General features: G+C 41.0%; 2 protein-coding genes across 7 annotated transcripts in view; both read left to right on the top strand.

Moving 5' to 3' along the window:
- The window catches only part of ZNF883 (zinc finger protein 883), a 23,088-nt gene extending 8,231 nt beyond the window's left edge, over positions 1 to 14,857 (top strand). For 3 of the 6 annotated variants that reach the window (XM_082404074.1, XM_082404076.1, XM_082404075.1), the window contains exon 3: positions 6,143 to 13,038. In XM_082404074.1, the coding sequence (XP_082260200.1) occupies positions 6,617 to 8,056 (1,440 nt within the window). In that variant the 5' untranslated portion in view covers positions 6,143 to 6,616 and the 3' untranslated portion in view covers positions 8,057 to 13,038. The other 3 variants (XR_014247890.1, XR_014247891.1, XR_014247889.1) reach the window with 2 other exon arrangements.
- Positions 14,858 to 28,961: 14,104 nt separating this feature from the next.
- Positions 28,962 to 35,792, top strand: LOC309634251 (salivary lipocalin-like). The gene is given in 9 exon segments (XM_082404219.1): positions 28,962 to 31,724; positions 32,084 to 32,095; positions 32,099 to 32,220; positions 32,972 to 33,045; positions 33,742 to 33,852; positions 34,214 to 34,234; positions 34,237 to 34,325; positions 34,520 to 34,565; positions 35,458 to 35,792. Coding segments are annotated over 9 exon segments (639 nt in total). The 5' UTR covers positions 28,962 to 31,628; the 3' UTR covers positions 35,526 to 35,792.
- Positions 35,793 to 72,089: the final 36,297 nt, after the last annotated feature.

The following is a 72,089-nucleotide window of genomic DNA, read 5'->3' as shown; positions in this document are numbered from 1 at the left end:
GATATCCTTGAGTGTGCTTTTCTTTAAATTTAGCTTCCTTATGGTTTGGGACTTCTTGAATCTATAACTCATCAGTTGGGAATATCTTCCGCCCTATTCCTTCAATTATTGTGTTATTCCTATTCTCTTCTCTTGTTTTGAGACTCCTGTTATACGCATGTTAAACCTCTTGAGTAAATCTCATAGGTCCCTTATGCTCCAATCCTTTTTTTTATTGGTGCCTGTGAGATCTTAGTTCCCCTACCAGGGATCAAACCTGGGCCCCATGAGTGAAAGCTGGAGTCCTAATCACTAGACTGCTAGGGAATTCTCTCTAATCCTTTTTTTTAAAAGAGATAAGCTTATATGAAAAGATATATGAAAAGAACTATGTAAACTGCATCATCAGGAAATAAAACATAAAATAAGACTAAATAATGGTCAAAAGAGAAACATAAGTTATAGGAAAATTGTTGTGGTGAAACAGGAGATTAACTGAAATACAATGGGATAACTTTTTGTTTTCTTTGATAAACTTTTTATTTTACAATAGTTTTAGATTTACAAAAAGGTTGCAAAGATGGTACAGAGTGTTCCCTATATTTCACAGCCAGTTTTCCCAATTAACATCTTTCATTAGTTTGGTACATTGTCACAATTAATGAATGGAGGTTGATACATTATTATTAACTAAAGTCTGCACTTTATTCAAATTAACTCAGTTTTTAACCTAATGTCTTTTTTCAGTTCTAAGATCCTGTCCAAGATACAATGTTATATTTAGTCATCATGTCTTTTTAGACTCCTCTTGGCTATGATATTTTCTAATCCTTTTTAAAATTATCATTAGTCTTTTTTTTAAACCTCTGTTCTTCAATTTGCTTATTTTTATTGATCTTTCCCTTAGCCCAATCTGTTGTTTTACCCATCCAATTGAGTTCTTAATTTCAGGTATTCTGTTATAAATGCTTATTTGATTCCTTTTGGTTGATTCCAAATTGCTGTTAAACTTTTTCATTCTTTTTTCTACTTTGTCTATTCTTCTATTTTGTTTTCTCTTGATATTGGTCAGTGGTACTAACACTTTGTATGTTTACTAAGTGTTGTTGTATTTTTTAAAAGATCCACCTTTGTTTCCTTTTCTTTTTTTAAAAATTAATTAATTAATTTTTGGCTGTGTTGGGTCTTCATTGCTGTGCACAGGCTTTTTCTAGTTGCGGCAAGTGGGGGCTACTCTTCGTTGTGGTGTGCGGGCTTCTCACTGTGGTGGCTTCTCTTGTTGCGGAGCGTGGGCTCTAGACATGTGGGCTTCAGTAGTTGTTGAGTGCCAGCTCAGTAGTTGTGGCTCGCGGGCTTAGTTGCTCTGCGGCATGTGGGATCTTCCTGGGCCATAGCTCGAACCCGTCTCCCTTGCATTGGCAGGCAGATTCTTAACCACTGTGCCACCAGGGAAGCCCTGTTTACTAAGTTTTGATTATGTGCTTGTTTTCATGATAAAAGCACCATAGAGGTTCAAGCTGATATCATCTTTCACCAGGAAGAGTTCTCTTTTTTTCTCTTTAAAGTAGATAGGATCATCTCAGCCAAGCTGAGTTAGTGCTGGGTTGCAGTTTTGATAAGTTTATTTTACCTCTTGGTTGCTTCTTTTCCTAGGATGTGGCCCTCCTGGGCACTCAGTTGAAAATGTGGCAGCTCTTTGTCTCCTCAGTCCTGAAAAATTGTGGGAGATTTACTTCTGACATTCAGAGGTTTTCAGCCTAGCTCTCCAGAGCCCCACCCCATACAGCTTAAAAATTCAGATTCTTTGGGAAGAATCTGGTCATGTCGGGACTTCCCTGGCGGTCCAGTAGTTAAGACTCTGTGCTTCTACTGAAGGGGGCGTGGGTTTGGTCCCTGGTCAGGGAATTAAGATCTCACATGCCACATGCCATGGCAAAAAAGAAGAAGAAGAAGAATTTGGTCATGTGTTTGAGGCCTCTTCCATCCCTAACGTTACTTTAGCCAGTTGTAAATACCAAAATCTATACTGGTTCCTTTGCCCTTCTTGAGTGGCCTTCTGTGAGGCATCAATCTTGGATTCTCAGCCGGAATTGGTAAGAATTTAGGTCCTCTAGGTGAAAAGTGGCTGTATATCCTCAGCGTCAGTTTATTACTCCTCTAGAGCTTTCTTTTGCCTATTTTGTTTTCAAACTCCTCCCAAGTCTCCATTAAACTTTTCTTTCCAAATAGAGAACATATCTTTTAATATCAAATCTTGTATCTGTTTTATCTGTCCTATTACCTAAAGAGGGTAGCACAAGGGAAGTTATATTGCAGTGTGAAATATGACAGACAGTGATATCAGCGTTTTCTGGGTAAGTTGATTAGCTGTTTGACATCTGAGGTATCTCACTGTGGCACTTATCTTGGTGAATTCCTTATCATCTATGGTCTGATCCTCATATTTGCAGTTTCAGAAACTTGAAGTTAGTGTAGAGATAGATTTAACCATGTAAGTTTACAAGTGACTGATGAGTTAAATGGAAAGTGGATTTATATTACATTGAGATCCAGAACTACCAAGGAATTCATATTTTTATGTTGTCTGGCAAGAAAGAAAAAAAAAGGAAACAAAATTCTAATCCTAATTTTGCTTGGCAAGTGTGCAGTTATACCAAAGGGAGTTAATGGTGTGATGCAAATATGTAAAGCTCTTAGATAAAGTTATCATATTAGTCTAGCCCCACAATAAACTCTACCTGCTTACTGAGATAAACAGATCTAGCTAGTATTTGGTGCTAGTCTCTTTTCTTCCAGGTTTTGTGTGAATAGAAGGAGTCTACCGTTTTTTGTATCTCTAACACCTCTTTTTTCTATGTTCTGTTACCATCACTTTACTTTTGATCGATCTTTTATAGTTGATTGATAGATAGATAGATAGATAATTTCTTATTTTCAGTGTTTTTTTACGGAAACTTCAGAATTGCTTCTGTATACTCTCAACAGATACATAGTAGGCACCAAATAAGTACTTTTGGCCACTCTTGAATTTAGAACTTTAGAACCCTGAACTCTATTTGAACAACTTCCTAGCCCTCTACTTTGTCATTTTGAGTTGTTAGCTTTACTCTTTCTTTCGTAAGTAGTTGCACGAATGATCCCTTAGAAGGTGTTTGTTTGCTGTTCTGGGAACCAGTGGCATTGAAGGGTGCCAGTGGACTTTACCTTGTGGTAATGAAAAGAATCAAACCATTGTCAGATACTATAAGTGATAACAACTGCAGGAGCCTTGTCTCATGGGTTAAGTATAGCTTTGTAATTACTAGAGACTGCCATGACTTTTTCCTCAAACGTCAAAATGTGTGGGATTATGGGATTTACAAGTGTTTATCTGAGCTGGGCTTTGAGTTTAGGGACCAGAGATCTTAAAATTTTATTTGTGCATGAGACAAGATATTTCTTTTATTATTAAACAGGTGATTGCTCTTTTCTTCAAGACACTGTACGTAGATAACTTTATTATGTTGCCTTAGCAGCATCAACATTCCTATATTTCATAGTTCCTGAAGATAACTTAGGACACAATTTTGAGATCCATCATAAACACCCAAGCCCATATCCTTCACCAAGATTCTGAGCATCAGCTTTTCAAATCAGGTATTATCTTCTAAGTAGGAAGAACCATATTAATAGATAACAGAGGAAAAAACAGAGAAATGTCACAAGATACTTAACCAAGAAAGAATCAGATAACTAACAAGCAAGTTGCGAGAAATCCTTGTAAATAATAGTTCATCTGTCCATTGTGGTGGTGGTACCAACGATATTGGTACTAGGTGGTAGATTTGGAAATGCTCGTTAGTGTCCACTGTGCAGAGCCCCCTCTTATCTGTGTATAAAACAGAGTTCACCTAGTGGGAGCAGCATTCAACTTCATTTCTACATATCTTTATCCATCTTCTCACATATCTTTGTGATCTCAGCAGAAGGGATGACCCTCTTTCATTTATTAATGAATCTCTCTATTTGTACCCCAGACTCCATTATTTTCTACTTGTTTTAGGACCTTGATTTAATGATTATTTCATAATTCAGTGTCTCCCTCTTCGAATTTTAGACATCAAAAGTTTTTCTGGGCTTCCCTGCTGGCGCAGTGGTTGAGAATCCGCTTGCCAATGCAGGGGACACGGGTTCGATCCCTGGTCCAGGAAGATCCCACATGCCACGGAGCAACTAAGCCCATGCGCCGCAACTACTGAGCCTGTGCTCTAGAGCCCGTGAGCCACAACTTCTGAGCCCGTGTGCCACAACTACTGAAGCCCACACGCCTAGAGCCCGTGCTTCACAGCAAGAGAAGCCACCGCAATGAGTAGCCTGCGCACCACAACGAAGAGTAGCCCCCGTTCACCGCAACTAGAGAAAGCCCGCACGCAGCAACAAAGACCCAACACAGCCAAAAATAAATAAATAAAATAAATAAATCTATTAAAAAAAAAGTTTTTCTTACTTTTGCAAGAACATCTTCTGTAACGATGCTCTTTTATTTACCTTTTAATTTTATTCACCTTTTAATTTTATTCTCTGCTTTCATTATCAAACTTTTCATACTCGTACCTAACAGCCTCAATTCTATTCAACTTTAATCTTTGAAGTTAGACTCTTATCATCTATTTTTCTACTAAAATTATTTTGAAGAGACCCCTGAATCCTGAATTCTTTCTTGGTAGAAATCTGTTCTTAGTCCTTTCCATATTCAAACTTTTCAGCTGCATTTGTTATTTTGTCTTTGCTTGTGTGACAACGCTAGATTATTTTCTGTTTTAATCTCTTTCCAAGTGCTTTTTCATTAGTTTCACTTCCTCCCTAACACAAATGCATGTCTTTTAAGGTTTATATTTTACTTGTTTATTTTTTATCCCAAAGAATCATGCATTCTGATATCCTCAAAAATAGTCCTTCCATGTCATTAATTCCCTGATATATTTTTTCAGCTCACATATCTCATTTGAATTCCCCATAGTTTCCCTGCTTAGAGTATATTGCTACTTGAATGTGTCACTTCACTTTAAATCACTTTAAACTCAATATGGTAAAAAGTGAAATCACCAAATTTCTCTAAGTAACCTCTTTTTCCTTCTTCAGTATTTCTATAATTTGTACCACTATTATTGCTACTATTAGTTCCTCTATTAGTACCACTATTACTTCCAGCTTTCTTGGCTAGAAACCAAGTATCTTTATGAATCTCATTTTGTAAAAATTCCTCATAATCAATGTTAGTATATTTTTGTTTCTTCCTTTTTATGTTTTAGATTTACTCCTATAGTAAATTCTTTTGTATTATCCTAATGCAGGCCCATGTCATTTATATTATACTTTCTTGCTGAATTTGATAGCCTTATTCTATTATCCATTTTATTTATTTATTTGTTTTTTAATTAATTTATTTTTGACCACGTTGGGTCTTCGTTGTTGTGTGTGGTCTTTCTCTAGTTGCGGCGAGCGGGGACTACTCTTTGTTGTGGTGCATGGGCTTCTCATTGCAGTGGCTTCTCTTGTTGCAGAGCACGGGCTTTAGACGCATGGACTTCAGTAGTTGTGGCACACAGGCTCAGAAGTTGTGACACACAGGCTTAGTTGGTCTGTGGCACGTGGGATCTTCCCGGACCAGAGATCGAACCCATGTCCCCTGCATAAGCAGGTGGATTCTTAATCACTGCGCCACCAGGGAAGACCCCATTACCCATTTGAGATGAAATTAACAAGCACTTCATCTAAAACATCACACATTTATCGTGTTGCTACTATGACAGAAAACTTCAATTTTTCTCTCTCCTACTACATAACATTTCTGTTTGTCAGAATTTATTATATGATCCCATTTCATTTTTCCTTTCTTATTTTTTCCTCTGCTTTCCAAAGACATATATTTGAACTAGTATCATTGACTCTTTGTCATGTCATGTACTTTTTATATCTTTATTTTTAATTATACTATGAATTTTGTCTCAGTGCTATCATTTCTTTTACCACACTTATCTATATTAATCCTTTCCTTCTTTTAACTTCCATATTAATCAGAACTGATACTGTATAATCTTTTGTTTTATCAGCAGTAGTTTATTTTTATTATATATTTTTCTGTAACTGATGAGTGAGCTTTGTTTTCCCCTTTATATTCCAGAGGGAAGAAATATTGTCTTCTGCTTAATCCTGAATATTATATCCAAAGTCAGAGCATTAATTCCAAAGCAGAAAGCTTCTGAAAAACAAATAGTGTCATGGCATGATGTTAGAACATTTTTCAAATGATGGTTCTACACATTAGAAGAATTGGAATTCAATAACCAATTTGAGAAACACAAATAAAATTAAATTATAAGGAAAAATAATTCAAGAGGAAGATCATGAATATAACAGTTTGAGGGAAATATTAAATCTCAGCTCAAATCTTTTAAACAACTGAGAGTTTCTAGAAGATAAAGACCTCATAATTATGACACAAATGGAGCTTAAAACATAATTCTGCTTCAATAGATTTTTTTTAAAGGCAACTTATAAATGAGAAATAATTTTAAATATAAGAAAGGATGCATTTGTACCTCCAACCTTACTTATTCTGGAAACAATTTAAATGTAAACCCATAATTCAGTACTAATGGAATCTGAGAAAATTTGTATGAGAGAGAAACGTAAATGTAAACTATGTGGTAAATCCTTCAGCCGAAACACTAGTCTTATTCAACATCAAAGAATACATACTGGAGAGAAACCTTATGAATGTAATGAATGTGGAAAAGCTTTTAGTCAGAGCACTAACCTTATTCAACATCAAAGAGTCCATACTGGGGAGAAACCTTATAAGTGTAATGAATGTGAAAAAGCCTTTAGTCATAGGTCATCCCTTAGAAATCATGAGAGAATACATACTGGAGAAAAACCCTATCCTTGTAATGAATGTGGAAAAGTTTTCAGCCATATTTCAGCCCTTACTCAACATCACAGAATTCACACTGGAAAGAAACCATATGCATGTGTTGAATGTGGGAAAACCTTCAGCCGGAGCACACATCTTATAGAACATCAAGGCATTCATTCTGGGGAGAAATCCTACCAGTGTAAGGAATGTAAGAAAGTTTTTTGCCACAGCTCATCACTAATCCGACATCAGAGAACTCACACAGGAGAAAAACCGTACAAATGTAATGAATGTGGAAAAGCCTTCAGCCATAACCCAGCCTTCATTCAACATCAGAGAATTCATACTGGAGAGAAACCTTATGAATGTAATGAATGTGGAAGAGCTTTTAGTCAGAGCACTAACCTTATTCAACATCAAAGAGTCCATACTGGGGAAAAACCTTATGAGTGTAATGAATGTGAAAAAGCCTTTAGCCACAGGTCATCCCTTAGAAATCATGAGAGAATACATACTGGAGAAAAACCCTATCCTTGTAATGAATGTGGGAAGGCTTTCAGCCATATTTCAGCCCTTATTCAGCATCACAGAATTCACACTGGAAAGAAACCATATGCATGTGTTGAATGTGGGAAAACCTTCAGCCGGAGCACACATCTTATAGAACATCAAGGCATTCATTCTGGGGAGAAATCCTACCAGTGTAAGGAATGTAGGAAAGTTTTTTGCCACAGCTCATCACTAATCCGACATCAGAGAACTCACACAGGAGAAAAGCCCTACAAATGTAATGAATGTGGAAAAGCCTTCAGCCATACCCCAGCCTTCATTCAACATCAGAGAATTCATACTGGAGAGAAACCCTATGAGTGTAATGAATGTGGAAAGGCCTTTAATCGGAGTGCACATCTTACTGAACACCAGAGAACTCACACTGGAGAGAAACCTTATGTTTGTAAGGAATGTGGAAAAACTTTCAGCCGAAGTACACACCTTACTGAACATCTAAAAATACATTCTGGTGTGAAACCCTATCAATGTAATGAATGTCAAAAACTCTTTTGCTATAGAACATCATTAATTCGACATCAGAGAACTCATACAGAAGCGAAACCCTACCAGTGTAATGAATGTGGAAAATCCTTCAGCTTAAGCTCAGCCCTTACTAAACATAAGTGAACACACACAGTGAAGAAACTTTATCAGGGTAATGAATGTGGGAGAGCCTGCAGCCATAGGTCATCCCTTACCCCTGAGCACTCACAGTAGTAAAAAACTCTTAAGATTGTTATGCAAGAAAAACTTGAGGTAAAATACTCATTTACTCAATATTATAGTGTTTGTACTGAGAAGAAACACTGTTCTTGTAATTCATGTGAAAAATGTGTTATCATTGATATAAAAACTTATAATGGAAACAGTCATCTCTAAAACTGAAGTTTGTCTTTTAAAGACATTTAGGAAATTAATTTTAGAGATAATTTATTACCAATGTATATATTTGCTTATAATTAAAGCTTTTTCAGATACACAGAAGTTTTAGATGGATGATAAAAATTGTTTATATATAATCTTTTTAGTAGTTCTTATCTTATTTTTAAATGTTAAAGTAACACCTTTATAGAGGGTTTGAATTTTAAATTTTGACAAGTTTAATTAAGCCATAGACAAGAATGCTTTCCCCCACAGAGATAAGATGCATTATTTTCCAGTATTCATGGAATTAAAAAAAATTTTTTTTAAATTTATATTTTTGGCTGCGTTGGGTCTTTGTTGCTGCTTGCAGGCTTTCTCTAGTTGTGGCGAGCAGGGGCTACTCTTCATTGTGGTGCATGGGCTTCTCATTGTGGTGGCTTCTCTTGTTGCGGAGCACTGGCTGTAGGCGCATGGGCTTCAGTAGTGTGGATGCCAGCTCAGTAATTGTGGCTCGTGGGCTTAGTTGCTCCGCGGCATGTGGGATCTTCCCGGACCAGGGCTCGAACCCATGTCCCCTGCATTGGCAGGCAGATTCTTAACCACTGCACCACCAGGAAAGTCCCAGAATTTTTTTTTTTAATGGACTATATATATGGCTACAAAGAAAATTTCAACAAATTCTCCCTGAGGGAAATATTCAAACCTTCCCTGTTTATTTATATATTTTTACCACAGTGAGATAAAAGAAAAGAACAACTGAAAATAGCACCACAAAACTATTTAGAAATTAAAAGTAGTTTTCTAAGTAATTTTTGTGTTAAAGAATAAATCCAAACAGAAAAAATGCAATTATTAGAAAATAATAAAACTGGAACATAAATTAAGTATTCAATTTTAAAAGATAGGAAACCAAATAATAATATAAGCCCAAAGGGAAAAAAAAGGAATGCATTAATAAAGATAAAAGAATACATTAATAAACTAAGTACAAAAAGTACATTTGATAAGTCAATATACAAATTCTAGCAAGTAGGATAATGGGAAAAAAAGGAGAAAACACTATATCTAGGAGTAAGGAAAGGAATATAAATACAGATAAAAGGGAAGTTAAATTTTTTAATTCAATCATTAACAAGTCAAATCTAGCAGTTTAGTAAAATTAATACTGATATTTGTCATAGCACTTCCAGACTAGTTCAAAAGGAGAAATGTACATTAATAAAGAAAGACTGTATTATACTAGATGCAGTAAAAGGATTTGGCAATATTCTACAGTCATTGGCATTGTTTTAAAGTTAGGAATAGAAGGAAACTTCCTTAAATTGATAAGAGATGTTTACCAGAAACCTACCAAACACTGCATATAACTAGAATGTTCTTATCAGAAGCAGGAACGAGACAAGTGATGCTTAATGTCAGCACTCTTAGCAATGTTCTACAGGTCTCAGGTAATTCAATAAGAGAAAAAATTCTGAGCCAGTAATATTTAAAAGGAAGAGAAAAAATCCTGACACCATGAGATGATATATTTGGTTGCTAGAAAATCCAGCCAGTAGGGCACATATATACTATCAACAATGCCCAAATAAAAAGCTTTCTTAAATAAAAGAAATAAAAAATGTAATGGAAAAAAGTGACAGTCACAGTATTGACCAAAAAAATCTAAAAATGCCAGGAATAAAAAAAAATTCCAAGAGATTATAGGATAAATTTGTTTCTGAAGAACATAGAATAGTATAATAAATGAAGAGGTACGATTAGAAAAATTGTATAAAGATGTCAATTTATTTTAAATTTATCTTTGATTTGCAAGCCTAAATCAAAATCTCAATAGAGTTTTAAAAAATAACAGCTTTATTGAGATACAGTTCTCATACCACATAATCCAACTTTTCAAAGTACAATTCAGATATTAGCATATTCACAGAGTTGTGTGACTGCCACCACTATCTAATTTCAGAATATTTTCATTACCCCAAAAAGAAACCCATACCTATTAGCAGTGACTCTCCATTGCTCTTCTCCCTCCAGCTCCTGGAACTACTCATCTACTTTCTTTTTCTGAGGATTTGTCTCTTCTGGCTTTTTTTATTTCAGTAAAATCACAGAATATGTGGTCTTTTGTGGCTGGCTTTCACTTAGCATTATGTTTTCAAGGTTTGTCCATGTTGTGGCACACATCACTACTTCATTTCTCATTATGGCTAAATAACATTTCATTGTATGGGTAGAGCACATTTTGTTATCTGTTCATCAACTGATGGACATTTGGGTGGTTTCCACTTTTTTGTTATTGTGAATAATGCTGCTACGAACTTCCACATATAAATTTTTGTAATGTCATGTTTTCAGTTCTCTTGCACATATATACCACGAAGTGAAATTGTTGAGTCTTATGTTAACTCTGTGTTTAAACTTTTGAGGAAATGCCAGACTATTTTCTACAGCAGCTGTACCAGTTTTCAGTCCCATCAGCAACATATGAGGGTCCTTATTTTCCCCCGTCATTGTCAATACTTGTTTTTTTCTGTGAGATATATATACATATACATAACTATATATATATATATTTATATACATATACAGAAATATATATGTATATTTTCTTTGGGGAAATGTCTATTTGGATTCTTCACGCATTTTAAATTAGGTTATTTATCTTTTTATTGTTGAATTGTAAGAGTTCTTTATATATTCTGGGTACTGGACCCTTATATATCTAATTTGCAAATATTTTCTCCCATTCTGTTGATTGTCTTTTCACTTCTTGATGATGTTCTTTGAAGCACAACAAGTTTCAGTTTTGATGTAGTCCAGTTTACCTATTTTTCTTTTATTGTTTGTCCTCTTGTTATAACCCAAGGTTGTGAAGATTTACATATTTTCTTCTAAGAGTTTTACAGTTTTAGCTCTTTTAGGTCTATGATCCATCCATTTTGAGGTAACTTTTTAATATATGGTGTGAAGTATGGGTCCAACATCATTCTTTCGCATGTGAATATTCAGTATTCTCAGCACCTTTGTTGAAAAGACTGTTCTTTCCCACATTTAATTGTCTTGGCATCCTTGTCACTCAATGGGATTTAAAAATGAAACTTAGCACACTAAAAATAAGTATATTAGAACAACTAAACGACTGTTAAAAATTAAAAGCAACAAAATAGGGCTTGCCCCCCAAGTTATTCAAATGGTAGTCTGTAGGAAAAAAAATAGTTGGTATACCACAGATGAAACAATTGTTATCTATAGAATAGAAAACAAAGAGAAATATTCATATATGATACTTCAATATATGATAAAAATAATATCTCAAAACAGAGAAAGAATGGACTATTCAATAAGTGACATTGGGATAACTGGCTATTTATTTGGAAAAATACCTCATAACATACACAAAATTAAATTCCAGAAGGGAATAATTGAATGCCGTTTTGTGGTAGTTTTCCAGAAGACAGGAACTGGGCACACAAATCTAAGGTTTTCTTCAGATCCTTCCAAAACTGAGGCAGGAGATAGATGGGCCCCAGGCTGAGCAGCGTGGAGTTCGCCCCCCCGGTGGACAGATACTCCAAAATAGCAGGAGGGAGGAGAAGCTAAGCCCTGCCCAGATAAAAGACCAAATATTTCTCATTCTCAAGGTCAAGTAGACCTTCCTGACTACACGAGCAGAAAGACTCCTTGAAGGTCAAAAAGGGGGGCGGGCGCCATAGCATAGTAGGTGATGTCAACCTACCCATAGGCCTCTTTGCTAGAATCCATCTTGGCTAAGAGATGCGTGTGCACACGTGGGAGGACCCTGAGATATACCAAATATGGACTCAGACCAGGCAAAGCAAGATGATTGGCCAAAGGAAACCAGGAAGAAATGCCCCATAAAAGTGATTCAAACTATCACAAGGGTGCGACTCTTTCTCTAAGCCCACCCGTGTGTCTGTCCACCTGTACTCCTTTTCCTCCTGATAACCCTTTACTTCTTTCATTGCTTTCCGTCTTTGTGGGAATTCTATTCTGCAGAGCTGAAGGGCCAGGGCCTTGTCACTGGCCACTGGTCTAGTGGCTAGGATTCAGTGCTCTCAGTGCCGCTGCCCGACCTCAATCTCTAGCCAGGAACTGAAGCCCTGCTTCAAGCGGCTGCAGTCCGAGGCCATCCAAGATCATAACCACTATTGGATAAACACAAATTTTAGAGTTTTGGAAAAGTTTTATTATAACTACTGATAGAATTATAATGGCATGTCTCTCTTCAAATCACTGCAAAAAATGGAAAAACGATAGAAAAGGAATAAACCTAAAACAAAGGAACAAGTAAGATTGGGTATAACCATTTTATCAGTGAAGATCCCTTTTAAAAGTTACAGCTTTTAGATTAGATTTACAGGAAGGAAAACTAACATTTGTTGGTTGCTAAATTAAATAGTATAGAAATTAAGGTGCTAAGGTTATCTAACTCATCCATGGTTACCCAGCTTTTAAGGGCAGGAGCAGGATTACAAAACAAATACATCTAAAATTATGCAAAAACTCACAATAAAAAGGTAGACAAAAGTAAATCTGTAGGGCTCTGATGACAAAGCTTGTATGAATTTTGCGATGACACCATACACAAGGGCCTATGCCATAGGGTAGAGCCCATTATTGGGCAGAATACGGACATAAGAAGCCAAAGATATGCATTTTCATTTTCTAGGACTGATGTAACAAATTACCAGAAACTGCGTGGCTTAAAACAACAGAAATTTATTGTCTCTCAGTTCTGCAGGCCAGAAGTCTTAAATCAAGATGTCGGCAGGGCCACATTCCTTTTGGAGCCTCTACAGGAGAATCCTTCCTCACCTTTGCAACTTCTGGTGGCTGTCAGCATTCCTTTTGGCTGCATCACTCCAATCTCTGCCTCTATCTTCATGTGACCTTCTCTTCTGTGTTTGTCTTCTCCTCTTCTGTCTCTTATCAGGGCATTTGGATTTAGGGCCCACCTGGGTAGTCCAGGGTGATTTCACCCCAAGACCCTAACTTGTATCTGCAAAGACCTTTTTTCCAAATAAAGTAATATTCACAGGTTTCAGGGGTTTGAACATAGACATATATTTTGGGGGGCCACAATTCAACCCACAACAGTACATGAAACTGGAGGACAAATATGAATCATAATCGAAGCAGAAAGCAAACAGATGAAGCCATTCTGAGTTTTAGGATAAGAGGTGGGGCAGATATTGAGGTAAAAAATCCTGGCTATGATTGTCTATAAATTAGAACATGCATGTAAAATTAGACCAGGGCAGTGATTTTCAAACAGGAATTCCTGGAGGTACATGGAAATACATGTAGGTATGGTTTGGAGATAATAAATTTCCATATTCTCTTTCCTAAAGTTTATTATCTGAAAGCAAAGCTGTATTCACAACAACTCTTCTCCAGGTTTACATAAGAAAGGTATACTCCTCACTCATCCCACACTTCACTAATGCATACCAGACAAAATGGTTATCATTTTCTGGTGATAAAATGAAGACACCATAAAGCCTTATGGCTTCCTTCTGTCAAGGGTGAACTATGGGATTAGAAATGATGTACTTTGGCCAATGTTAGGATTTCGAACATGAGCTTATAGTAGAAGTAGGAGGAGGAGTAATTAAATTTTTAAGAACTTCACTTTTTTTTTTATTACCCCAACTGTTGCCAAAGAATGTATTGCTCTTGAGGGAGGGTCCCTTGAGAAGACAAAAAGAACATAAAAATATTAATGCTAAAAACAGCCTCCTTTTTTTTGTTTGTTTAGGTTTTTGTTTTGTTTTGTTTTTGGCCACGCTGCACAGCTTGCGGGATCTTAGCTCCCTGACCAGGGGTCAAACCTGTGCCCCCGGCCCCCTGTAGTGGAAGCTCGGTGTCCTAACCATTGGACTGCCAGGGGATTCCTAAAACAGCCTTCTTTATGTAATTAAACAATTATTTTCACCTGTTTTCAACCTTCATCCCTAAGTGTTTTTAGCTGGAGAGGAAAGCATTTTTGAACAACAGTAGTAAAGGTCTGCGGCACTATATTTGGTCATCCACTTGACAGGAAGTGACAGGTGGTCTGAGATAAGGGCCTACAAGGATTCCCGACTAGTGGCAAGTGGCTTGGTTGGTTGGCAAGAGGCCTGAAAGGATTAAGATTGGGATATTGTAGATAAGGAAGTCTGGGCAAGAGGCATGTGCATGGGGTTGTGCACCAGCTGTAGACTTTTGTGTCTCAGAAAGAACCCCCTACAGAAGAGGCACTCAACAACTGGATGTACTAGCAAATGTCAGCCAGGCTCTGTGTTTTTCCACCACAGTGCTTGTGCAGTGAGCTCATGAATTGAGAAACCATGACTGCAGAGATGGAAGTGTTACATAAAAGACTCAACAGTATGGTCTCCTTCTCACCAAAGCTGATCTAGCTAATGTTGCTGTTGAATACCTGAAAGTTCAGCAGCAGAGACTGGCTCTAAGCCTCTGTGGTAACATCTCTGAAGAGATCAGCCAGCCACTTGGTGGCAAGTTGATTACAATGGGCACATTCCATCCTGGAAGAGATGGTGATTTGTTCTTAATGGAATTGACATCTAACCTGGGTGTGGGTTTGCCTTTGCTGTGTGCAGTGACTCTGGCTGCATAAGTAATTGAGAGCTTACTGAATGCCTAAGTTATGGATGTGAGATCCTACAAATCATTGCCTCAGACCAATGTACCCATTTTTTAAATTTATTTAAAAAATTTTATACAATTGTATTTTATTTTAAGTTTTTTAAAATTAATTAAATTTATTTTTGGCTGCATTGGGTCTTCGTTACTGCGCACGGGCTTTCTCTAATTGCGTCGAGCGGGGGCTACTCTTCGTTGCGGTGTGTGGGCTTCTCATTGCGGTGGCTTCTCTTGTTGCGGAGCATGGGCTCTAGGCGCGTGGGCTTCAGTAGTTGTAGCACTTGGGCTCAGTAGTTGTGGCTTGTGGGCTCTAGAGCGCAGGCTCAGTAGTTGTGGCACATGGGCTTAGTTGCTCCACGGCATGTGGAATCTTCCCATAGCAAGGCCTGAACCCGTGTCCCCTGCATTGGCAGGTGGATTCTTAACCACTGCGCCACCAGGGAAGTCCCCCCAAAATTTTATACAATTTTAAAGGTTACATTCCATTTACAGTTATTACAAAATATTAGCTATATTCCCCATGTTGTACAATACATCCTTGTAACCCATCTTACACCCAGTAGTTTGTACCTCCCCATGTTGCCCCCCCCCCCAACTGGTAACCACTAGTTTGTTCTCTGTCTGTGAGTCTGCTTCTTTTTGGTTATATTCACTAGTTTGTTGTATTTTTTTAGATTCCACATATAAGTGATACCATATATCAACAGTATTTGTCTTTGTCTGACTTACTTCACTTAGCATAATGCCCTCTAAGTCCATCCATGTTGCTGCAAATGGCAAAATTTTGTTCTTTTTTATGGCTGGGTAGTATTCCATTGTATGTATATATGTGTGTATATGTATATATATCACATCTTCTTTATCCATTCATCTGTTGATGGACACTTAGATTGCTTCCATATCTTAGCAATTATAAATAATGCTGCTGTGAACATTGGGGTGCATGTATCTTTTTGAATTACTGTATTTGTTTGTTTGTTTGTTTGTTTGTATCAGATATATACCCAGGAGTGGAAATGCTGGGTCATATGATAATTCTATTTTTAATTTTTTGAGAAACTTCCATACTGTTTACCACAGTGGCTGCATCAATTTACATTCCCACAGTGTACAAGTGTTCACTTTTCTCTACATCCTCACCAACCAACATTGTTATTTGTGTTCTTTTTGATCATAGCCATTCTGACAGGTGTGAGGTGATATCTCATGGTGGTTTTGATTTGCATTTCCCTGATGATTAGCAATGTGGAGTATCTTTTTGTGTGCCTGTTGGCCATCTGCATCTCCTCTTTGGAAAAATGTCTATTTAGTTTGTCGATGAAAAATTAATCAGTCGATCTAAGAAATAAATGGAAAATTTTATTTGAGCCAAATCTGAGGGTTATAACCGGGGAAGAGCATCTCGAAAGTTCTTAGAACTATTCCACTGGTTAGAAATCAAGGCAGAGTTATATAAGTCTCTTGAGACAGAGGGCTGTACATCAAATGACATATTATTGACAGTTTACATAATCCAGATCTAAGCGTTATTATGGTGGGTCATATGTACCCTCACAGGATCAAGAAGAAATGTTACCTTTTAAGGAGTTGTCTTGATGATGGTAGGAGAATGTTGCTTTTTATGGTTGAGGAAGTATTAATGCCAGTGGGGGAGGTTTGGTTGATGCATAATGCAGATACACAATGCACAGTGTGGGGAGAGAGGAGGTTAAAGGGCAGAAAAAAATTTATGTTTAAATATTTCTTGTCTTGCCATAGAATATAAATTTTATTTCACAAGTTCTTCTGCCCATTTTTTAATTGAGGTGTTTGGTTTTTTTATGTTGAGTTGTATGAGCTGTTTATATATGTTGGATATTAATCCCTTTTTGGTCATATCATTTGCAAATATTGTCTCCCATTCAGTATGTTGTCTTTTTGTTTGTCCATAGTTTCCTTTGCTGTGCAAAAGCTTTTAAGTCTAATTAGGTCCCATTTGTTTATTTTTGCTTTTATTTCCTTTACTTTAGGAGACAGATCCCCCCAAAATATTGCTGCGATTTATGTCAAAGAGTGCTCTGCCTATGTTTTCCTCTACGAGTTTTATCGTATCTTGTCTTACATTTAGGTCTTTAAACCAGATCAGTGTACCCATTTTTGGTGAAGGATGTGTGAAAATGGGTGTATGATCAAGGAATCCACTGGTCCTCCCGTATGCTGTATGACCTACCAGCTGCCATTCTAGTAGAATTTTGCGCTGGCCTCTTCAAGACTCAGCTAAGGCACCAGTTTAGGAATGACACTCTTCAGGGTTCAAGTGCTGTTGTCCAAGTTGTGGCACATACATTGAAGCTATGCCCCCCAAGTTGTCCTCCATCCCTGGGCCAGAAAAGCTCAGTTCTTTCCCTCCTGAGTGGGGCAAACCCAGTCCCCCACCTCCTGGGTGACTCTTTTATGCTCACACCACTGCCACGCTCACACAGAACCCTTCACTTCTGGTCACCAAATATGTGGGTTTGTTGCCTCACAACAAGCAGTTCTGCACAGCACCAGCTGGTGTCCTATACTTTAACTCAACTTTAACACTATCTACTTGGCAATGGCGTCAGATCCCGCAGGCTGAGGGCTCGGTCCCATGAGACTGCTCCCACCTTAATCGGACGCCAGTCACAAGTAGTAGGTCCCTGAGTTACCCACAACTTCTGTCTGGTTTGGCTACAAATCAGAGGTTCACACGGCCCCCTCCTCAGTTTCAATTAATTTGCTAGAGTGGCTCACGGAACTCAGGGAAACACTTACTTACGTCTACTAGTTTATTAAAGGAGATGATAAAGGATACAGAGGTCTGCCAGATGAAGAGATACATATGGTGAGGCCTGGGAGGATCCCGAGCTCAGGGGCTTCTGTCCCTGTGGAGTTGGGGTGAGTCACCCTCCCGATGTGGATGGGTTCACCGACCCAGAAGCTCTCTGAACCCGGTACTATTAGGACTTTATAGAAGCTTCCTCACACAGGCATGATCAATTATTAATTCCATTTCCAGCCCCTCTCCCCTCTCTGGAGAAATTGGGGTGGGGCTGAAAATTCCAAGCTTCTAATCATGGCTTGGTCTTTCTGGTGACCAGCCACCCTCCAGGAGGCCAATCAGAGTCGCCTCATTAGAACAACAGTTGCGCTTAGTGCTCTTATCACCTAGGAATTTACGAGAGTTTCAGGAGGCCTGTGTCAGGGACGGGGTCAAAGACAAGCATTAAAACAAGAGATGCTCTTAGCGCTCTTATCACTTGGGAAATTACAAGGGTTTTGGGAGTTCTGTGCCAGGACCGGAGGCAGAGACTAATAGACATTTTCTGTTATCTCACAGCCCCCAGTGGCTGTTAGACACAGGCCCAGGAACCAAGGGTTAAAGTAGGACCGGCTCCTGTCACCATCACTCCCAGAGTCCCACTTGTCCTTCCTTTCCCACAAACTTAGGCTGTGCTGGAGTGGAGGTCCTATTTTCCGGGGCCTTCACTGAACGTGAAGCTGTGACCTACCACTGGTCTTTTGGGCCCTCATGTCAGTAGATCAGCTGGTACAAAAAAGAGATATTGCTGGGTAAACTGTGTGACCCCAACCGGTTAGATATTTTCTATTTGTCTCTCTGTTGTTCTTTATTCTTCATCCTATAAAAGCTTCATGCTTTCTGCCCCGTTTTGCAGTTCTCTGAAAAGAGACTGGCCACTTCATGAAGTGTTTAATAAAGTTTGTCTGTATCACCTAAGTGTTTGACAGCACTAAGAGAAAGTGGTCAGAAGGGCCAGGCTAGGAGGGTTCAGGGCCTGCTCTGGGCGCTTCCTCGATCTTACTCCTCTTTTCAGAGTGAAAGTGGTCCAGGATGAGAAGATTCATATTGGTAGAAACCACCAGCCTGTGGGACTGGGGCTTTAAATGAACTACCGCAGCACACCCAGACCTCCCACCTCTAACCATTAGCTGCTTCGGGCCTGCACACAGACAGCGGCTCTCAAACCACCACGTGCCCTCTGCCTAGAGGGAGGATCTGCCAGGTCTGGGACCCTGGCACTGAGGGGCACCAGGGGACCCAAGGAGCAGAGCAGTGGAGGTCATGCTGGAGGTGCCCACCTCCAGCATTTCCAGTTTACTTTGCTTTTCTTCTACAAGCCTTATGGAGTGAAACGTTGGGTCATTGATTTTTAGATTTTTCTTTTTTCATAAAAAGGAAGTATTTAAAACTACAGATTTTCTTCTAAACACTGCACTGGCTGCAGCCCACAAATTTTGATATATCACATCTTCATTGTCATTTAACTGACCCAAGTATTTTCTAATTTTCTTGTGATCTCTTCTTTGGCCCAGGCCCTAGCTGCCCATTCCCAGCTCCAGTGGGCGTCTGGGCCAAGCCCTGGATGCCTTCTTCTCAGCCCGTTAGGTATTCAAGCCAATCTCACCTTCCCGCGATCCGGCCCCTGTGCACTTGGCCTTAGAGGCAACTCGCGTGTGCGCGCACACACACACACACACACCCTGCACCACCACACTCCAAACACCAAGTGCGGGGCCTGGGCCCTCTGCAGTGCCGTCTGCTCTCCGGCTCAGGTTTGAGTCAGGTTTGTCCTTTCCTCTCCCTTTGGTTGGGCACAGTTGCCCCTTCACTTTCTTTTCATGGTCTCCATTTTCTTCTCATCACCTGCAGAGGTTTCTTTCTTTTTTTTTTTTTTTTAAATTTAAGTATAGTCGATTTACAATGTTTCAGGTGTATAGCAAAGTGATTCAGCTATATATATATGAAATACATGTTCAGGTTCTTTTCCATTATAGGTTATTACAAGATATTGGATATAGTTCCCTGTGCTATACAGTAAGGTCCTCGTTGTTTATCTATTTTATACGTAGTTGTGTGTATCTAATTTATCCCTCCTTCCCCGCTTTCCCCTTTGATAACCATGAGTTTGTTTTCTATGTCTGTGAGTCTATTTCTGTTTCGTACAGAAGTTCATTTGTATCATTTTTTTAGATTCCACATATAATTGATGTCATATGATATCTGTTTTTTTTCTTTGACTTACTTCGTATGATAATCTCTAGGTCCATCCATGTTGCTGCAAATGGCATTATTTCATTCTTTTCTATGGCTGAGTAATATTCCTGCAGAGCTTTCTTGACCGGCCTCCTTGACCTGTTGCCATGGCTTGGTGAGGGCCCTGTGGGGAGAGAGGGATGGAAAAGAGCGAGTGGGTGGCTGATCTCGCTGCGGAAGTCTGGCGGAGCGGGCGTTAGACCAGGCATCCAGTGGCGCCAGAAGTGACCTCACTCTGAGAGCTTTGTCGCCGCCTAGCGGTCACTAGCCTCAACTACAACTTCCCAGGGCCTTGCCTTGCCGGCAACTGCTGATTCTTCCGATGAATAAAGGAGTTTTGGCCTCATTTTAGTATGGAACCTGAGACCAGTATGGAGATTTCTTCTGGCCTGGTGGTGAATGAGGAAGTCAGAATTTAGACTCGAGGGCATGTCAATTAGAATGGGAGAAAATAAAGAAAATAATTAAGTTCCCATGTACACTGTGGGACCGTGGGCTGTGCACCACCCGTGGGCACTCACAGGAGGCTGGCCCCCGGAACCGACAGCTCGCCCAGGGCTACTACCCCCAGTGCACCCATGTGCATGAAGAACATGAATGTAGGCTGGGTACGCAGGCTGCCAAGACAGGTGGCTTGAACCCAGACTTTACATTATTTGGTCCCTTTAAATACGATTTACACTGGAACGTCATAGTGTAATATTACATTATCTTTTCTTCTAAAAACTTACGTTTTCCTTGGAGTTGTTATTTCTTTATAGGTTTAGTTTCTTTATGTACATCTCCCTCATTCGAGTAGCTGGCAGAAGTGTAAATTGCCTTTTAGTTATTTCTTTTCTTCTTCCTCTTTCTCGGTTTTTTCCTTCTGCCCCTCCTCCTTCTTCTTTTAAACCTGGAGACATATTCCTGGAGCTTTTCACCCTCTCCAGTCAGATATTTGCTCTTGTGCCAACTTTGCTGCTTTGGTCTTGGGACGATCCTTTCCCATTATCCTAAGAGTTCCTTTTGCTTCTCTCTTGTATATCACCCCATTTCCCACATCTTTCTTTTTCTTTGTTTCCTTCCTCATTTCATGAATATCTTCCTCCAGAAACTTCCTGATAAAGGATACAAGGAAGTAAAAATGTTCACTCTTCATCTGTGAAACTGTCTTTATTCTACTCTTACCCTTGATGGATAGCTTGGCTGGATGTAGAGCTCTAGGTTGAAAAATCATTTTCTCTCAGAATTTTGAAGATATTTCTCCACCATTTTCTTACTTCCAATGGTCCTGTGAGGAACGCCATTCTGATTTTGTATGTGACTTATTTTTTTCTTTGTAACTCTTAGGTTCTTTTGTTTTTCTCAGATTTAAGTGGGATGGTCCTTGCTTTTAGATTTTTTTCATTCATTGGCCTATAAATCGGTCATTGTATCATTTTACCTTCCACCAGCAATGTATGAGAATCCTGGTTGTTCCACATTCCTCCAGTATGTGATGTTGTCAGGTTTTTGGTTTTGCCTTTTTTTTTTTTTTTTGCCATTCTGGTTAGCACATAGCAATATCACATTGTAGTTTTAATTAAAGAATGTAAATAAACAATAAAATACCAATTTGGTCTCCAAATTGCTTAACCAAAAACAATATTACTACTCTTTTTTCTTCGGTGGGAGCAAACATAAATGACATTTTGATATTTATCACATTATTGCTGAAAGTTTAAATTTGTGCAGGCCCTTTGGAGGGCAATTATCTATTCAACAAATCCTCACTTACTGTCTGTCTACTATGCGAAGTACTGTCCTAGGCAATGAGTATAATGGGGAATAAGACAAGTCCTGCCTTCATGGGAGAGACAAATGATAAAAAAGTAAATAAATACAAGATCTTATATATCATTATCAATGCTAAGAAGAAAACAAATAGGGTGCCACAAAGTAAAGCACAGGGGTCGGCATACCTAGATGGCAGGGTCATGGAAAGCTCTTCAAGGAGGTGATATTTAAGCAAATTTGGGTACATATCTAAAGGTCAAAAGTGCTTACCTCGTGACCAAGAACTCCCACTTTGAGGAATCCAGATTACAGAAGTACACGCACACAAATATATGTGTGAGGATGTGTACCAGTGCTTCCTCTCTTGTCCCACCAACCCTGCATCTTAGCTCACAGCAGCCAGTGTGATCTTTGGAAAACTTTATCTGATCTGATCATGTTCCCTTCCCAGCTTAAAACCCTTCAATTACTTGCACTTTGGATAAAGTCCAAACTCGTTACTTTATAAATCCCACAATAATCTGACCATTCCCTGGTTATAACTTAACTCTGTTTCATACCATTCTTCCCCTGCTCCTTATGGTCCAGCTGTCCTGCTGTTTTCTGTTCTTCACATTAGCTAAGCCTTTACACATACCGTTCCCTCTGTCTGAAAGCTCTTGCCTAGATTCTTCCTGTGGTTGGCATATTCTCGACCTCAGGCCTCAGCTCAGGGCTCATTGCTCTCCGAAGGTCATGGTAGTCAGATGTGGTGATGGACAGATGGATGCAGAGGTGCCCAGCAGATTCCAGCTGGTAGTCTTTCTCCCTACCCTCATCCCACTGTGTCTGGCTCTTCTTTCTGACTCCTGGCCCTGCTGACAGCCTCAGGCCCACCTGCAGCAAAGGCAAGGGACGTGATTGAGGCATCCCACCCCACATGGGCACCGAGAAGCTGAGGCTCGTGAAAGGTGGTCAGTGCAGCCAGTAAAACAGGGAAATGAGATAATTCAGAGGCCTCCTGCCTGTTATGCTTCTTGGTCCCCAACACACATTGGGCAAAGTGGCTGTGATGATTTGCCCCTGGGAGGAGAAAAAAGACTGGATACCCACAAATTATCCAATTTGAACTATCTGAGGGAGAGTATATTAATCATTTTTATTGATTATTTCTGATATGCAATTTTCCGAGGTCTTTGATTGGCTGTTTTTCTCTTTTCAGAAAAGTTGAAAAATGTTCAGTTGAGAAGATGCAACAAAAAACAAACAAAAAAACAAACAACTTTTGCATGAAACATCCAAAGCAGGGTTTTTGACATGCCACATAGCCAGTGTCTTACTATTCCTTTATTCTTTATTTGCCGTGTGTTCATTTAGCTCCTGCTCTGTGCCAGGTGCTGTTTTGGGCATTAAGGACACAGCAGGGAACAAGCGAACAAAATCTCTGTACTTGGGGAGTTTATATTCTATTCAGAGAGACAGACAATAAGCAAACAAATGAAACAAATGTATAATAAAATTGGAGGGACGATGTGCTAATGGAGGAACTAAGCAGGCTAGGCAGTGACTTTGGGAAGAACAAGCCTTGCCACCGGGTAGGAGAAACGTGTTTTAGAGGGAATAGCAATTGCAAAGGTCATGGGATGGAAACAAGCTCGACATGTTCAGGGAACAGCAAAAAGCCCAGTGAAGGAGGGAGCCAGCCAGGACATGAGGGTGGGCTTGGAGAGGTCAACACTGGAAGCAGTTTGGATGGTTTTTCTAGGAGTGATGGAAAGATCGAGATTTTCAGCGGTAAAGTGATCTCATTTCCATTTTTATAAGTTTTCTCTGGAAGTTGTATAGAAAATAGGTTACACTCGTGAATGAAAATCAACCAGATGAAGATTAGAGCCAATAGCCATTGCTGCAGTTCTCAAATTTGTTAAAATAACAGACATTCCAATTTTTTAAATATAAATTTATTTATTTATTTATTTATTTATTTATTTATTTATTTATTTATTTATTTATTTATTTATTTATTTTTGGCTGCGTTGGGTCTTTGTTGCTGCGTGTGGGCTTTCTCTAGTTGCGGCGAGCGGGGGCTACTCTTCGTTGCGGTGCACGGGCTTCTCACTGCGGTGGCTTCTCCTGTTGTGGAGCACAGGCTCTAGGCACACGGGCTTCAGTAGTTGCAGTGTGCAGGCTCAGTAGCTGTGGCTCGCGGGCTCTAGAGCTCAGGCTCAGTAGTTGTGGCGCACGGGCTTAGTTTCTCCGCGGCATGTGGGATCTTTCCAGACCAGAGCTCGAACCCGTGTCCCCTGCATTGGCAGGCGGACTCTCAACCACTGCATCACCAGGGAAGCCCCCAGACTTTCCAGTTTTTAAAGGTCGCCATAATGGGTAACACTTCTGTACTCTGCTGAGACTCCTCAGCTAATAGTTGCAAATTATATTTACATGTGTGTATATGACAAAAATAAGCATTCAGTACTCCTGACCTCAGAAATCTTCTCACAATGCACAGAGGGGGAGAGGAAGCAGGAAGAGGCTGCGCCTGCGGGGCCAGGAGCAGCCAGTGTGGCTGTGGGGAGCAGGTCATCCCTCCGGCTGGCCACTAGGGGGCGATCCTGCACCTTGCTGCACTTTCCGCCTCTGCTCCGCTCTGCGCGTCTTCCTCTTCTGACTTCAACCAGCTTCAGCTGTGTCCCACGCTGCTGATGGAAAATGTGGTTATGAATTCTTCCCCTTTCATCTCTGGATGATCTGGGACAGATCCAAGCATGGACAGTTACAGAGATCTTGGAGAAGCTGCTGCCCCTGTAGCTTCATAGTAACAGGTCTTTCTAAGGCCACCTGTTATCTTCAGAATACTAAATTGCACAGACCTTTTTTCAGTCCTCATTTTACTTGGCTTTTCATCAGCATTTGACCTGCCCCTTCCCTCCTTCATTTTTCTATATACTAAATTAAAACTTCATTGAATAAAGAACCCTCTCCAAAACACATGACTGGATGGACTACATCACATGCGGTTAGACTGAACACTACAGTTGTTTAACATGGAAAATCACACAAATCGGCACTTCTACAGAATCTAAAAAAGAATGGATATATGCATTTGTATAACAGATTCACTTTGCTGTACACCTGAAGCTAACACATCACTGTAAATCAATTATTCCCCAATAAAATTTTTTTTTAAATTTGGCAGTTCTCACTGTACAAAGCTGTTTATATACTTGCTTTATAATAAACAAAGTGTATGTTACTAGATTTGCAAATAATGTATTTGAAGAAACTGGTAGATTTTTAAAGCATATATTTAAAAAAATCTGTTCCATATATACTATTCAAAAACTTTTTCATTGTTTTACATTCTAAATAAAACCTAAATGCCAGCATCAAAACTATGATCATCCCAGAAAATTGACTCTCAAGCTCAGACTGCAAGTTCTGAATTAATGTCTATTAAGTGAATTAAGTAAGGCAAAAATCAGGAAATGCCAGTCATTTCCAAATTCATCTTGGCACAATTAATAGTCCAGTTTTAAGGATTTCTTTAGGCATTTTAAAAAGTTTCTGACATTAATGACAAAAATATATTTTAAAATTCTATGTTTTATATTGAAGTATAGTTGATTTACAATGTTGTGTTAATTTCTACTGTATAGCAAAGTGATTCAGGTATACACATATATACATTCTTTTTCAAATTCTTTTCCATTATGGTTTATCACAGGATATTGAATATAGTTCCCTGTGTTATACAGTAGGACCTTGTTGTTTATCCATTCTATATATAATAGTTTGCATCTGCTAATCCCAAACTCCCAGTCCATCCCTCCCTCAACCCCCTCCTCCTTGGCAACCACAAGTCTGTTCCCTATGTCTGTGAGTCTGTTTCTGTTTTGTAGATAAGTTCATTTGTGTCATATTTTAGATTACACATGTAAGTGATATCATATGGTATTTGTCTTTCTCTTTCTGACTTACTTCACTTAAGTATGATGATCTCTAGGTCCATCCATGTTGCTGCAAATGGCATTATTTCATTCTTTTTTATGACTGCATAGTATTCCATTGTATATATGAACCACATCTTCTTTATCCATTCATCTGTGGATGAACATTTAGGTTGTTTCCATGTATTGGCTATTGTAAATAGTACTGCTATGAACATAGGGGTGCATGTATCTTTCTGATAAAATCCTATAATTTAAGAACAATAATTACACGTCAGGAAAAGAAGATCATTAATGTCAACAGTAGCATCACTACTATTCAGTTGAACCGTAAGAGACTGCCAATTATCAACTCTTTTCACCTATAAAATGAAAATTTTATATGGTTCAACTCAATACATGTCGTGTTTTCTGCAGTTGTCCCCTGAATATGATCCAATGAGTTTGGTATAGGTTTCTGAGTAAGCTGGAGAAAGCTGGAGAAACTAACAACAAACAAAATTGTCCCACTTCACATTGAATTAATTAAAATTGAAAAATTATTTCCTTTAAAAAAGGCATTTAAACTGATAAGCAGATTTTAACTGTTCACCTGTGTTATCATGATTCTTATCAATACATCACAAACAAGCAAGTTTCTAAGTGAAAACAGCTAAGACACTTTCTCATTAGTTCTTTCTCCTGGAGGAAAATAAAATCTCTCCTCTTCTGCCACCTTGTGGCCACTTCATTTTCCTGCTTTGCCAGTTTTTAATAAAAGACTCTCAATGGTCTTATGAAGACTTTGTTTTTCCAAAGGAAAAGTATTTGGTTCCTTGGCTTAAAGGACTTGCTTCTTTTCAAGATGCCAGGCAAAAAGGAGAATTGGTAGGCAAACTAGATTTGGTGTAAAAAGTATAAATTTAGTGCCTGTTGTGTACTAAGCCCAGGAGGAAACAGAAGAACGGGGACCAGTTATTTCCCTTTGGAGCTCAAGTCAGTATCTGGTGGGGAAGAGATCAAGACAGTTGCCTAATGCAAGGCCATAAGCAAAAGAATGAAAAGAAGAGCAGTGTTTTTGAAAGGGATTCACTCAGAATGCAGCTAAGATGCCCCAAGCTTTCTCCTGGAACACTGGTGTTGCCTATGTTATAAGCTTGTTTTTTTCCCTCCTGATGGTAGAACCTTGTCTTCAACTTCCCTACTATTATTTCCAGAGCCTGTCTTTTCACAATCACCTTTCCAGTGTGTGTGTAAACACAGAAACCAGTGTTTTATAAAGTTATCCCAAAATGGAGAAAAGGTAAAAGATAACCATGTCTCCTTTCAGAGTCATACAAGAGCGCTACCTAATAAGCCGTCCTAGGGTCACCTGGTTCTCTTTGTCGTGGTCCGAGCGCCGGTTGGAAAAGAATTTCCAGACACAAGGCAGAATGTGAGGAAGACAGAGTTTTCGCTGCAAGGACTGCGGGCCGACTTCCCGGTAGCCAGGGAAAGTCGACCATGAGCACGGGTTGCTTGTCTGTTTTTATAGCCAGGGAGCAAAGGGACTTCTGAGTCACCTGCTGATTGGGTAGGGTCTGCATGTTTCCAATGGGATGAATACCTTTCTGTATATGGGATGGGAAAGGGGCAAGGCATGCTGCTTGGGAAAGCTCAGAGATGTTGGGTGGTTGCTGCGTGACAGAGTGACAAGGGTCTGGTAACCCTCTGTTCCAGTGACATTGGCCCTTTGAGTTTATCTTGTTCTTTGTCCTTGGAGCACACCACACTCTTGGCAAATGTGACTGTGTTTAACTTACTGTTTACTGTTGTTTAGGGGCCAGGCTCTGTGAAGTTAGAGATTAATTGATAAAAAACTGAGAAGGTGCAAATTATTTTTGTCTGGTAAATATGTAAATGCTTTCTGTCCAGTGGAGACAATAACCACAAAAGTTGTGGATTTATTGCCCTGTAGGACATTAACCACGTGTGTCTAACTTAGCAATTTTATCCCAGCAGTTTTTTCTTTCACTGACTTACATATACATCAGCTTCTCATATCCTCCTTTGAATCAGCTGTCATTCTTTTGGGTCCTTAAAAAATGATTTAACATTAAATCTTTGACACAGGCTCGCCATATAGTTGTATGAGAGTTATGTTCTTTAACTCTTTGAGAATTATGTTTTGACAGTAGCACAATCCAATAAGTGACGGACTGCTATAAAGTAAGCGTGAAACTCTAGGTGCTATGGGGACATACAAAGGATGAGAAGAGTGAGCCTTGGGGAATCAAAGGAATTCTTGAGCGGGGCCTTGGAGGAAGGGTAAAATTTGAACAGGCAGAGAAGGGAGGGCTTTCCAGAAGGGGTTGCAGCATGAGGAAAAGAAGAAAGAAGTCAGGGGTTTTTGTAGACGCTACAATTAAAGGAGAGGCATCTAGTTTGGTCTTTTTCCTCAGGTGATGCTCCTGACCTTATAGGATCCAGAATGTGAAGATTAAAAAGAAAATGGACCACTGTAGAAGCTCAGTAAGGGCAGGAGTTTGAGCTATTTTTGTCAACATTGTACTCTCAGAGCTTGGACATAGTAAGCCAACAATGACTGCTTATTGAATGACTAAGGTGATCAAAAGAAAAGAATATGATTGGCTTCCATTAACTGACCACTTACTATGTGCCAGACACTATGCTAAGCTCTTTTGAAAAAATTTTTATTTTATATTGGAGTAGAGTCGATTTACAATGTTGTGTTAGTTTCAGGTGTACAGCAAAGTGATTCAGTTATACATACACATGTATCTATTCTTTTTCAGATTCTTTTCCCATATAGGTTATTACAGAATATTAAGTAGAGTTCCCTGTGCTATAGAGTAGGTCCTTGTTGATTATCTATTTTATATATAGTAGTGTGTCTATGTTAATCCCAACCTCCTAATTTATCCCTCCTCTGCCCCACCTTTCCCCTCTGGTAACCGTAAGTTTGTTTTCAATGTCTGTGAGTCTGCTTCTGTTTTGTAAATAAGTTCATTTGTATCATTTTTTTAGATTCCATATATAAGTGATATCATATGGTATTTGTCTTTCTCTGTCTGACCTACTTCACTTAGTATGATAATCTCTAGGTCCATCCATGTTGCTGCAAATGGCATTATTTCATTCTTTTTTATGGCTGAGTAATATTCCATTGTATAAATATACCACATCTTCTTTATCCATTTATCTGTCGATGGACGTGTATCTTTTTGAATTATGGTTTTATTCAGATATATGCCTGAAGTGGGATTGCAGGAGTGGGATTGCTGCATCATATGGTAGTTCTATATGTAGTTTTTTAAGGAACCTCCATACTGTTCTCCATAGTGACTGTACCAATTTACCTTCCGACCAACAGTGTAGAAGGGTTCCATTTCCTCCACACCCTCTCCATCATTTGTTATTTGTAGACTTTTTGATGATGGCCATTCTGACCGGTATGAGGTGATACCTTATTGCTGTTTTGCTTTGCATTTCTCTAATAATTAGTGATGTTGAACATCTTTTCATGTTCTTTTGGGCCATCTGTATGTCTTCTTTGGAGAAATGTCTATTTAGATCTTCTGCCCATTTTTTGATTGGGTTGTTTGTTTTTTTTGATATTGAGCTGCATGAGCTGTTTGCATATTTTGGAGATTAATCCCTTGTTGGTTGCATAGTTTGCAAATATTTTCTCCCATTCTGTAAGTAGCCTTTTCATCTTGTTTATAGTTTCCTTTGCTATGCAAAAGCTTTTAAGTTTAATTTGGTCCCATTTGTTTATTTTTGTTTTTATTTTCATTATTCTAGGAGGTGGATCCAAAAATATCTTGCTGCGGTTTATGTCAGAGAGTATTTTGCCTATGTCTTCCTCTAAGAGTTTTATAGTGTCCGGTCTTACATTTAGGTCTTTAATCCATTTTGAGTTTAGTTTTGTGTATGGTGTTAGAGAATGTTCTAATTTCATTCTTTTACATGTAGCCGTCCATATGCCAAGCGCTTTACATAAATAATTCCATCAGACCCTTACATTGATGATATGAAGCAGATTTTCTTATTTTTCAAATTAGGTCCAGCCTATGGCAAAATGGTTACATGAATGATTTTTATCTTTGGGGCTCCTTGACCCTTTCCCGAAGGGCACAGAATCCGAGACTTATGATTATTCTTCCACTGCCCAAACTCTGTTCCTGCCCCCCCAAGCCTGGTGGTGTCAGTACCATTGGAATAAACTGGTCTTACTACTGACCAGCAACTGATGTGCTACCAGGAGAGTCCCAGATGGACCTCTGGGTAACCTGGGCCCATGTGTATGTAAGTACTTGCTGAATTTTGATGAGTGAATCTGGAGGTGACAATCACTGTTATCCTTGGGTTTCTTACCTACAGGGAACCCTCAGGTTGTGGTAGAAATTTCAAACTAGAAAAGAAGGAAAGGGTTTCTGCTTCCACCCCTACCCCATGTGGGAAGAGAACTCTGGATCCCTTTTGACGGGACTGCCTCCTTCTGGATATTAGGATGGTGTGCCAGACATAGACATGTATTGCTCAGATTCCCTCTTCACGAAAGGGCTCATTGCGCAGCCTTGAGGAGTGTGGTTGGCTCACAGCCTCCACTGTTAACTGGTTCAGATTGGCCTCAACTCCTGAGCTGAGGTAGTGGTCTTCTTGGGGTGGCCCCATCCAATGACTTTGCAAGACTGTGGTACAAGGTCCCATCCATTTCTGCCTAACACAGGACTCTTCTCACATGCTCAGAGATCCCTGCTGGGCTGACAAAGACTTTGTCAGATCTATGTCATGGTCTGGCAACTCCCCTTCCCTAATCCCATTTCCTCCTTTTTCCTTTCACAAGTGTTACTCCCAGTAAGGCTTTTATACTCCTAAATCTGTCTCAGGATCTGTTTTCCGAAGGACACAGATGACACCATGGGATGCTGTTAGCTCCAAGCAACCTTTCATCAGTGAAGAGAATGGATATTTTAGAACTGGATTTGAGCTAATACCAGCAGAATATAATCACCCCGGGTGCTAGGGACCAGGGAGTACTTCCACTGTGGCACATGAATCAAATAAGCTTTATTTCTTGGTATTCTTCTTGGCACTGACTATGTCTTGCTATTATATAAGATGGCTTGAATGTTCCTACTGGCTTTCTCAATGAGTCATTTGTTCAATTAATTAAGAGTGTGACTAAAGACAAGGTCACTAAGTCCATTTCCAGTCAGCCGTTAGTTTCAATCAAGTTACCTGTTATAAATGGATTGTTATCTGGTCATATATGGACTCCATAAGCCCTTTACCCATGCTGAGTCATGACTTAGGCTAGTTGTTTCTCGGCCTCCTGGCAGACTGTCACCCTTCCCGTGGGTCACTTATAAAATGCTCTATGCAGTATTTTGGTTTTGGGCAAGGAAGTCTTAGTGTGGTTGGTGACCAGCTACTTAACTTGCGGCCACAAATGGGAGGGCATAGTTTTTGCTTTTTTGGTATGGAAGCATCTCCTAATTCCTTATTGGAAGAGCAATACTCCTCAAATTATCCATTCATCCGTCAAATATTTTTTGACCAAGAGAGAGTTGCTACTTGCCCTTCCCTTGATCAGACTCACAGCTACATCCCTAGGGTCACATTTTAGGGAAATCTACATGCAGCTTCTTCAGTAGTAACTACCAGCCAGACACACCTGAGGGTCTAAAGCATTACTTATTCCTCTTCCATCTGTCCTTCATGCCAAAGACATCAAGCCTCAACCTGTGTCGTGGAGTCAATAATTATAGGGTCTCTGGGATCAGATAGTCTTGGGTTCTCCCACTTCATGGAGGAAAGGTGGTGCCTTGTGGACAAAAAACTGGACCCAGAACAGATATAAAAACAGAGGCTCTGGGGAGAGGAGCCACCGTCAGGGAAAGACTCACTCCCAGTGACTACAGAGAAGACAGCACTGTCCCCTGCCAAGATGAAGCTGCCGTTGCTGTGTCTGGGGCTGACTCTAGTCTGTGCCCACAAGGAAGGAAACCCTGATGTTGTGAGAAGCAACTTCGATATTTCAAAGGTAGGGGCAGTGGAGAGTAGTGACTTTGGATTTTGGAGGTGGTTTGGAGGATTCTGAAACAAGGTGACCCTCCTGGAGGGCAGCAGTTCCTTGACATATTAGGCAAAAGGGGTGATTTCAGACCTTAGACTAAGGGCAGTTGTGCCATGTTAAAAGACGACAACATTTGGGTACCTCCATTCTCACTGGAGGGACAGTGGAAAGAGTCCTAGGTGTGGTGCCAATTGATCTGAGTTCTAATTTCATCTTCACATCACCATGATGAGTCCTGGCCCACAGGCCAGAGTTCAAGGAGACAAGTGTTCATGTTGTATCTCTTTCCTCTTTTCTCACCCAATCATTTTATTGATTTATTGCAGATTTCAGGGGAGTGATATTCCATCCTCTTGGCCTCAGACACCGAAGAAAAGGTAGAAGAAAATGGTAGCATGAGAGTTTTTGTGGAGCACATCCATGCCTTGGAAAATTTTTCTTTGTTCTTTAAATTTCATACAAAGTAAGTGGGTTTTTTGCTTGGGAAAGAAAAAACAGAAGCCCGAATATGGTCTTGGACCTCTACACACACACACACACACACACACATACACAAACACACACACGTATACATACATTCTGGGCCTGTACCTAAAATCAGGGTCCATCATCTGGCACTGATTTGGGGTTTGGTGAACCTGTGGCTTTTCTAGATTCAGAGATAAGAATTGGTGACAGGCATGAATTTAAACAGGAGTAGAGGAGGTAAGGGGTAGAGGGGCATCAGAATCATAAGTAGTGTGGCAAGACAGCATAGGTTAACAGCATAGGATTCAGAATCAACAGCCTATCTCGTTCTTGAATCTATATGTGTGACCAAGAAAATTCATCTGTTTCTTCCCCAATTTTCCCTAGAGTTAAAGAAGATGATAATAATTGTCTCTCATGGTTTTTTGTGAGGACCAAGTGAGGTTATGTTCATAAGGCACATATCTGAGAGGCTGGCACGTGGTAAGAACCCAGCTAATTCTCTCAACAAGTAGCTATCTTAATAGTAATAGTGGGAAGTAGTGGTAGAGTAATAGTGATAGAAGTAGTTGACTCATTCTCAAAGCAGCAAATAAAGTGAATAATGTAAATAAAAGTTCTTTGGAAACTATACCCAAAAATGTTCAACAGTTAATCAGTGGAATCGTAAACTCAAGTTACAGGTAGAGTGTGAAGGAGCCAGCCCCATCAGTATCTCTTGGGCATCAGCTCATTCTGTTTTACAGGGTAAGTGGAGCATGTACTGAAATGTCTTTGCTTTCTGACAAAGCAGGAGAGAATGGTGTATATAGTGTTATCTGTAAGTATGCAAAAAAAAAAAGGTCTTTCTAAATTCTACTTCCAACTGCAAGGAATTTGCTAAAACCCAGTATCTTCAGGATCTTGATCAGTTCCTGATATGCTTGTTTAGGTAATACAGTGGGGCCATCTAATAGCCAATATCCTGAATTTGGGAGAAATGTGTGTGTAAAAGCCAGTGCCTGGCACACAGTACCATCAGGTATAGAAGGCAGTTTGGTCACATGTACCTCCTGCAACAAAAGAAAATTGGCAAAAAAAAAAAAAGAAAGTAAACTGGCAGGACAGCTTCTCATTCCTTGCCCACTTTCTGATGATGTCTGATGGCCATTGCCACAGCACATTATTCAGGATACAACCCTGGGTATATAATGCAATGGGGCTTATAGAGAAGACAGAGACACACAGTTGGCAGAGATGGCTGAGGGAGGGTAGGTGAGTTTCAGGGAGCATGATAGAGGGAAAGCTGCTGCTGTGGCTGAATTTTTCTACCCCTAGTGGTCAGTCTACCAGTGTTCCTTAGACGTTGCCTCATGAATCCCAGAGAGATGCAAATGGAAGGCAGTAGATATCACTCTCTATTTCTTCCAGGATATGCACTTGAATTTGTTTTGTGGGAGAGAATAGGAAGTGAAAGGGTTTCACTTCCTTCCCATGGACCAAAGGAGTTCTGAGCTGTGTTCTGTTTCCTCCACAGATGATGAAGACAATAAATTTCGCATACTTCAAACGAACTATACTGAATATATTATTTTTTATCTCATGAATGTCAACAACAATGAATCATTCCAACTGCTGGAGCTCTATGGTAGAGTATTTTCATGCTGACACTCATCGTGGGGTGGGGAGACTGGGGAAGGAAGGAAGCCTGGAGACAGAGTGGTCTTCCCAATCTTATCCTGGGACATCTCTCCTCCTCTGAAGATAGATGCTCACCTTTGGTAAAATCTCTCAGGCTCAGTGTTGGGAAGATGATGAATCTCTCATCATGCCAGAAAGATATCCTAAAGATGTCAAATTCAAGACAGGTTATTGTTTCATCTCCAAGACTTCTGCCTAAGCACCCAATCAGTACCATTCATTTTCCCATCTGGCTGGAACCCCACCCCTCTGAAGAGCCTCAGTGACCAATAAACAAGACAAAGCAGTTACTGTCACTCTTCCCACAGCCCGAGAACCAGACGTGGGTCCAAAATCAAGAAAAAGTTTGTGAAAATTTGCCAAAAATATGGGATTGTTAAGGAAAACATATTTCCACATGTTTCCATATTACCAAAGTCGGTAAGTTGAGCTCTCTCTGGCTTTCTCTGCCTAAATTCCCATTTTACTGAATGGGAATGTTCCTGAAGGGAAAAATCCAAGAGAAGTTAATATCCCAGTCAGTGCCCTTGGTCCTTCCCTGGAGAATCATCTGTTTTCATTCTGGGAAATAAACCAGGGTTGGTATTTGAATGTGCTCTTCTCTGCCTCTGTAGATCACTGTCTCCAGGCCCGAGGGAGTGGAGTGGCCCAGGCCTCCAGGTTGGTGAGCTCTGCTGGAGAGGGGCTGGCTCAGGGATCCGTGCCTCCCAAAAGCATTAGGGGTTTATGTCCAAAGATTACAATAAAAATAATTTGGTAAGGAAGCCTGTTGGGAGAGCTTGAAATTCGGAGTTGGAGGACCTGGGTTCAGGATCCACTCCTGCTATGAGCTTTTTGAGCAAATGATGTAGCAATTAAAAGGGAAAGAATGATGTCTACCTTACAGAGTTACTGTGTGGATATAACGCTGGAGAAAAGGGCTCAGTAATTGATAATGTGCTAAAAATCATGACTTAAAGTTTTAAATGGGAAAAGGGTGTGAGTGTGAAACTCAAATACATTTCTGTGTTCGTGGTCCATCTTCCACGCCCAGAGGGCCATCTCACCCTCCAATTTATGGAAAAATTTTCTTCCTTCGATCTCTTCCTTTCTTTCTGCACATCCTTAACTTCTAATCTGGGAATAGAGTTGTCGGACCTTCCAGTTGTCTTCCAACCTGGAAAATAGACTCTTGAGTTTCCTCATCTGTCTCCTACCTCAGATTTATTTTGGGGCTTCATTAGCAATTATGCCTTACATAAAGTAAGCATTTAATAAAAGATTGCTATGGCTTTTGCCATTATTCCTCAATTTGTCAAAAATTCTTTAAAATTTCCAATGCTGAGGATGGCAGAAGCAAGCCTAAGATCCTTCATTGCTTCTTTTCTTCTTTTCATAGACTCAACTGGGGGAAGGTTAAGGTGGGATCAGCAATAGAAAAAAAAAAAAAAGTCATTTACTTAACACCTTCCCTACCCCTATTCTGGCAAATAACATGGGTTAGAATGCAGGTTGATAACTATTTCTTCAACATTTTTTTTTTTTTTGTAATAGAAATTCTCTTTGTCCTCAGTTCAGTCCGAGAAGCACTTAATAAGTTTCGGTGTTCTTGTTCTCATCTGCTTATTTAGCACTGAGTGAGTGCCACCTCACTTGGGCTCCAGGATCTTCTCTTCCATGGTCCCCACATCATCTTGCAACAAGTTCTGTGACCTGATTTCCATCACTATCGCACGTGAAGGCATCAACTCTGCATCTTCAGGATCTTCCCTAATTATCTAGGAAGACTCATCAGCTCACCACGAATCAAAGTTTCCTGCAAATTTCTAACTCTCTTTGCCATATTCAGGACAACAGTACCATGAATAAGACCTTCCTCTACCTGGTCAATAAATGATTCACCTTTCAGTCATGTGATTTGTCTTTGTTTATGTTAAGAGATGTGGGGTTGACAGGAAGCAAATGTGGGGACTTCCTTGGCCATGTGTCCATAATCTTCCTCTAGCTTCTCAGAATCTTCCCTGAGTTTCAGGATTCTCCCTCGTCTGCAGTAATTCTCTGTCCCCATGAGTGCTACTTGCCTTTTGATTTGCCCATTTCTTAGTGACCTGATAAGGCAAACTATAAGACTTGCCCTATAAATTGCTCCATCCTAGAATTCTCTTTTTCAGTGGGGGTACTGAGAGATAGATGCTGCTGGGGCTGATGCCAGCTCGATATGTTTCAGAATATGCCCTTATACCCCAGCTTCTCTAACTCATCCATCCTATGAGATGGTCAGCGCCCCTTCTTTCTTTCTTTCTTTCTTTTCTTTTCTTTTATTTTGTAGAAGCACATCTATGATATCTAAGTTGAAAATTACCATTATAAGATGCTGTTAGTTTCTGAAATTCTTCATTTTTTAAATTTTATTGAAGTATAGTTGATTTACAGTTTTAATTTCTGCTGTACAGCAAAGTGATTCAGTTTTACATATATACATTCTTTTTCATATTCTTTTCCATTATGGTTTATTACAGGATATAGAATATAGTTCCCTGTGCTATACAGCAGGACCTTGTTGTTTATCCATTCTATACATAACAGCTGACATCTGCTAATCCCAAACTCCCATTCCATCCCTCCCCCAGCCCCCAGCCCCCTTGGCAACCACAGGTCTGTTCTCTTTGATTCTGTTTCTGTCTCACAGATAGGTTCATTTGTGTCATATTTATTTATTTATTTAATATTTACTTTGTCTGCTCCAGGTCTTCATTGCGGCACGTGGGATCTTCGTTGCAGCATGTGGAATCTTTAGTTGCGGCATGTGGACTTCTTAGTTGTGGCATGCAGACTCTTAGTTGCGGCATGCATGTGGGATCTAGTTCCCTGATCAGGGATCAAACCCCGGCCCCCTGCACTGGGAGCGCGGAGTCTTACCCACTGGACCACCAGGGAAGTCCCTGTGTCATGTTTTGAATTGCACATATAAGTGATATCATATGGTATTTATCTTTCTCTTGGTCAGTGTTTTTTCATACTCTTGGAAAACCTCCTTCAACCACTGCTTTTATCTACTGTGAACGTGTTAAGTGAGATTCCATGAAATGTGAACAACACTTATCTTCAGCAATCTATATGTGGTACATTCAGGAGGCATCAAGGAGGCTAAGTGTTATTAACCTCTTCTTTGGGGAGCTTACAGACTTTGGAGAAAGGGAAATTAAAGATCCTCTTCCAGTTATAATCCTTTCCCAACATCAGCTGATGATAAAAACAGTGTAAGAGTTACACATGGATGTTGGGGCAGAGCAAGATGTGGGTAGGGGTTGTCATGCAGAAAGAATGACTCATTCATTATGGACATAAGGCTTATGTTAACAAGAGGAGGCTTTCTAGGCATCTGACTCTCCTCACCTCTTACTCTGCCTCCAGATCAGAAGAGTAAGTTAGGTTCAGACTTATTGCTCCTGACTTAAGTGCTCAGTCTGGTTTGCTGAAATATGACAAAAGGCTATGTAGAAAGTCAACCAGTCATGCTAGGATCACCTATTTTTTAAAAGTTTGCATTTAAGGGACAGAGCAGCTGATACCCAGAAGGGCATGGCCTAGCATATCCTTGAGAATGCTTAGAACATTAACAACAATAGTAATCAATGCACAAGAGGGCCACGTTGATGATGGGAAATGGCTGGAGATTACAGCCATACACGTGTCAGGAAACTACAGCCAATCGGGAGGCACAAAAAGACCCTCAGGGGTTCCCAGATCAAGTTGGCAGATGAGCTCTCACTGAAACCTATACCTCAACCCCAAACATTTTATGCAAATGAGGCATGAAATGTTAAGGACACTCAAAAGCAAGGAGTGAAGATGTCTGTGGATCAGAAACAGAGCAGTCCTTTTCAAGAGGAACAAAAAGAAAGAAAACAGACAGGAACGATGTGGGTAAACAGGCCAGAGCAGCATCGTCCTCTGGGTGTGGGGTCTGGGGACGGATCTGGATCACCCATGCAGGGCTGGGGCCGATCATGTGGGGCTGCAGACTGAAGATGTGGACCTCTGAGAAGCAGGGGCTGAGCCTGAATGAATTTGAGGACAGTTCCTCTCCCTCACCTGGAGTCACAGAGAGAAGCTGACTGCAAAGGAGGCACCACCACCTCTTTCTTTCATTTGAGAAAGAAAAGAGCAGTCCCTGCTCTCCTGGAATTGGCCTGACTCCCATCATGAGGCTTCAAGGTTATCACCAGCTGGCCTGATGCTCACAGCTAGGCCAGGTTATTCTGTTGGACATAAACAATCTCCTGAAACATCAACACAGACAAGGTCACTCAGAGATCATTAAAAAAAATCATTGTGCAATCCAGAAACACACCCCCCTCTTGGCTAAAATGAGTCACTGCTACTTCTCTACTAATTACAGCTTTATCCTCATGCTGGTCTTCTCTTCCTATAGATAGGATTTACTGAGAGATGCATTCATAGACTTGCCCCTGCTTTCTGACAGCACCCAATCTAGAGCTTCCTTAGATCCTCCCCCAAACCTGCAGGAGGTCCTTCCTAACATGCCCCTACTGAGACACCCATGGTTCCCCATGGTGAGTGTTCTTCCCAGCTGCAGTAATAAACCCAGTTTTTCAATTACATGTATGTTCCTGGTGGTCTTTAGCTGAAGAGTATTAACATTTTTAGGACTTGAACCCAGGCCCACTTCATGCATGTGCCGCCCGGAATTCTGGGAAGCACCAAGCTAAATCACAAATGCAAGGCCTGGTTTAATGCTGTGCACTTAAGTAGCACACAGGATGCCCCCAAGGCTTTTGGCCTGAGCAATTGGAAGGATGGAAATTGCCATTTACTCCAGTTACCTAGAGGAGCCAGTTTACCGGGGAAGGATAAAAAAATCTCTGTTTCAGACATTTAATTTGTTTATCTAGCTAGGCTACTATTAAAAAAAAGAGACCCAACCATAATTTAGTATGGGTTAGTGAAGATAGAATTAATTTCATAACTTAATAATAGATTTCATTATCAGTAACATAAATGTGAATTTTCTTCAGCAAGTTAAAAGGAAATGTACTAGACCTATATTAACATTGTTAGATCTCAAAAACAAATTGTAAGATGAAAAAAGCCAGTTGTTGAATGATATGTGCAGTATGACACCATTTATATAATTTTTTAAAAATAATTTATTTACTTATTTTATTTTTGGCTGCATTGGCTCTTTGTTGCTGCACGCGGGCTTTCTCTAGTTGCGGCGAGCGGGGCTACTCCGTTGCGGTACGTGGGCTTCTCATTGCGGTGGCTTCTCTTGTTGCGGAGCACGGGCTCTATGCACGCGGGCTTCAGTAGTTGTGGCTCGCGGGCTCTAGAGCGCAGGCTCAGTAGTTGTGGCGCACGGGCTTAGTTGCTCCGCGGCATGTGGGATCTTCCCGGACCAGGGCTCAAACCGGTGTTGCCTGCATTGGCAGGAGGATTCTTAACCACTGCGCCACCAGGCAAGTCCCATATATAACTTTAAAATAACACACAGAACAATGCAATACATTATTTATGGATTTCTATTATATGTAAGATAACACAGCGCTTCTTATAATGTGCATACGAATCACCTGGGAACTTGTTAAACAGCAGGCTCTGATTTAGCAGGTCTGGGGTGGGGCCTGAGATTCCACCTTCTAACAAGCTCCCAGAGACGCCAGTGCTACGCTGCCTTGGGAGAGGGGAGATGCAGGTAAAGTGAAACTGTTCTTACTTTCTTCAATTATTTTGCTCTATCTGGGTGCTAGAACCTCTCTGTTGTACTTCCGGACACTCATAAAGGTATTCATGTCCATGAGTGGTTGTTAAAATAGGTGCGTCTGTGGGGTTACGAGGGCTGGCATCTCCTATTCCACCATCTCGCTAATGTCAACCCAAATCAGTTATCATTTTACCCAAAAGACAGAGAGAAAGACATTGAGTTTTCAAAACTTTAAAATTTTTCTAGAATATCTACAGAAATCAGGGATCAAATGAAATTTACGGTGGAATTGTTACTGATTTGGGTCCTCGGACTCTTTAATCAATAGAAATTGGTAAGAAGCCAGACGAGGAATTCAAACAAGGCTTTACTGGGTCTCGTGCTTGCTGCAGCGTGAGGGAGTGAAAACAAGAAACAGGTGCCCTTATTTTCTCCCGGAGAGGGGACGAGCTTGTTCCTTAAATAGGATAACAACAGGGGCGGGTCTGCAGGTTGAGCGGGAGGGGCGGCTTAGATGGTCCGCGCACCCCCGTGGGGGTGCTGTGTGCAGGGACCATGCGCAGTACCCTGCTTTTGCTCTTAGCACCTCAGAAATGGCAGTTTGTTTGTGGCTTTTTTGTATCTTATTGTTCATAATTACCCTGACTGTGCATGTGTGCAGCTATTTCCAGCCCCTTATCGTTTCTTTGTATTCTGTTGTGGGAGGAGACGTTTGTCCAGGTGCAAGCACTGCAGCAAAGGGTGCCAGGTCCCAGCCCATCTTGGAATCAGCCATCATTGGGATCTCTACTGCTTCCTGGTCCACTTTGCTCAGGGATGGAGGGCCAAGCTCACAGCCAAGTCCCATAGGGCAGGGGTCCTCAACCCCCTGGCCGGGCCGTAGACCGGTACCAGTCCTCGGCCTGTTAGGAACCGGCCTGCACAGCAGGAGGTGAGCGGCAGGCGAGGGAGCGAATCTTCACCTGCCCCTCCCATCGCTCGCATTACCGCCTGAACCATCCCCCCTGCCCCGTCCGTGGAAAAATTGTCTTCCACGAAACCAGTCCCTTTTACCAAAACGGTTGGGGACCGCAGCCATAGGGGATTTTCCATCATGATATTGAAATCCTAAATTGTGTTTTGTTAGTTCCTTATCACCCTACTACCACCTCACTGCCCATGAACACATTCTTAGGGCCTGAAAACAAATTGAGTCGATTAAAGGAAGGGAAATAAGTCTACTGCAAAGAGCACCACAAAATCATATTCCAAATGCAGGCAAGTGTGAGTTAGGATTGCACAGTAGATCATATGTGCTGCACTCCCTTCCAAGAGTTAAAATTTTATGTTAGGAAACTCTGCTGCTGTATCAAAGATACAGTTAGGAAGCTCTATTCTTGGCATCCAGCTGGACAGGAGAAATGGGTCCTATATTAGTTTCTGCTGCAACAAATAACCACAAATTTGATGGCTTCAAACAGCACAAGTTTATTATATTACAGTTTTGGAGGTCAGAAATATGACATGGGGCTCCCTGGACCAAAACCAAGTGAGCCCAGTGTCTATAAATGTGTTCAAATCACCTTCTATGTCTTTTCTTAGAGTTTTAAAGGTCTCTCCTTGGTGATCTTCTGGTGTATTCTCAGTTGTTAATTCCTATATACTTTCACAGGTTTTTTGTTGTTGTTTAATTTTTTGTTTTTTTAACTGTTAGTTATTATCATGAGTTTTTGCTGGTATAGAGAAATGTTACTGAGTTTTGTAAGTTGATCTCTCTAGCAACCTTGATGAAATTTTTCGTTAGTTATAATAAAATTAGTCCTAATACTTTGGGGATTCTGTTGGCTTTATGGGTACCTATATATGATCATATTATCTGCAAGTAATGTCAGTGTATCTCTTCCAATCCTTACACATCTCTTTTTTTTCCTCTCTTCTTACAACTTCAGCCAGAACCTCCAGGAATACTTTAACTATTGAAACCATATTTTCTATACCAGGGGTTGGCAAACTATGGCCCACAGGCCAAATTCAGCTCCCTGCCTATTTGTTTATAGGCCCTGAGCCAAGAACATTTGCAATTGATGTGAGATTAGAAACACTAATTTTTAACCCCAATTAAGCAAGATGTTAGTCTAAAACAGAATTGTATTCTTCTTATTAATAGGCCTGTGTTTTTTTTTAAATTGTCCTCAATATTATATTTTGAATTTTATCAGAAAATTTGGAAATGGGTTTTCTCTATTACTATATTAGTATCTACATAATATCTTCAATTTTGCCTCTTGGCGTGCAAAGCCTAAAATATTCACTATCTGGCCCTTAAAGAAAAAGTTTGCTGATTCCCTTTTCTACATCCTGCTCTTTCCCCTGACTGTTATTTACGATAGTTATTTGTACTGCATTTTCTCCCAAATAAACAAGTTCCTCAAATTGAACCCCTCAGAATGCCTTCAATTAAATGGGCATGAAATGATAGGATTGTGGATTAAGGAGATATTTTTAAGTTGTTCTGTTACCGCTCCCCTTTAAATATTATGAATAACTTAAACCTGAATGGAGGGAATTTAGATAAATGTCAAATAAACTTCCAGAATAAATATCAAACTAGGACACCCTGAGGTTATTTGGGGGTTTCAGAGACCATGATGAAGACTCCAAATCTCTATTTTTGGCTTAGGGGACTTTGTCACTTGATTCTCGTGTCCCAGGACAGATCTTTAGTTGAAATTGTCTGCTCCTGGGGGCAGCCCCATCAGGATGCTAGCTGTCGTTCTTAAAATTTGGCATTTCAGAAACATTGTTTTGTTGGTTTCAAATATGTATGATGGATCTATTTTGGTAATAGTAGACAACCACTGGCTAACCACTTGGTAAAGAAAGACAGAGAATGGAGTGCCGGCTTGTTCAGGAGAGCCTGGCCCCGGAAACAAGGTCTAGTCAGCAGTGCTGATGCGGATTATCCAGCTGCCAGGGTTCCCACAACCTAACACAACTACCTTCCTTTTCCCATGTTTCCGTTAAACCTGAACTAGTTCTGCACACAGTTTTCCTCAAACACCCCACGAGCAAACCCATCTCTGGACCCCAGTCCTTGCTGCTTCCTTTGTATGAAATACTCGTCCCCCAGATACCTGCATGACCTGCTACCTCACAGCCTTCTGGCCCCTCTGTGTCACCTCACACAGAGGACTCCTCCAAACCCCAAGTATAATTAGCACTCTTTCCCCACCTTTCCTGACTGGCCTCTCATACTTATTTGTTTATTGCCTATACCCACTCCCTCTAGAATGTAAATGCTACAAAGTCAAGGAGTTTCTTTTATTCACTGCGTATCCAACAGCTGAAACAGCGCTTAGCATGACACAGGCGTGCCATGTTTATTGCCTCAATAAGTGGCCTTCCTGACCTACACGGGAAGGATTAGAGAACCCATCCTCTTTCTCCCTTGTCTTGTCCTAATATTTGCACAAGTGTGTCTCAGCTCACACCAAAGAATGTGGGGCCTGTAGCATTTTTCCCATTGGTGAAATTGGAGAGATGGGAACTCTAAGGAGATTGCTTCAGAAAATCTCTTCATAAAACACTGGGCTCTGGGAATGGGGCCTAGTTGTCACACACACACACACACACACACACACACACACACACACACACACACACACACAAGAAGAGCAGGTTTAGCAGTCAACCTCTGAGAGAAGAGCAGGGAATCCATGACCCTTCTTCCCCGCCTCCTACAACCCGGCCATCGTGCTACTCCCATTCCATTTCTGTCCAGCCTCCTGGGGGTCTTGAAAAAAGCTGAGATTCAAGAAGTTACTGACATGGTAGGTACAAAACTTGTCCAGATGGAGGGAGATGGATGTTTCTGGAATGTGACCCAGTCTTCTGTGCTGAGCCTGGGTGGGCTGAAGGCACTAGAGGTCTCTGTATATACAGATAAAAATGGAAGAGCAGGGCTTCCCTGGTGGCGCAGTGGTTGGGGGTCTGCCTGCCAATGCAGGGGACACGGGTTCGGTTCCTGGTCTGGGAGGATCCCACATGCCGCGGAGCAACTAGGCCTGTGAGCCACAATTACTGAGCCTGCGCGTCTGGAGCCTGTGCTCCGCAACAAGAGAGGCCGCAACAGTGAGAGGCCCGTGAACCGCGATGAGGAGTGGCCCCCGCTTGCTGCAACTAGAGAAAGCCCTCACACAGAAACGAGGACCCAACACAGCCAAAAATAAATAAATAAATAAAATATTAAAAAAAAAAAATGGAAGAGCAGATTTGCAGGGTTCAGAAGAAAAGGAGGGACTGTGTGTGGGAGGCTCAGGAGACAGCCTTTACAGACAGTAAAGTGTGTGCTTTACTGTTTTATGTTCCCTCAAATCAGTTTGACTAATTTGACTCAGACTCTTGTAGATAAATGAGTCTCAGCTCAACAAAAACAAAGAAATTACTACATTAGTGGTCATGTTGTATGATACATATATTGCTATACCTCTTCCGCAAACTGACAGCTATGTCCACATCTCCACATTCCTTTAAGGCCAGGAAAAAATATGTAGAAAGCTTCCCCCCACCACTGAGCTGCTGCTTGCAATACTCCTTCACTGTACTTTTTCATCTCAGCTCTAAAGCAAGGAATATAATACAAGTCCACTTATGTCTTCCCTATCTGTAAAAGGGGAATAATAATCATCATAATACCTAAATAATAGATTATTGTGAAGATAAAATTAGTTAATATTACAAAGCATTTGGAATAGGGCCTGACACACAGTACGTACTATCTAATGTGTTGGCTGTTATTATTCTTTTAATACATTTCTTGATTCAGTTTGCTAATAATTGTAATTTTTGTATCTATCTCCATAATTGAGATTCATCCATAGTGTATTTTTATTGAATGATTCTTATCAGATTTTGATTTTATGATAACGCTAACTTCATAAAACATATAAGGGAGTTTTCCACCCGAAAATGATTCAAATAGCTTTGGGAGGATTTGTTCTTTAGAGACTATCATTAAATTACAAAAAATGTGTCCGTAAAACCATTGGGCCATCATCTTTGGTAACTGGTTTCTTCTAGTTTTCTATTCCTCTAGGGCTGTGATATTTGTGTCGTCCACCAAAGATTTATGTTTCTTCTAGGCACATGGAAATTAGATCTGGCCTTGTGCCTTGCTTTAATCAGTGAAAGTGAGCGGAAGTTCCATATGTCCCCGGCATCAAGATTTTTTTAAAGCTCCCCACGTGATTCAAAGGTGCAGCCAAAGCTGAAAAAGTGCTTATGTAAGGATGGAATGAGTTGGTTCCACCACATATCTCTAAACTAGAATTCTAGAACTGGAGCCGCGGAGACCTCAAACAATGCTCTGCAGATGCAGGCTTGCCGGCCGGGAGGTAAACAGTAGGAGACGAAATTGCAGATTGGCCCCTTCGTATTCTCCCGGTGCCCAGAGGAGCACCAGAGAATGTCTTAGGTCCCCTCACAGGTGGCCTCCCGAAAGCCGATGGTTCAGGCTTGTCTCCACGCAGCTGGGAGAGATGCAGCCGGTGGCGGGCCCCTCGGGGTGGGCAGAGGCGCGGAGCCTGGCGCGACGCCCCAAGGACATTTGCGGGAGGCCTGGCGCCGCCTGGTGGCCGATCGCGCGCATCGCAGCCGCTGCCGCCCGCGCGCTGCTCTGAAAGAGCCCGGTGTCCTAGGGCCAGGGCAGGGTCCGGAGCGAAGAGGCCACGCGCCACTTTGGGAGGCCTCTTCCGGAAAGCCTGGGGCCAGGGGCTCATGCTGAGGTCCCTCGGATTCCCTGCGAGCCGGAGAAACTAAGTCGATGTGGAGCATGGAGGGGAAGGCCACCCAAGAGGGCCGTGGGTTGACAGGGAAGTATGAGGCTGGTACAGAATCTTTTTAGAACCTGGGTGTCTAGAATCCCCTAGACCTCTCAACGCAGGAGTTGCAGAGCTTAGAATTAGGGCCTGCAGGGGCCCTGTGTTGGCAGAACCTACAGCCAGTGGGTGGTTGGTTGTTCTCTGCTGCCTGCGGGTTAGAGGTAGCCCCCAGATGTGTTTGGGAACCAGAAATTTTGCCTATCAGAGCCCAGGGCTACCCTAGCTATGTCCAAAATTGGAACCTCAGAACCAGGGCCTGGTGGGGAACTAGCATCGCGCTGGAAGCGAGTGAACTTGCAGTCTTCATTTACCCAGCGACCCCAATGCCTTTAGGAACTAAGGAAGCACCCACCCACAATAGCCTTCCAGCCTCCTCTCTGAGGCCCGTGAGTCAGGACAGTGTGGGGAAGTCATTAGTTTTGTCCTCCAAATATAGGCATTTCCCACTTAACATCAGAAATGAAAATCAGGTTCATGAAATCAGAGGTTCTGTGTGAAAATGCTAACTGGAAAGTTATTTCCTATTTTTAATAATAGCTTTCTTGAGGTATAGTTGACAGCCAACTGCACATATTTAAAGTATAAAATTTGATGTTTTTACATGGATGTTCCCATGAAACCATCACCGCAGACAGGATATTGAATATCTCCATCGTCCTCAAAAGTTTTCTCTGTCCCGTTGTAATCCTTTCCTCCCACTGTGCCACCCAAGCCCCCCGGCAACCACCGGTCCACTTTCTGTCTCTAGAGTTTGCGTCTTCTAGAGATTTATATAAATGCAGTCATCAGTATGTACTTTTTTGTTGTTCTACTTTCACCTGGCATAATTATTTTGAGATTTATTTACGTTGTGTTTATTAATAGTCTGTTCTTTTTTATTGCTGAATAACGCTCTGTTGGATGGATATACCACAATTTGTTTACACATTCATCAGTTGATGGACATTTGGGTTGTTTCCTAGTTCTTGGCTATTACAAGTAACTACTCTGAACATTCATTTACAAATCCCTTTATGGACATATGTTTACATTTCTCTTGGGTTATACCTAGGAGTGGAATGGCTGGGTCATAGGGTAGGTGTATGTTTAATTTTTGTAAGAAGCTGACAGATTTTTCTAGAGTGGTCATACCATTTTACATTTTCATCAGCAGTTTATGAGAGTTCCAGTTCCTCCATATCCTCACCAACACTTGGAATTTTAAGTAGAAAAAATTGTAGTGTGTAACACAGAACCCAAAACTTCCCAACAGTTTCCTAAAATCCAGATAAGACACATTAAGTGCTTATATGAAATAAACAGTAAACAGTAATGTTGGGAATAAAAAGCTTAAAACATTGCTATTTCATCACCAAAAACTAACAGGGTTACCTTGTGTTCACCTAAGCCTGTGATTCTTTTCTTAGAATATGAGATGCATATCACTTTTGTTGATGATCCTGAAGTTCTACCAGTTGTATGTGGAATACAACCTAAGCTTTTTCCGGATTGTTAAAAATGTTGCACTGTATTTTTTTAATGTAAACATAAGTTTTCCCCCAAAGAACTGCCAAAAAACCCCATTATATTGAGAGAGAGAAATACTCCATAAGGATTTGGATATTAAAAACCAGAAGACTGGGAGAACATTCTGTAGCATATGCCTTTATTTCTGCTTTTCCCCTGGGGCACACGGTAGGTTTGCTCTCTCCACCCACACCCTGACCTGGGAGTTGAGTGTGAACATGTGACTTCTTTGGCCAGTAACATGTTAGGAGAAGTGATGTGTGTCATTCCTTGGCAGGAGTTTTGAGAGCCAGTGTGCAATTTATCCATCTCTCCCTTTGTCACATTGCCAGCACCCCATGGCTACTCCATCTACCTGGTCCCAGAGAATGATGGTCCAAAGTCTGGAGTCCTCAGCCATCTTGTGATGGGTGGTTTGGTTTGAGAGAGAAACCTTTATGGTGGTAAGCCACTGAAATTTGAAGGTTGTTACCACAATATAACATGACTATCCTGCCGAATACATGGAGTCCATTTTGGACACTAAGCAAAATTCCTCTAGGTTTTCAAGTTTATTGCCACAGAGTTATACCTAATATTCTCATGTATACATCTCGTCTCTTCTAATTATGTTGTGAGGTATGTTGCCTTTCTCATTCTCAATCATATTTTTACTGAATATCTGAATCAATCTTGCCAGAGATTTTTATACTTTACTGCTCTTTTCAAAGAGCCAGTTTTGGGTTTTATTTGTTCAACTTTGTTTTTTCTAATCCATCAATTTCAACTTTTATATGAAGAGAAGAGTCTCTCATGGTAGTTAATATCATGAACTCAAATCCTGACTCTCCAGGGCTGAATCACAGCTTTGTCAGAGTCTAGATATGTGATCTTGAGTAAGCTTCCTATTCCCCGTGCTTGTTTTCTCATCTGTAACATAAGATTATGAAAGTACTTACGTCATTTGGTTTTTGTAAGGATTAACACATGTAAAACAGTGCCTAGCAATTGTATATGTTCAATGGTATTACTGTTTCTCTTTGTTTTGTTCTCTTGTTCATCTTGGAAGATGGATCAGAGATGCCCTTTGGCACCACCTCTGCCGCCAGCCATCCAGACTGGTACCAGGGTAGGGGTAGGGGAGGCAGTGAGAAGTGGCAAATGTCTGGATGTCCATTCACAGTTTCGGAGGGCCAACTGTGCTATGTCATTTTATATAAGGGACTTGAGCAAATGCAGGGGATCCTGGAACGGAACCAATTCCCCCTGCAGATACTGAGAGATAACCATTTTGGTTTTTTGTTTTTTTAAATTTATTTTATTGAAGTATAGTTGATTTACAATGTTGTGTTAATTTCTACTGTATAGCAAAGTGGTTGAGTTATATATATACATTCTTTTTCATATTCTTTTCCATTATGGTTTATCACAGGATATTGAATATAGTTCCCTGTGCTATACAGTAGGATCTTGTTGTTTATCCATTCTATGTATGATAGTTTGCATCTGATAATCCCAGACTTCCACTCCAGCCCTCCTCCACCCCCCCTCCCCCTTGGTGACCACAAGTCTGTTCCCTATGTCTGTGAGTTTGTTTCTGTTTTGTAGATAAGTTCGTTTGTGTCATATTTTAGAGTCCGCATATAAATGATATCATATGATATTTGTCTTTCTCTGTCTGACTTACTTCACTTAGTATGATAATCTCTAGGTCCATCCATATTGCTGCAAATGACATTATTTCATTCTTTTCTATGGCTGAGTAGTATTCCATTGTATTGATATATATGTGCTACATCTTCTTTATCCATTCATCTGTTGATGGACATTTAGGTTGCTTCCATGTCTTGGCTATTGTAAATAGTGCTGCTATGAACATTAGGGTGTGTGTATCTTTTCAAATTATAGTTTTCTCTGGATATATGCCCAAGAGTGGGATTGCAAGATCATATGGCAACTCTATTTTTAGTTTTGGGGGGAACCTCCATACTGTTTTCCATAGTGGCTGCACCAATTTACATTCCCACCAACAGTGTAGGAGTGTACGCTTTTCTCCACACCCTCTTCAGCATTTGTTATTTGTGGACTTTTTAATGATGGCCATTCTGACCAGTGTGAGGTGGTACCTCATTGTAGTTTTGATTTGTATTTCTCTAATTAGTGATGTTGAGCATCTTTTCATGTGCCTGTTGGCCATCTGTATGTCTTCTTTGGAGAAAGTTAGGTCCCCTGCCCATTTTTCGATTGGGTTGTTTGTTATTGAGTTGTATGAGCTGTTTGTATATTTTGGAAATTAAACTCTTGTCAATCGCATCATTTGCAAATATTTTCTAGCTGTTCATAAGTATTTTGTTCTGTTTATTGTTTCCTTCATTGCACAAAAGCTTATAAGTTTGATTAGGTCCCATTTGTTTATTTTTGCTTTTATTTCTACTGCCTTGGGAGACTGACCTAAGAAAACATTGGTACAATTTATGTCAGAGAACGTTTTGCCTATGTTCTAAAAGTTTTATGGTGTTGTGTCTTACAGTTAAGTCTTTAAGCCATCTTGAGTTTATTTTTTGTGTATGGTGTGAGGGAGTGTTCTAACTTCATTGATTTACATGCAGCTGTCCAGCTTTCCCAACACCACTTGCTGAGGAGACTCTCTTTTCTCCATTGTATACTCTTGCCTCCTTTGTTGAAGATTAATTGACCATAGGTGTGTGGGTTTATTTCTGGGCTCCCTATTCTGTTCCATTGATCCATATGTCTGTTTTTGTGCCAATACCATGCTGTTTTGATTACTGTAGCTTTGTAGTATTGTCTGAAGTCTGGGAGGGCTCTGCCTCCAGCTTTGTTCTTTTTCCAAATTGCTTGGCAATATTTGGTCTTTTATGGTTCCATATAAATTTTAGGATTCTTTATTCTAGTTCTGTAAAAATGAGGGACAATTATTTTGAGAGAGCCAATAGGATTTCATGATGGATGGGACACATAGTGTGAGGGAAAGAGGAGAAAGAATGACATTCTAATAAGAATGTTAGATTTCCAACCCAAGTGACAGGAAAAGTTGAGTTGACATTAGTTGAAAACCACAGGAGTTACAGGCTTAGGAGAGAAGATCAGTTCAGATTTAGATAAGTTTGAGATGCCTATTGGACATCCAAGTGCCAATGGTGATCACTATCTTTGCAATCCTGGTCAAGAAATAGACATGTCCTCTGCCCTAGAGAGGGACATTATCTGTCTTCCCAGGCTGTTTGCCACACAAATGTCACAAGATATATAGAAATGCTATTGAGGATTACCTTCCCAATGATATCCACCCCTGGTTTCTATATTATCTGGCTTCTGGCAAGTTTTCCTATGAATATACCATTGAGTCAGCCATTATGATTAATTAAGCCAACAGGAGCTCACACCAGATCCATTTAATTTGTATTCTATGCAGAATTAGACCTGCTGGTCACCCTGAAATATTGACTTCAGCTATGTCCCCCAAGGTTCCAGCTGAACAAAGTTCAACTATCAGTGTCTACCTTAGAAAGCCAAGTGGCTTTCTCCTTAAGGTTCTGTATTATCCAAAACATTAATCCAAGTGGGGCAGGATGTATTAGCAATTGCACAGATAGTGTCCTTGGAAAGTTTACAGTTTGGGCAGGGGGGAGGGCCTCTGAAATAGGATCTATCAATACATCAGTCGGAAAGCATAGGTTGACAGTAGTTACCAGTCAACTGGTAAGCCTTCAAGTTCCCAATTATGTCCATTTGGAGGGTCTGCCTAAGGACAGTCAGTCTAGTTTGTTCCCTGACACCAGCTGGATTGTATCTAGCCACCTCAGAGTGGTCAGAACCATCTGGCTGAGGATGGCAGAGTCAGCCCGTTGAATTTCTTGCAACAGTTTGAGAGAGATATATCATGGGTTTTCCTCCTGTAGGAAGGCTCCCGGCAGGTTCACCTCCCAGGTGCTGCTTTTGTTACTGAATAAATCAGGTGAATTGGGTCCCACTGCTCGCCATTTACAAAATCAATTACATACTTACGAATGGTAGAAGAAAAAGGTGCCTTTAATCAGAATGCCAGCAATCTGGGGAGATGGTGGACTCTAATCAGAATGCCAGCAATCTGGGGAGATGGTGGACTCAGTGTCCCCCCAAAACCACCTCCGAAGATTCTGCTCAGCCATGAAACTTTTTTTTTTAAACATCTTTATTAGAGTATAATTGCTTTACAATGGCGTGTTAGTTTCTGCTTTATAATAAAGTGAATCAGCTATACATATACATATATCCCCATATCTCCTCCCTCTTCCGTCTCCCTCCCACCCTCCCTATCCCATCCCTCTAGGTTGTCACAAAGCACCAAGCTGATCTCCCTGTACTATGCGGCTGCTTCCCACTAGCTATCTATTTTACATTTGGAGTGTATATATGTCAATGCCACTCTCTCACTTCGTCTCAGCTTACCCTTCCCCCTCCCTGTGTCCTCAAGTCCATTCTCTATGTCTGCATGTTTTTTCCTGTCCTGCCCCTAGGTTCTTCAGAGCCTTTTTTTTTTTTTTTTTTTTAGATTCCATATATATGTGTTAGTATACGGTATTTGTTTTTCTCTTTCTGACTTACTTCACTCTGTATGACAGTCTCTATGTCCATCCATCTCACTACAAATAACTCAATTTCGTTTCTTTTTATGACTGAGTAATATTCCATTGAATATATGTGCCACATCTTCTTTATCCATTCATCTGTCAATGGACACTTAGGTTGCTTCCATGTCCTGGCTATTGTAAATAGAGCTGCAGTGAACATTGTAGTACATGACTCTTTTTGAATTATGGTTTTCTCAGGGTATATGCCCAGTAGTGGGATTGCTGGGTCGTATGGTAGTTCTATTTTTAGTTTTTTAAGGAACATCCATACTGTTCTCCATAGTGGCTGTATCAATTTACATTCCCACCAACAGTGCAAGAGGGTTCCCTTTTCTCCACACCCTCTCCAGCATTTTCTTTTTTCCAGCATTTATTGTTTGTAGATTTTTTGATGATGACCATTCTGACTGGTGTGAGGTGATATTGAGGTATATTTTATCAATAGCTTCATGGAATTTGTACTTTGTTGTGATTTATTTTCTCATTCTTAATAAGTACTTACTTCAGTGTTTACTTTTATTTGGGTAATTTGGAATTTTGTTAAGAAGGTCCTGCAAATTACATGAGCTTCAGGCCCCACAAAACTCTGATTTCAGGGAATTCCCTGGCGGTCCAGTGGTTAGGACTGTGGCACTTTCACTGCCAGGGCCTGGGTTTGATCCCTGATCAGGAAATTAAGATCCCACAAGCCAGGTAGTGCAACCAAAAAAACTGATTTCAGTGTGATGTCCAATAAGTTGCTTTCTCTCTGAGCCGAGAAATTAAAGAGGGTCTGTGGGGAAGTGGCAACGATGACCTTGGACAAGGGAATAGAGGCTGAACCACAAAGGATCTTGATGCTGAGGGAGTTGAGGGCTTCTCTTCTGCAGAAAGCAGGAGCTGAAGGAGAGTTTTAGGCAAGGGATTACTGTGATCAGAACTTCTGTGAACGCTGTGGGAGAGGCTCTGGAGTTGGGGAGACCCTCAGCGACCGAATGCCAGAGTCTAGGTGAGAAAGCATAAGGATCGGCTTACGCCTTTCAGCAGCTGAGGATCCAGCCATGAACTTACCCAAACTTCAGGAGGGACTGTGGCGAGAAGGGTTGCTTCAGGTTATTCCCTTTAAAATGTTTGTTTAAGCATCTACTTGCATTTTCTGCCCCCTTTAGATATCTCTGTAGAAATAATTTATTACATGATTCCACAGCTGAATCAGATTGCTAACATAGTTTTTCAATCAAGTGTAAACACATGGGACTTTACTTCATTTCACTTATGAGCAATATTATAAAGGTGCTGTAGCTCAAGCATCAGACCACCCTTCGGCATAACACATAGCATAAAACTGTAAACAAAAAAAAATTCACAGTATCGCTTGTGTAAATCAAATTAGATCCCAATATGCAAATGTGTTTCACACAATGGACAGGTGTTGCTACTACCACAGTCAACCTGGGCCAACTTTCTATTTTATAAAACAAAAAATTATCTAGCAGTGTTGATTTGGAATGCCTCTCTGTTTGGAGACTTCCCCAAATGGCCACCATTTGTTAGAGAAACATAAGTCATTTAGCATTTTTCTCAAAGAGAAACAGGTACCTTCAGTAGCCATCTTTCCAAATACCAAATAGATTTGCACTGGCAGAAACAGTCTAGGGTAACGCAGATTACAAAATAATGGCCTTAAGAGGATTATTCATTACACAGAAGTGTTATACATTAATTTGATTCAACAGCTAAACTAACATGTCTCTGGCCTTTATTTGTCAAGTGCCAGAATCCTTTAAGATTTTGATTAAGCGTGAGCAAATGAGAAAGATAAGAAACTCATGCGTAGAAATGCTGAACTTGAGCAACTTTCTGTTGAGTTTCAGATCGTGTTTTTAAACAAAAAATCTTTTGTACTAATTAAACTGTCAAAGTATGAATAGAGAAACTGTTCTTTTCAAATATTTGATTGGAAAATGATCACCTGTATTTAACAGAATTTGTGATGGATAGTAATACATTGTGAGACACTAAATTATATGCTATTTTAACTATATAGACAGCATTTAGACTCATCAAAATGCTGAGAAGTTTTTCTATGGCCTTGTACTGGGGGAGCATGAATGTTAATAAACACATATTTTCTACTTTAAGTACATATTTCCCCAAATAAAGTGGATTCTCGGGGGACATTGTCCAAGCTGAAAACAGGCAAAGTTTGTGGGGTACTCATGGCTGATCAGGATGAGCCCTCTGATCTAAATCTCAGAAACATGTGAGGGGCAGGGGGTGGCTGCAGGCCAATGAGGATGAGATCAAACCATTTACACAAGGAGGAGGAGGAGCGTGAGAACAAAATCTCTCTCCCTCTTCTGTCTGTGCAGAGTGTCCTCATCAATAGAGGACTGTTTAATCAAACGCACCTTTATATGTCAGGAGTTACTTTAAGTCACATAGTCTTAATTCTGCAATTAGAATGTCCACTTCAATATATTCAACATTTCCATGCTTAGTTCAAAGATTGGTCTTCTTCCTTCTCCCAGGGCCAAGGCCACTGTAGGCTTCAAGGGAGAGTTTTTTGCTTTTCCCCACTTCTCCTCTCTCAGATTCCTCAGGGCAGTTTCTGGCTTCTCTGAGATGGGAGCACAGGAAGGGGGAAAGAATAGGCAGGAGTGAAAAATTCACACTTGGCTGATACTCTCCTAAGGTGACTTTGTGCTCTCTGGACTTGATGGCTGTTTAAAGCTGATCCTTTCTCATGGTGGTTCCCCTGAGAGGGTCCACTGACTACCACCCCATGCTGGAGGCAGTGCTCCTTTGACTGGCTTCTTCCTATCTGTAGCCAAACCCCCACTTAGCATCTGTCTTCCCGTAGTGCATCCCAGCATTTCCCTTGCAAGGCCATCCTCTTGGGCAGGATTCTTGTTAATCTTGGCCAACATTTTCTGCAACCATTTCTGAGAATGCGTCGGCTTTGCCCTGCCTTTTGGAGGGAATGCAGTTATCTTCCAAATGCAGACTCAACTCTATTCCATGGCCGCTTTGGCTTTCGTAGCCCAAACTTGCATCTGGATCCTTCTGGATCCCCAACAGCAGAGAATAGGTGTTCAGACCCATCAGATAGACTGCATATCTGAAGGAGGCCAACCTAGGATGATAGAGCAACCACAGACAAAAAAGGCTGGCAGAACAGACCAGGTGAAATCACCAAGCCTAGAGTTTGGAATGAGCAGTCATTCTAAGCACAGGGTATGATTTCCAGGATTTGATCATGAAAAGGGGAGAGCTCGAGTACAAAACAAAGAGTTCTGTCACTAGAGACCCAACTGACAGGTGTTCTGTTCTGTAAGAAAAACATCTCTCCTCTACTTTTTTTATCCCAGGATTCCAAGAGGATAAGAGATCCTAATATAAGTAACACTTGGGTTACATTTGCAAGGATCTGGAAATGGCTAGGATTATTTGGGGAGCTGTTCCAGCAAAATAATGTGCTTCAGGCTAATAAACCAGCAGGGGCTTAGAGCATGCAACCTTGGAGCAATATTCTATATGTGAGAGTGGACTCCAGGAGGGTAGAGATTTTTATCTGTTTTGATTGCTGCTGTATCCCCAGAGCCTAGAATATTTTTGTGTAGTAAAGAATTAACCTTGCCCAAAGAGAATTCTGGCCTTTGCCCTCAGTTACTAGGAGGTGATCTCTAGGCTTTTAGAATATCCTACCAGAGAAGAGTGTCTTTGTTTACCTAGGAGCCTTGGGCCACACAAGATAGTCTAACAGTGTGATGTATGATGGGGGTTTGGGGCCATGCAGTATTACCTTGGCCTTCAGAGGGGCTAGAAACTACAGGTCAGCTACATGGGCTGTCAACCATATCTGCATAATGGAGCTCCAACAAAAAGTCTGGACACCAAGTCCCAGAAGAGCCTCTCTGGTTGGCCATACTCCATGCATATTGTCATTCATTTTAGCCAGGAGAGTAGCGCTCTCCATGACTCCCCTGGGAGAGGACTACTGCAGGCTCTGCTCTTGGAACCTCCCTGGACTCTGCCCTATGCATCTCTTCTTTTGGCTGATTTTAATCTGTGTGCTTTTTCTGTAATAAAGCATAATTGTGAGTATTCCAGCTTTCAGTGAATTCTGCAAGTCTTTTGAGTGAATTATCAAACCCGAGGGTGGACTTGGGAACCCCCCGAACTTTCCATTGCTGTCAAAAGTGAGGGTGATCTTGCAGGCGGTCTCTCTAACATTACAAGTGCCTTGCACAAGCAGATGTTCAAACAGTGTTCACTGAATGAAGGAAAGGATGAAGGCATTTCTACATACCAACTGAGGAAGCCATGCCAGTTACCTAAAGATAGTGTCTTCTCAAATATAGCATAATAAAATTTTGTGTTTACATGATTTGCACGACAAAATTAGACTTTATAATCCTGTGGGTGTTCTTCCCAAGTATACTTGGACTTTGCTGGCCATATCTTAAACATATTTCAATTACCACATTACTTCAAAAAACCAAACACCAAGCAGATTTCTGCCTGAAGAGTGGGAATAACAGCAATGTTATAAACCTCTTTACAGAGCGTTGGCAGGGTTGAGGCTGGCCCAGAAGGAAGGTGCCACTGTAGGTCTTCCTCTGGAGCTACTCCAGTGTGGACACCTAGAGAGCAGCTGGCCACAGGAGCGACACACCCTCTATGCATGGTTGGCAAGAGCCCCTCAGGGGCTTAGCGCACTCTCTAAGCTGCTGCCCATGGACAAGATGAGGTCTCTCCTCAGTATGAGATCATGTTATTTATGACCCCAGAAAAGGATGAAGGCTAAAGATGTAACTCTGAGGGCTTCTGCCTGCTCTCCCTTCTTTGGAGACCCAGGAAAGGTCTTCTTTGTCTCCTTTGGCAGCTTTGACTTCAGGGACAGATACATCACCATTAACAGGTTACTCTCCATAGGCATTTCAGGGCTGCAGTTCCTTCCCACAATGTTTTCAACACTGAATAGCTGTGAGGCAGCTGCTATCAAATCATTAGCAGAGAACAGAGTGTTAGTATGATAAGGAGGCACAGCCATGGGAGAAAAAAACTCCATATTCCTGATTCCTATCAGCTTTCTGATGGTCTGGTATCTGAGTTTTCTCCCAGAATGCAATTCTGGCCTCAGAAATCATTGAAGAAGGGGGAAAGCGGGGTGGGGGGTAGTGGTTGGTGGTGGGATGAATTGGGAGATTGGGATTGACATATATACACTAATATGTATAAAATAGATAACTAATTTTAAAAAAAGAAATCACTGAAGAAGTATTGGCTCCCTTATCCAGACCTGGGATCACTGGCCTTTCAACCTTTAGATCCCCAGTTTTGATCAGATATCCTCAGGTGATGCAAAATTTTGCCACATATACCCATAGTCTCTTTCCAAGAATTCCTACTTCATTTCCAGAACTGTAGACCCAACTTCCATGTTTAAACTTCCCTAGTGGGTCAATTCTGCATGAATGTAATCCAGATATTATTAGGTGGTGCTTCTAGCCCTTTAAGTTCTAGAGAACACTGGCTTGAACCCCCCTTCTAGAGTCTATGGGAGTCCAAAGCTTTTTCAACATTTCCTACAAATACCCAGAGGGTATATTCTCATGTTCACTCAGCTCCCATGCTCCAGCCTCCTCGTGGGCTGCTCCTTCTACACTTTTCACAGAATTCCCATTTACACAAACAACTTAAGTGTTTTATATTTTCTTTAAAATTTGGAGCAAGTCAGTAATGGAAGCAACCTCACTTGATATCTCCATTGAACTTGACATATCTCCATTCTTTAAAATATCCTTTAACTATCAGCTACATAGAACACCCCATCTGATCATACCACCTCGCTCCATCCTTTCTTTTCCAAGCTCTCCAAACAAATTTCATTCTTTATTGCAGCAGAGCAATTCAATCATTCCACTTTGTTGCCGTGGTTCTTGCTATTGAGTCCCATTCCCTACCAATCAGTTTATCAAGATAGTTTCCTAAACAAAAGACAGTTCTCTGCCTGATAAGAATCCTTGTGTAATCAAAGTGTTTTTCTTCATTTCATAAAGAACTACAGTTTACCCTTGAACAACGTGGGGGTTAGGGATGCCCACCATCTGCACAGTGGAAAACCCATATATAACTTATAGTTGGCCCTCTGTATTCACATTTCCCCCATATACTTGGTTCCTCCGTATACGTGGTCCCACATCCATGTATTCAACCAACATGGATCGTGTAGCAATGTAGTATTTACTATTGGAAAAAATCCTGGTGCAAATGAACCCATGCATTTCGAACCCACTTTGTTTAAGGGTCAAATGTATTTTGGCACTATTGGGTTCAGTCTACCAGTGATCACCCCTGATCATTGCTCATTCATGGAGATGGACACTGTTTTATATTGGGTTCTCTGGAGACAGACTCTGAAACAGAGAACTGCTTGTAGAAGGTTTATTGAGGAGTGTTCTTGGAGGTACCCTTGTAAGGAAACCAGGAAGGCAGGATTGGGCAGAGGGAGCTGCTGACCTGTAATGAGATTGCAATTGACACCTAGCTCTGTGGAGCTTGAACAACTCTGATAAGGACCTCTGGAGTTGTCCCAAGTTGAAGCAAGGGAATTGGGTTTTTGTATCCTCTCAATAGCCAGTTGTTAGCTGGGGGATGCTCCCTGGGAAGGGCGTGGAAACTTGGACAAAGCAGTCCACTGTGCCGTGTGGAATTACCCTTGAGGGACACAGCTGTGGGCGGGCAGTGTCTGATATTCCCAGCAGCTAGGGATTAGGTGCATTGGCTCTGAAGAGGGGATCTGAGTAAACACTACAATATCCATTGTAGCTCACATCTGGCACCTCTCAGATCCATCTTATCCATTCCATAATTCTGGAATTCCATAATTCTGAATTCCATAATTCATAAATACAGTTGACCCTTAAACAACGTGGGTGCGAACTGCATGGGTTCATTTGTACCAGGATTTTTTCCAATAGTAAATACTACATTGCTACACAATCCATGGAATTATCCATTCCATAATTCTGGTTGACCTGGTTTGCAGGGAAACTTACAAGAGAAAGGTTAGTGTGATGAACTACAGACCCCACTGCCACAGCTAAACTGAGGCCCTGAATGATATTCCCTCCTCCACCTCCCATTATATATTTCCCTCATCCCCCTGCTGGTCTAAGTGGCTGGTGAAGTGACCCAGATCATCATCCCTAAGGTGTCTGTGCCCAAATCTACTATGTCCTCCTCAGGCTGTGGCCACTTCCCTTGTCCATTTACTACCATTAAAACTGGGCATGCAAAGACCAAGAGACACTCCATGGATCTCCTGAGCACCAAACATATTCTTTCCTGCCCCGTTGAGTAGCAGCAGCCCTATTTACCCCTACATTTCCTTTTTCTCTTGGCACATGGGGCCTGAGCAACAGCCATAGCTTAAAGTTTGATGGGATTCTTACTGTGTACCCTGATGGCAGTGGCCCCTTCTAGACATGCAGAGCTAAAGTTACAGGGTTGGGAAGCACATATGTGTGTGAATTTGGTGGGGCACAAACCTTCAGATTTCAGGGCTTTGCCCCTCCCAGAGGCAAAGCCTAATTATGGCAGCCACCCCCCAAGACCCGGCCCAGTCTGAGGAGTGGCCCTTCTGCCCTCCTGGCTTGCTCCTCTTCCTGGCTTTATCTTCCTCCATGGCATCCTGTATGTTGTGCTTATTCACCTCAAATGCTAGAGTGCTGATGGCTGACAGCTCTCAGCTGAGTCTCCTCTGGGAGCTGGCTTCAGCTAGCCCAAAGGCACGCCCCCTTCTCCAGGGCAGCCTGAATCGAATGGCTGATCAATCTTGTGGGGAGGGGAGCATAAAGGCTTGGCCCCCTTGCCTCAAGGTGGGACAGCCCTGAAGGATCATCCAAGCTGCCCATAAAATCAGCTGAGCCTTTATGGCAACCACATGCCAATTCAACTCCGCCCTCTGAGCCCTTTTTCTTATTCCCCAAAGGGCGTTCATCCCCACAGCACCCCACAGTAAACCTCCTGCACACAATCCCTGTCTCAGAATCTGCTTCTTAGGGAACGCAACCTAGGCTATTTTTTTTTTAATAAATAAATAAATAATTTATTTATTTATTTATTTTTGGCTGTGTTGGGTCTTCATTGTTGCCCGTGGGCTTTCTCTAGTTGCAGCAAGTGGAGGCTACTCTTTGTTGCAGTGTGCCGGCTTCTCATTGCAGTGGCTTCTCTTCGTTGCGGAGCACAGGCTTCAGTAGTTGTGGTGCGTGGGCTCAGAAGTTTTGGTTCGTGGGTTCTAGGCGTGCAGGCTTCAGGAGTTGTGGCGCGTGGGTTTAGTTGCTCCACAGCATGTGGGATCTTCCCAGACCAGGGCTTGAACCCACATCCCCTGCATTGGCAGGCATATTCTTAACCACTGCGCCACCAGGGAAGTCCCTGGACTATTTTTAGAAGTTGAGAATGTTTGTCTTATTTTTAATGATTAAAAAAAAAACTTAAAAACTTTATTAGCCATAAATGTTATATAGGTTAAATTGTTTTTCAGTTCATTCTAATCTTTTGCAAAACAAGGTAAGGAAAGCTCTGTTGATACCTAAGTGAGATAGAAGAACAAAGAAGATACACCACTGTGAGGTCAGAAGGAGCAGCCAAGTGCACATATGTTGGCTTAGGGGGACTTGCTAATCTTGGTCTAGCTATCAGCTTTGCTCCTATGAGCTGTGAGATTTATGTAAAAGACCTTGTAAATGTAGTCAGTTCCAACCAGATGATTTGAGACTACTGAACACTGGGTGAATGGCCTATAGAAAAGGTGCCAATGGGAAAGCCCCACCATGCACGTGCAACAAACACTGTGCGAGAAGCGAATGAAAAAGTTAGATTCAGTTCACACGGCGTGTGCTTTCTCTGAACTTTAGATGTATCTCATTCTGGGCAACTCCTACGGAGGGCGTGGTACGAATGACCCCCCTCCAACATGACTATGCAGATTTTAGACTGTTGACCTGCACCCTGAACCTACTTTCAGCTTCAACTCTCAGTCCCCAGCTCCTTAGACTGCAAGACTCTTAAACCCCCGAGACACACTTGTACTCCCCTTCTAATCCCAGATTCAACATCTCTGTCACCACTACACACACACACCCCTATTCTTTCCCTGGCCTCGACAGTGCCCCACTTTGCCAGCTGTTCCTGGTCCTCACAGAAATGATTGCTCCTCTAGTATCCTGTATAACAGGACTCTCCTAACCCCCCTTCCCCATCTCCCTCTTCTGAGCCAAGACTTCGTATTTGATATGGAGGAGATTGTCGGCCCAAATCCAGGTCACTCGCAAACTCCTGAACTGGAGGCTCCCATGTCCGAGCCCTTCTCTCAGAACACAATAGGTGCTCCAGTGTCTTGGTCCTCAAAGGTGGTAAGATGGTGAGAGATTGAGCCCTACTCTCTTATCTCTAAAAAAAAAACAAACAGAAAAAAACAACTGAGGCCTCAGCTAAGAAGGGTTGAGGTCCGAGGATACCAAAATAGGGTTGTGTAAGCTTGGGTTCAGGGAAAAGAGGAACAGTGAGCTAATAGGGGATTGGAGAGAATTCCCATATTGAGGGAAGTGAACCAGTAGAAAGGAACTTCTCCCACATTGGGAGAGAATGAGTAATTGTTTGTCCTCTGGACCCAACCCCATAAAAAGTCTAGACTTGGGCTTGCTGGTCTCCTACATGACAGAGGGACAAGAGTCAAGAATCTCTGATTTCAGAAAACAATTAGAGTGGGTTTCATTTTCTTGGTGAAAAGTGGTAAGTTTGGGAAAACTTATATAATGTTTTCCCAAGACATGTGCAGTGGAAAAGTATTTATCTTTGAGTAGTTTAAAAGCTCAAAAATGTCCAGAAAACAAGATATTCTCCCATATGGTGCCTTCTTCCCACATAATATCTCATCTACATCTGGCCCATCCTACTTTCTTCTCTGACCTTCTCTAGTTCAGAGGGAGGCCAGCACCTCCATCCCTTCCTTTTTACCATAAGATCTTGATCCATTACTTGTTCCCTCTCCATGATAATTCTTCAACCAGTTCCTTTCCACTGGCTCTTTCCCGTTAGCCTAAAATCCTTCCCAGTAACCACACTTGAAGGTCAGGGATGCCATGTTGCACAACTCTACAAGGCACCATTGACATCATCGTCTATGTAAATGGCGCCCCCCTCCCCCACCCCTCCCCGCTGGAGTTGAGCAGAGCACATAATATCAATAAAATGAACAATGATGAATGGGAAAAGGAGCATTTCCTCTGCTCACTAGGTGGCGCTCTAGCAATTTTCAACTACCGCTCTGGCAGTGGTTCAGAGATTCCATTCAGTGAGCTCACTGCCATTTTCTTAGCAAAGTAACCCTTTTTATTACAAACGTCCTGGGATTATAGAGTCAGATTCTAAAAGAAATTTTGAGTTTGCATAGCCTCCCCTTAAAAAATCTTCCAGTGGAAGGAGTATAATTCCCACTTAAAACAACTCAGTCAGCCGTTCAGTCGTTTCTCTGTACAGTCAATCAAGAAGCACTGATTGAGCACCTCCTATGTATCAGGCACTGTGCTCCATGCTGAAGATTCAGGTGAGGATAAAAAGAAAAAAGCATGGAACTTTCAGGCATTAATCAAAAATTCACACAAACACCATTAAATTATAACAGTGGAAAGAACTACCGATTAGAAGTACATGGTGTTATGAGAACATCTAATAGACGTAAACAAGAAGTTCAAGGAAGACTTCCTTGAGAACGGGATGGTTGAGTTAATATTTGAAGGGAGAGTAGGCGTTGATTAGATAAAATGGAAGTGAAATGTCCTAAGCAGAGAAAAAAGCATGTTCTAGGGGCCCTGTGGGGAGTTCAAGGAAGTGAATGATGAAAACCAATGTGGCTGGACCACGGTGAGCAAGGAGGAGGGTCAAGTGAGATGAGACTGGAGGGGTAGGGAGGGCCAGACCTGGTAAGTCTTCAGGCCATAATATGGATTTTGGTCTTTATTCTAAGAATAACTGGAAGTCATTGAAGGGTTGTAAGCCGGCAAATGACAGGATGATACCTGTTCTTTAAAGGAATCACTTTGGCTGTAATGTGGCTAATGTGTTGGAGAAGCCTTTGAGATGTGGGAAACAAGTTGGGAGATTACTGAAATAGATCAGGGGAGAGAGAAGCCGGTGGCTTGTACAGAGGTGGGTTTAAAAAGCTTTATTAGAAATTCCTTCCTTATATCAAAGTCAAACATGTCCAGTGGCCCCAGCTGTTTGTTTCTCTGGGACCACAAAGAACAAGTCAAGTCCACATCAACATGGTAAACCTTTAAGGAGATTAAGGAATGCATTGTGCCACCACCTCTTTTACTCTGCCCCATTTTACCCTCATCACTTAATCTCCTTTCTTCTTGTTTAAAAAGCATGATTCTTTTAACAGATCCTCAAATGACCTGAATATGAATTCCCTTTGCCATCCTCACTGCCCCTCCCAGAACAGCCTCAGTTGGTCAATAAAGACTAAATCCCTAAATGAGCCAAAGCTTCTGGAGATTAAGATGAATACAAAAGATAGGATTGAGATGTTAAACCCTGATTACAGTGTGAAAATAAACAAGGAAGAGTTAAACCTACAACTGTCAGCTAGAAAAATCATAAATTAACTTCTGACTTCTCCATCAGGCTGTTGATAATAGAAATCAACATTTATTGAGACTTTTAAAAACATATTACATGCATTAACTCATTTACTCCTCACAACAACCCTTGAGGTAGGTCCTAAGATTATTCCCATTTTACAGATGAGAAAACTAAGGTATGAGAGACTAAGGTTATACAATCAGTAAGCATCAGAGCCTGGACTCAGGCACTAATCTGACTTCAGGGACTGTGCTCTTAGCCACGACACTACACTGCCTTCCAGGGCAAGGAAAGCTATCTTCGAACTTTTAGAAGGGAAAAATAAACATGATGAAAAGGAATTAAAGCCCAAAGTTAGAGAAGAAGATAGCCCAAGAGTTTATAATTACTTGATTTAATCCTAATCTAAAGCCCAGATGAAAAATATTTTAAGACACCGAAAGAACAGTCAGATATAAACCCAAAATAATAATTGGTCATCTTTAAGAAATACGGAAGAGGGCTTCCCTGGTGGCGCAGTGGTTGAGAATCTGCCTGCCAATGCAGGGGACACGGGTTCGAGCCCTGGTCTGGGAAGATCCCACATGCCACGGAGCGACTGGGCCCGTGAGCCACAATTACTGAGCCTGCGCGTCTGGAGCCTGTGCTCTGCAACAAGAGAGGCCGCGATGGTGAGAGGCCCGCGCACCGCGATGAAGAGTGGTCCCCACTTGCCGCAACTAGAGAAAGCCCTCGCACAGAAACGAAGACTCAACACAGTCATAAATAAATAAATAAATATAAGCAGTCATTTACATTTAAAAAAAAAAAGAAATACGGAAGATGATTAGAGATGCCCAGTATATGGTCAGGCCACTCAAGATGGCTGTTCTACTCTTTGTACATCCCCTGCTCCACCAGTCCCTGCTTTGCCTGCTCCCTACTCACAGAAGGTGCTTCGCCCCCTGCCCCAGCTAGTAATTGTTCAAATCCTTAGGCCAGACCGGCTCCACCTGCTAGATTATTGAAGGGAAACATCTGCCCTTGTGGTGGTTGTTAATCTGAGGGGCTGTGAGGGGCTGTGATGCCCCTGCTGCTGGTTTCCCTGGTAACTAATGAGCTAATCTGACGTCAATTCCCCCTATAAATGGTAGCCTCTCCGCTAAGTAGGAAAGGTTGCTGCCATTGCCTGCCCGCCCGCCCGCCCGCCCGCCCGCTCCAGTGGGGTGTCGCTCCAGGACCTTTTGCTTCAGACGTGTAAGAGCCCCCTGTCCAACAAACTATTGATGTCTCTGTCGCTGTCTCCAGGTTCTTTCTTTGGTCTCGAGGCTGGGCAGCTACAAGGCTTGCTGGCCTGCGAAGTGCAGCCTAACAACTGGCATACCAGCCGGGAGGCCGAGGAAACTCCTGTGAGCGCCGAGATGTTGGGAAATAAGGATGGGAAATGGAAAGAGGCGGGGGTGACCCGAGGTGGCCGACCGCTAGCAAGTGGGGCTCTGTGGCAGCTGACCACCATAAGAGGTGTCTTCCTCTTCCATTACATTGATAATACACTGTTGACCTCAGAGTCCCTTTCAAGTTTAAAAGTAGCAGCCCTGTGCTCATTGGCTCATCTGACTGCACGGGGATGGCTGGTGAGTACAGACAAAACGTAAGGACCTGGGTTATCTACAAAATACGAGCATACACCCGACCCACCACCCCTAAACAATTACAGACATAGGCGTTAGGGATATTAACTCAGGGACAGGCTTGTGAATGGGACATGGCCAGTCGCCCAAAAGGGTTTGGATGAGGTCTGTGGCAACAGCAAAATAATAAAAGTACCCTTGGGCTTCTGGTCTCAGCTATGGGGGTGGGGGTGGGTGCTGAGCAATGATATATGCGATGGAAAACAGCTATATGCCGCCTACAATGTGTTACAGCAGGTGGAAGACGTTACAGAAGGCCTACCCGAGTTGTCGAGCAATGCGAAAAACCATTATTTGGGGTCTAGAACAGCTGTATAACAATACGGGACCCCCATGGACATTGACAGCAACCCACTTTACCGGCCAACTGTCAGGACCATAACTTACTTTTGCCTTTGCCACGGGATCTACCCCCAGGGGAACACGTTATAAAATGGCCCTGGGACTGGCAGATAAGTTCCAGGTGGTCTGGGTTTGCGGCCCCGTGGGGAATAACTTAACAGATCTCACCTGTCTTCTACCTGGCCCCGCCTGAGATTACTAAGGTAATTTATACGGGACCCCTCCTGGAGAAAGCCACCATCATGTTAACCCTGTGGTCTGTTGTTATACGGCCTCTCCAGGATTCGGCTCCGGCTGTGGGGACTGAGGGTGGCCGGGTGGTGCGGTCCTGCAGGCCAGGGCAGAAACCACAGGCAGGGGTGGTGGTATCTCAGAATGCTGTTACTGTGGTATTTGGCTTACTGGTCCTGATCGTCCCTGTATTATGCTTGTTTAACATCTGACATCTCCTCCCTAGTCTGAGCGGAGGGAATCTGTTTGTGGACTGGGGGACAATGGTGGCCTCACTGTGAAATGAGTCTGATTGCTGGGTCTACACGAGATGCCGTTGTCCTCCTCTGGACAAGAAAAATTGACCCGATAAGCGCCTGGCTTACTCGTTAGCGGCTGTTAATCTGTATCGCATTTGTGGTATTGGGTTGCAGTGCATCTCTACGTTCCAACCCCAAGGATATAGCGGAAGAGGAGTGGACCAAGATGGTAAGGGTCGTGCAGAGTATGTAGGGCTGGAGTGTGTGGTCAGGCCACTCAAGATGGCTGTTCTCTTGCTCTTTGTACATCCCCTGCTCCACCAGTCCCTGCTTTCCTGCTCCCTACTCACAGGAATGTGCTTCGCCCCCTGCCTCAGCTAGTGATTGTTCAAATCCTTAGGCCAGAACGGCTTCACCTGCTAGCTTATTGAAGGGGAGTATCTGCCCTTGTGATGGTTGTTAACCTGAGGGGCTGTGAGGGACGTGCCTCAGTTGCTGGTTTCCCTGGTAACTGATAAGCTAATCTGATGTCAGTTCCCCTATAAATGGTAGCCTCTTTCACGCCCGAGTAGTGCTGCCATGTCCTGTCTGCCATAGACAGTGGGGTGTTGCTCCAGGACCTTTTGCTTCAGACGTGTAAGATCCCCTATTTAATAAACCATGTCTCTGTCGCTGTCTGTGGGCTCTTTCTTTGGTCTCGAGGCGGGGCAACTACAAGGCTTGCAGGCTGCAGGGTGCAGACCAACACCCAACAAATTAAAAAGAACACCTTTTCAAAACAAAGAATCAATTTGAGAAAACTGACTTTATCTTCAGCTTTCATCTTTCCTCCCGTCTGTATTAGTATCTTTTATTATTGACCAGGAAGTGCTAAACGGCTTTAGAAAAGACTTTGAAATTGTAGCTCTTAACTAATTATCCACTGATTTATTCACAAATACTTATTGAATATCTGCTGAATATCAGATTGCTAGATGCTGGAGAGTCAAAACAGGGTTCTATCCTCATGGAAATTTCTAGTGAGGAATATTACTGATAAAACAATGACATGAACGTGGGCATAATTACAAACTAAATCATGTGCTACAATTAAAAAAAAACTGCTTCCAGAGCAATTTCTACTTTTAAGTGACAAGCAAGAATGTAATACATATTTTAAATGAAATTTATACAGTGGAAAAAGATTTAAAATCTTTTAATGATTTAAAAGCTTGGTCATACTCAGAGTAAGATTATATCTAAAATTAGAATAAATTATAAAATTACATAAGTCATTGAAACACCATTAAAAACATTGATTTTAAAAACAATCTGCTTTGAGTCCATTTTTAGAATTTGAGATATAATTGATACACCATAAAATTCATCCTTAATGTAGCCAATGCAGATGTGGTATATTTATACAATGGAATATTACACAGCCATAAAAAATGAAATAATGCCATCTGCAGGAGCATGGATGGACCTAGAGATTCATACTAAGTGAAGTAAGCCAGACAGAGACAAATGTCATATCACATGTGGAATCTAAAAAAGATACAAATGAACTTATATACAAAACAGAAATAGACCCCCAGACATAGAAAACAAACCTATGGTTACCAAATGGGAAAGGGGAGGGCAGATAAATTAGGCGTTTGGGATTAACAAATACACACCACTGTATATAATAATACATAACCAACAAGGACCTACTGTATAGCACAGGGAACTATACTCAATATTTTGTAATAACCTATAAGGGAAAAGAAGAAAAAAAAAAAAGATACATATAACTGAATCACTTTGCCATACAACTGAAACTAACACAACATTGTAAATCAACAGTACTTCAATAAAAGTATACAATGCAGTGGATCTTATATATTAACAAGGTTGCACAACCATCACCATTGTATAATTCTGGAACACTTATCACCCCCAAAAGAAACCCCTTACCATTAGCAGGCTTCCCATTTTCCCCCTCCCTGCAGTCCCTGGCAGACACAAGTCTATTTTCTGTCTCTATGGATTTGCCTAATCTGCATATAAATTGAATAATAGAATACAGGGCCTTTTGTGTCTGACTTTCACTTAATGGTTTCAAGGTTTATCCATGCTGTAGTGTGTATCAGCACTTCATTCCTTTTTATGGTGGAAGAATATTCCATTGTATGGATATACCACATTTTGCGTATCTGTTCATTAGTTGACGGACACTTGGGTTGTTTCCACTTTTTGGCTCTTATGAATGGCACTGCTATGAACTTTTATGTTCAAGTTTTTGTAAGGACATTTTTTTTTAACATCTTTATTGTAGTATAATTGCTTTACAATGTTGTGTTAGTTTCTGCTGTATAACAAAGTGAATCAGCTATATGCATACGTATATCCCCATATCCCCTCCCTCTTGCGGATCTCTCCCACCTTCCTTATCCCACCCCTCTAGGTGGTCGCAAAGCACCGAGCTGATCTCCCTGTGCCATGCAGCTGCTTCCCACTAGCTATCTATTTTACATTTTGTAGTGTATATAAGGACATATGTTAATTTTCTTCAGTAAACATCTAGGAGTAGAATTGCTAGATCATGTAGTAACTCTGTGTTTAACCTTTTGAGGAACTGCCAGAATGTTTTCCCAAGTGGCTGTTCCACTTTACATTCCACCAGTAATGTAGATGGCAATATTTGTCATTGTCCTTTTGATTAAAGCCATCCTAATGGGTGTGAGGTAGTATCTCATTGTGGTTTTGACTTGCATTTCCCTGATGGCTAATGATGTTGAGTTTCTTTTCATGCGCTGATCGGTCATTTGTGTATGTTCTCTGGAGAAATGTCTGTTCATATCCTTTGCCCTTTTTAAAGCTGGGTCATCTATTCTTTTATTATTGAGGTGTAAGGGCTCTTTATATAGTCTAGATACAAATCTCTTATTAAACATGATTTGCAAATATTTTCTCTTGTTCTGTGGGTTGTCTTTTCACTTTCTTGATGATGTCCTTAAAAGCACAAACATTTCTAATTTGGATGAAGTCTATTGGCCAGTGAGTTTTGAGCAGAAGTGGTGGTGGAATACTTTCCTAGGCCAAGTATTTAATTGCCAGTGTGAGAATCTCTAGAGCTCTCTTTAAATGGTGACCAGAAATGTTTGAGTTGGTGGTGGTTCTATCAGCTTGGGTCCCTGGATGACTACAGTGAGCAGAGCTCCCCTGACAACCCATGACAGAAACGTAGCCTGAAACAAATCTTGGTTGTTTTAAGCCACTGAGATTTGGGAATTATTATTACAGCATAACCAAGCCTATCATGACTAATGCACATGTCTTCTGTAACTTCATTAGTTATCAGAATATTTTCAAATAAGAGCTAAAACACTTTTAAAAAGTTAAATGAGTTTAAAATCTTAGCTCTATTAACTATCAAGCACTTTATATTGCTTCTCCTATTCAGTCAAGAATTTCGAATAGTCATTTCATGATGTGGGAAAATGTCCTTGAGCTATTAAGTGAGGAAAAATAAGTTTTAAACTTAAAGACAAAGTTCTAAAATTTTAGCAGTAGTTATGTCTCCCTGTTGTGTTGGATTTTTATTTTTTCTTCAGAGCTTGTCTGTATCTTTACATTTATTTTTATAATTTTATACTCAGAAAAAAATACTAGTCTCTTTAAAACATATTTCCACCTTAGAAATGGCATTTACATATATTTATTAGAAAAATCTAGCATGAAAGATGTCTGCCATTCTATACAGTCTTTTCATTTATTGGAGTATAATTGATGTACAGTATTACATAAGTCACAGGTGTACAACATAGTCATTCACACTTTTTAAGGTTATATTCCATTTATAGTTACTACAAAATACTGGCTATATTCCCTGTGTTGTATAATACATCCTTGTAGCTTATTGTATACATAATAGTTTGTACTTCTTAATCTCCTACCCCTGTCATGTCCTTCCCCCCTTCCCTCTGCCCACTTGTAACCACTAGTTCTCTATATTTGTGAGTCTGTTTTTTGTTATGTTCACTCGTTTGTTTTATTTTTTAGATTCCACATGTAAGTGGTAGCATACAGTACTTGTCTTTCTCTGACTTATTTCACTTAGCATAATACCCTCCAAGTCCATCCATGTTGCTGCAGATGGCAAAATTTCATTCTTTTTTATGGCTGAGTAGCATTCTTTTCTGTATATATAAATTGCATCTTCTTTATCCATTCCTCTGTTCATGGACACTTAGGTTGCTTCCAAATCCTGGCAGTTGTAAATAATGGTGCTGTGAACATTAGGGTGCATGTATCTTTTCAAATTAGTGTTTTGGGGTTGTTTTTTTTTAATATATTCCCAGGAGTGGAATACTGGGTCATATGGTAGTTCTATTTTTAGTTTTTTGGGGGAAACCTCCATACTGTGTTCCACAGTGGCTACACCAATTTACATTCCCACTAACAGTGTACAACTGTTCCCTTGTCTCTACATCCTTGCCAACATCTGTTACTCTGTTTGATAGCCATTCTGACAGGTGTGAGGTGATACCTCATTGTGGTTTTAATTTGCATTTCTGATTAATGATATTAAGCATCTTTTCATGTGTCTGTTGGCCATCTGCATATCCTCTTTGAAAAAAAATGCATATTGACGTCTTCTGCTCATTTTTTAATCCAGTTGTTTGATGTTGTATGAGCTGTTGATATATTCTAGATATTAACCCCTATTGGTCATGTCATTTGCAAATATACTCTCCTATTCAGCAGATTGTCTTTTTGTTTTGTCAGTGGTTTCCTTTGCTGTGCAAAAGCTTTTAAGTTAGGTCCCATTTGTTTTTTCATTTTATTTCCTTTGCTTTGGGAGACAGATCTAAAAAAATACTGCTGCAATTTATGTCAGAGTGTTCTGCATATGTTTTCTTCTTGGAGTTTTATGGTTTCCAGTCTTACATTTAGGTCTTTAATCCATTTTGAGTTTATTTTTATATGGTGTTAGAGAATGTTCTAATTTTATTCTTTTACATGTAACTGTCCAGTTTTCCCAGCACCACTTATTGAAGAGACTGTCTTTTCTCCTTTGCATATTCCTGTCTCCTTTGTCATAGGCTAATTGACCATAGGTGTGTGGATTTATTTCTGGGCTCTCTATTCTGTTCCATTGATCTGTGTCTGTTTTTGTGCCAGTACCATACTGATTTGATTACTGTAGCTTTGTAGTATAGTCTGAAGTCAGGGAGCACAATTCCTCCAGCTCTGTTCTTTCTCAAGATTGTTTTGGCTATTTGGGGTCTTTTGTGTTTCCATACAAATTTTAAAATTATTATAGTTCTGTGAAAAAATGCCCTTGGTATTTTGATAGGGATTGCACTGAATCTATAGATTGCCTTGGGTAGTATGGTCATTTTAACAATATTCTACCAATGCATGAACATGGTATATCTTTCCATCTGTTTGTCTCGTCTTCAGTCTCTCATCAGTGTCTTATAGTTTTCTGAGTACAGACCTTTTACCTCCTTAGGTAGATTTATTCCTAGGTACTTTATTCTTTTTGATGTGTTGGTAAATGAGATTGTTTTCTTAATTTCTTTCCCATAGTTCATTGTTAGTGTAAACAGATGCAACAGATTTCTGTATATTAATGTTGTATCCTGCAACTTTACCGAATTTGTTGAGCTCTAGTAGTTTTTAGTGGTGTCTTTAGGATTTTCTGTGTATGGTATCATGTCCTCTACAAACAGTGACAGTTTTACTTCCTTTCCAATTTTTATTTCTTATTTCTTTCTCTTCTATGATTGCTAGGACTTCCAAAACTATGTTGAATAAAAGTGATGAGAATGGGTATTTTTTCTTGTTCCTGATATTACAGGAAATGCTTTCAGCTTTTCACCTTGAGTATGACGTTAGCTGTGGGTTTGTCATATACGTTGAGATATATTCCCTCTATGCCCACTTTCTGAAGAGATTTTATCATAAGTGGATGTTGAATTTTGTCAAAAGCTTTTCCTGCATCTATTGGGGGATGATCATACGGTTTTTATTCAATTTTTAAAATGTGGTGTATCACGTTGATTTTTGTGGATATTGAAAAATCCCTGCATCCCTGGGATAAATAACTCTTGATTGTGGTGTATGATCCTTTTAAGGTACTGTTGGATTCAGTCTCCTAATATTTTGAGGATTTTTGCATCTGTTAATCAGTGATATTGGCCTGAATTCTTCTGTAACATTTTGTTCTGGTTTGGGTATCTGGGTGGTGCTCACCCTGTAGAATGACTCTGGAACTGTTCCTTCCTCTGCAATTTTTAGAATAGTTTGAGAAGGATAGGTGTTAACTCTTCTCTAAACGTTTGGTAGAATTCACCTGTGAAGCCATCTGGTCCTGAACTTCTGTTTGTTGGGAGGTTTAATTACTGATTCAATTTC

Source organism: Balaenoptera borealis (assembly GCF_965194805.1).
Source record: "Balaenoptera borealis genome assembly, chromosome: 8".
NCBI classification, from domain to species: domain Eukaryota; kingdom Metazoa; phylum Chordata; class Mammalia; order Artiodactyla; family Balaenopteridae; genus Balaenoptera; species Balaenoptera borealis.
Note: the sequence above shows the minus strand (reverse complement) of the source record. Positions and strands in the feature narration are given on the sequence as shown.